Below are 72,089 nucleotides of genomic sequence, written 5' to 3' on the forward strand. Positions count from 1 at the left end.
AATGTCTGATCCTCCTGCTTCTCCCTTATGCATGCTGGGACTACAGGTGGGCAACCACACCCAGTTTATGTGGTACTGGGGATCAAATGCTAGGCAAACACTGTCAAATAATCCAAACCCTGAGCCTGGAAACTTCTGCACCATCTGAGCTCTGTGGGAATCACCCAAACTTAGTTAATCCACTTCCCTAATGTTGCAAGAATTTTCTCCTTCCTTCTAAGGCCCTGATGGCAATCTATGTTCAGTTCTACCGAAGTTCCCCCTGGGAAGCCAATGAGTTTATCAGGCTCAATTTACAGAACATGAGTGGAGCATGGGGGACCCCAAAGAAGCCACATTAGAAAGTCTTCACCCATAGCTGCATAGATAGACCTCCTTCCCCTAGTCCTACCTGGATTACTCTAGCCCCTATCAGAGACCCCAAGGCGACAGGAAACTAGGGCAGAATTTCATACAACTGGTAGAGAGGAGTGGCTAAGTGCTTAGAGAAGGGTCCCATGGTCTACCCTGCCTCTGTGAGGGGCACCAGCAATCAGGCACCCAGCTGTAAACACCAGAGGACAGCCCTGCACAGCAGACAGCTTTAAGCTGATGTATGCTGATGTGTGGAACTCTCTGACCAGCCTCTGTGTGCTAGGTGACACCAACCATGGTCCCCAGGGTAGGCTGCACCATGCAGCCTCTTCACATCAAGGGATCAGGCAGAGTGTTGCTGCACTGGGCACGGTCACCAAATGACTAACAAAACGCAGCAGGCCTGAAGCCCCGCCAGGGCGCTGTCCACCCTGAGCATTCCTGAGCCTCAGTTTGGTGGGGCTGGCCAGTGGCTGAAGCAGAATGGGGAGTGGGTGCTTGGTCTGGCACAGCACGTAGCTGGCATCTCTAAAGGACAGCTGTGACGGACGGGGTGGTGACAGTGCTGCGCTTATTACCCAAGCCAAGACCTGAAAAGCTTCGGTAGACGAGGACACAGTCTCACACTGCTCTGGGCTGTCCACCCTGCAGCCCACAGCGAGGAGGGACACTGTATGGGAGCAGATGTATGAGGGCCATATGCCTCCCAGACTTTGCATAATGTAGGGTGAGGAGTGTCTAACGACCCTAAAGACAACCGTCTGAGAAAATGAGCATAAGGCCCTTCAGAGGGGGCAATGTGGTGTTTGTGAGACCAGAGTAGGGCAGGGTTGTTCCCAGGCCTTGGGGAGAGTGACAGAAGAGTGAAGCTAAGCAGTGGGCTGAGCCAGAACAGGGACACGGTGGGTGTGGTTGGAAAAAAAAATCATTTGAGAGGGTGAGGCCTGAAAGCAAGAAAGATCTGCCTCCATGGAAAGCTACTGGTTGGGTCTTGTGCTTCTCATATAGAGTCACACCCTCCTTGTCTGCTCATTCTCCAGCTCTATACAGTGGTGTGATGAGGTAAACTAGTTACCTGGTCCCAAAAGGAACCATCAGCTCTTGCAGTAAAGCCTGGTGCTGGGTGCACTCTGTATCCATGCTGTCAGTAAATCAATGTAACTGTCCTAGTCTGTCCTGGCGGGGCATCCTGCCCATCCACAGGGGACTCTAGACTGTAGGTGGCTTCTTTAACACTTTAGCCACACCCATATCTCAGCTCCTGTGCCTTGCCTTTGGTCCCCAGGGAGAAGGTTCTGAGCATATCTGACCTCGACTTGCCTGAGGACACTTGTGTAGACCGCGGGTACCCACTGAAGCTCTGCCTGGGGCTCCTGCAAGCAGGGCTGGCTTCGAGCCAGTGTGGGGAAGAGACTGTAGGAGAGGCTGGCGATGGAGAAGAGCAGCTGAGAGCCTGTAAAAACAGGCAGGGTGCAGGGAGTGTCTGCACAGGGTCTAAAGCCACTGTTCATCTGGTCATCTCAGACCCATGGCTGAGGTCAGAGTTCTGACAGCCCCAAGGGCACCTGGGCCTCTGCTCACACCATAGAGCAGTGAGTAATCCAGTCCCCTTGTTGGCTAAAGTGACTGAGCTGTCTCCCTGCCCACTGTTCTGAAGAGTTAAAGTCTCTAGCGGGGTGCGTGGTGATGGCACATCTTTAATTCTGGAATCTGGGTGTTAATCCCACTGACAGAGAATAAGACCACTGCCATAGTTTAAAGCCAAATTTGAAGCAAGCTTTAATTAAATGCTGGCCAGGTGGACAGGCTCTGACCAGGTCCATACCCAGGTTCCCCAGAAATAGTGGCTTAAGAAAGAAAACTCAGGGATGAAGAGATGGCTTAGCTGTTAAGAACACTGGCTGCTCTTCCAGAGGATCCAGGTTCAATTCCTAGCACCTACATGACAGCTCACAACTGTCTGTAACTCCAGTTCCAGGGGATCTGACACCCTCACACCAATGTACATAAAATAAAATTAAATAAATTATTTTTAAAAAAGGAAGGAAAACCCATAATTCATTGCATTTCTTATCATGTCCAATCAGGGGTAAGCATACATTCTGTGATGTTTCCTGCCTGTGAACCTCCCGCCCACATATGATCAAGCACATCTGCTGCAGATGGGTCAAACAAACTCATTTAGGGGAGTGAAAACATGTGGCTTGTTCTCTCCCATAAACAGTAGCCTCCAGTATTTCAGGAACTATCTATCCTTGGATAAGGGGCTTGCAGATCAGAGACGTTGTTTGGTGGATCTCTCGGGCATAGTAATTAAAACTTAAAATGTATCTTTGGCTCTCACAGGGAGGCAGAAACAGGTAGATCTCTGTGAGTTCCAGGCCAGCCAGGGCTACGTAGTGAGAACCCTGTCTGAAAACCAAATGTTATGAAAAAAGAGAATCAGGGAGACAGAGTGATACTGATACTGTGGCCCACAACCCCACAGAAGTGCCTGCTCCTACAATGGCAGTAGAGGTCAGGCAGATGAGGTGGGGACAGTCCTGCCCTAGAGCTGTGACCCAACATCCATGGCTGCAAAATCCTCAGGCAAGGTGTTTGACTTGGACAGGTTGTCCAGAGTGACCTCCAACCTTGGATACTGAGAACCTACCCAGTGGACTTATATCACACCTATCAAGTGCCATCACGGCAACATGGAGTCTAGGGGCTGACTGAAGAATTAGGGGCTGTAGCCGCCCAGGTTGGCACAGGGGACTGACCATCGCCCCTCTCCTCCTCCTTGGACATATAGAGTCAGCCTTGTCCTTTTTCCCTTGCAGGCTTTGGAGAGGCCTCCCAGCTCCCAGCCCCCTGCTTTCCAGTAAGAAACTCTTGCCAGGACCCTCAGCTCTTGGCTCAGTTCCTCCTCCAGCTGTGTATCTCTGGCCTGGGACACTCTGTGAACTGGCCTGGACAGCTCCATGCAAACCCAGCTTAGGGTGAGGTGGCCAGCCTGTCTTGCAGACTCTGGGAGCACAGAGCTTCCCAGGCAGTTGCAGAGCCCAGAACCTGGATTCCAGGTTGGCAGGGGATGTTAGCCAAGATCTTCTCTCCCCGTATCCCTGGCTGGACTTCTCGGCTGGATTCCCTGGTTAGCTCAGGCCACAGCAGGAAAGTAGCTTTTGGTTATTTGGCTTGATTGCACAACCCTGTGCGGGAGGCCAGAGCAGACATCTGTTGTTGAGGCCAGCCCAGCACCCATACCCCTCCTTCTTAGCAAAAGCCCCTCTGATTACCCCATGGGGAACTCCCCAATGTGTACAGCCTGGGAGGGGTTCTGCCTATCCAGATGCTCTGGCTTTTCTTGCTAAGGGACTAGCCTGCTGCTATGATTTCAGGACCATCCTCATCTTGATGAATGGTGCCTGGGTCCTGTCTCTTTTCTTCTTCCCTTGAGTGCCCCCTTCACTTGTAATGAAATTCTTTCCTGCAAAGGTACACACACACACACACACACACACACACACACACACACAGAGCAGAAACATAGCTGGTTAGATTCTGGGTGCTAAGCCTGGCTCTGCCTCAACCCTCTAGAGGTGTAGCCCTGGGTAGGATGCCTCTCTGGTCCTGAGGTCTCCATTTACCCACCCGAGCTTGTCCCCCATGCTGCCTCATTGGCATGCCTATAGCCCGTGCCTGCTTTGACCATTGAGGCCATTTGTATAGGAACGTTCACTGCCCAGGGCTTTCTGCCTTGACCCCAGAGGTTTGTGAGATGTGGTCAGAGGAAGAGAATAGCTAAGGGTACCTTAGTGAGTTTCCGTCCCGTGCTGGTGTCATGGGGATCAGAGCACTGTCCCTCAGCCTGCCTAAGGCCAGCACAGCTGTGGCTTCATAGAAAAGCTGTCTCCTCTAGAAGCCAATGGACCTCATATTTGTTGACTTTTTATTTCTCTTTTTTCAGTACTAGGGATGGAAGCCAGGGCCTTAAGCAGACTGGATGAGCACTCCACAGCTAAGTTACACCCATGCCTTCCCCCCCTTTCTTTGATTTTTTGTTACATATTTTTATCATTTATTCAGTGTGTGTGTGTGTGTGTGTGTGTGTGTGTGTGTGTGTGTGCGCCTGCCTGAGCACTTGCGCATGTGTGTATGTGTGTACTTGTACCATGGTACTCAGGTACAGAGGTTAGAGGACAACCCGAGCCCGAGGTAGTTGCTCTCTCCTTCCACCAACTGGGTCCTGGAAACTGAACTCAAGCTCGGGCCACTTGGTTGGATCTAAGCCTTTTAGGCAGACTCTAAGTTGTCCATGCTGGCCTTCACCTCTCAATATGATCCATACAGGCCTTGAAACTGGGAAGCTGGGGTTATAGGCTTGTGCCATCAGGCCTGGCTATTTTTTACAATTTTATTAAAAGTTTTCGATGGATATTTATTCAGACCTAAATATATCCCTCTCCTCCTCACCTCTCTTTCACGTCCCAATGCACACATACCAGCAGCAAGGCAGAGGGCTAAAATCATCTTTTGTACGATTATGCCCACACCAAAGCCACCAGGTGTCTGGAATGGTCACTGGTCCCCACACTCAGTTTTCATGGTCTGGTATGGTTCATTAGCATTAATCCTTTTCAGCTCATCCATCCCAAGAAGACAGTATCTATAACAGAGATGGCAGTGTGTTCCCCAAGCTCTCAGTCATGGCTTTATTGGGGAAATATAACTGGACTACATTTCCCAGCATCCTCTTCGTTTAGGTGTGACCACATGTCTGAGCTCTGGCCAATAGACTTGGTCAGGGAGGGAACTATCCCATCCCTCCCCTTTTATCCTGGAAATAAACATCCTTCCACGCTGTCCTCTTTCCCTCCCATCCAGCTGTTGCAGAGAAGTCCCTAAGAATGGCACAGCCACAAGGAGCTAGTCTTTGCCCTCCCTCTGTCTGTGACAAGAGCAGTAGGTGTGTTTTGTTTGGGGTCTTCCTTTCCTGTTGCTGACAGGGGGAATGTACTCCTGGTACTGTAATCCTGGCCAAGAACCTGTAACTGGGAGTTTATAGGCCTCGATGAGACACCTACACTGTTCGCCAAAATGGACATGGTATCAAACAGCCTTCAACATCGAAGCTTCTTGAAGTAGATGACAGATATTGTGACTCATGCACCTGGCCCTAAATACAACATCTATCACACACACACACACACACACACACACACACACACACACACACATGCACACACACACATGCACACACATAAACACAAGCACACAAAGGCATGCACACACGCATACACATGACATGAATGTTGGAAGAGCACTTGTTGGGAAGAAAGGGTTCAGTAGGAAAATATGGAAAGAGGGTAGTGGGGTTAAAAGGATTAAAATTAATGGCATACATATACAAAACTGACTAATAATAATAATAATAATGATAATAAACCTAAAAATTCTCCCTGATAAAAGCAACTTAGTGGAAGCTGGGCATGGTGGCACATGCCTTTAACCCCAGCACTCAGGAGGTAGAGGCAGGAGGATCTCTGTGAGTTCAAGGCCAATTTGGTCTACAGAGTAAGTTCCAGGACAGCCAGGACTGTTTTACAGAGAAACTCTGTCTCAAAAAAACCAAAAAGAAGAAAGCAACTTAATGGAGAAAAGGTTTATTTTGACTCACAGTTCAAGGTCCAATCCATCACGGTGGGGGAGTCAAGGCAGGCGGCACTTGAAGCAGTTGGTCCTGTCTCATCCACAATCAGGAGACTGGTGGGGATGGGGTGGGGGGTGATACAGCTAGTGTGCAAATTCACTGGCTGGTTTTATACAGCCCGGGATCCCAGGGAGAGGGTGCTCCATCCACAATGAAGGGGGTCTTCCCTTAATACGGGCAGGATACTCCCACAGGCATGCCCAGAGATTGGCAATAAACACTAACCATTATGGGGTTGTTTGTTATAGCCATCACCACTAGAAAAGCATCTTCACTGTCTCTATCCAAGGAAGTTTCTCCTTTTGTAGAAGGATCCCACTTTAGGCTCCTGGAAGCTAGCAGGTTGCTCTGCCTTCATCCTGGAGATGTGAAGCCCGAGGCTCCATCTCTAGTCCTGGCCTTCACTAACCACCAGCCTCTTCTCCCTGGCTCTCAGTGTCATAGCTGGGCTTCACCCTTGCCCTCAACCCACACTCCAGCCTCTCATACTGCTATGTGCCGGTAGTTCCTAGCTGTCTTTTGGCCATTCTGTCATCTCTCATTTATTTGGCTGTTCTCTGAGACTGGCATTGTTTCCTTCCTGGCAAGTGTCTGCCAGCTTGGGGCTGGCTCTCTCCTGAGTACTCCCGCCTTGCAGTTGGAGGTGTCTAGGGACTGCCTCTGAATGGCCAGCCTTTGAAATCCTATAGTGTGGAAGCTCTAACAGGGCTGTTCCCATGACCCAGTTTCCCTGGGACACCTGGATTCCAGTGGGAAAGGCTGGCCTCTGCCTTTCCCTTCCAGGAGCTGCAGGAGGCTCCAGGAACATGGAGGCCATGCATGGAGGAGGTCCACCTAGCTCTGCACACCGCTTGACAACTGGGAACAGAACCTGGGCCTTGCTCTGGGGCACCCTGGCCAAATACTTGAACTGGGAATTTCTGTTGTTTTGCAAGGTGAGCACCTGACCTCAGTGAGTAGAGGTGGCATGGAGATTTTCTTGTTGGGGACCCTGGGGCCCTGAAAGACTTGAGGTGTTACTTCAGGGTTCTAGAGATGGTAAGTAGCAGCTGTGGGCAGGCATGCATTTACTGAGGTCAGAGGCATGCCTCTGCCCATTACATCCACAAATGGGAACTCTTGCTAGCACCTCCTCCCAGAGAAGACCACTCTTGCTTTGAAGCGTGTTCTTATGTAGCAAATCTTCTAAGTAACCAAGGATGACCGAGGCCTTGAACTACTGATCCTCCTGTCTCCACCTCCCAGGTGCTTGGGTTCCAGGTGTGTGTTACCATGCCTGATTTATTTGGTGCCATGGACCAACCCCAGGCCTGGGGCATGTTAGACAAGCTCTCTTCTGGCTGAGCTGCACCTCCCAGAGCCTCCCCCCTTTAAATGACTAATTGGCCTCCCATCTGCCTGTTCCCAACCCCTTAGCCCATGGTTATCTTCCTAGTAATAAACATAACAGCAGGAATTCTACTCACTGTGTGTGTGCAGAGCCCCACTCAAAACTAGTCACACCCTAGTCTTCATTGACCTCTCCCGCTGGCCCCAGGAAGAGATGCTCTCGCAGCCCCATTCTATGGATGGGTATGTTGAGGTCCAATGGCATCCTCTAAGCCTACCCCAGGAACAGCAGTAAAGGCCTGGCTTCCCTACTCAGCCTTGTGGAGGATAGAGTTGTTAGGGAGGAGCATGGAGGCTGGGCTCTCCTAAGAGCTCATGGGTTGTTTCCTCTCCTCCCCCTGTGGGTCCTTGACCTCCACAACACCCCAACCTGCTGCTTGCTGGTCCACCTCTGGTTCTTGGCACAGAAGGTAGTGACAGCTTGGACCGCTGCAGCCTCGGCTCTGCTGAGTTTCTCCAGTCCCTATCGGGATCCTTGCTTCTCCAGGCTGTGTGCTCACTTTGCAAAACAGCAGAATTTATAGCCCAAGTAATTGATCAGGGTGCTCCTGCCTCCCTCCATCTCGCTGGGTCTCCTAATTCCCTTCTCGCTTTTCCTCCGCTTTCTTCTCAGCACACCATCTGTGGTGTCAGAGAATAGGGAGCCAAAAAGGGAGGGGAGGTTCTAGCCCCAGTTCTGCCAATTAGGAGTCAAAAGAACCTCAGTTTCCCCATCCCACCCACCAAGCGGAAGACCACCATACTACTCAAGGAGTGTCAGGCTGAGGGTGCTGGAGCCAAGGGCCACTCCAAGGTGAAGGTGGACATTGTGACTCTGAGAGCTTGGGGTGGTTTAGGGCTACAGAGCTGGTAAACAGTGACCTGGGGCTTAAGTCCAGGCCTCTGTGCCTGGGATCCTAAACCCAGAAGCTATCCTGCCCTTCTGCCCCTAAAGAGAAACAGAATGAATTAATGGGATCCCCCTGTCCTGCCTGACCCTACTTCTCTCTGCACTGTGCCCAAGCGTGGACATGGGGCAGAGTGTGCAGGCACCAGAGGGAGTTTTTATAACCTGTAGAGCGCTATGGCATGGAAAGACATGTCCCAATAATTTCTATCCTTCAGCGCTGGCCCCTCCAGAATCTGCTGTATGAACAGGAGCTTTCAGGGAGTGACTCCAGGGGGCACACCACTGCCCCTTCCCAAGGCAGGTGAGGCACCAACCTGAGAGGTCCAGTGCTCCTGGCCTGGCCTGGTCCTGCAGACATGGGCTGGGAGCCCCTCCTCAGCTCTCGGGCTGGCGGTAACCCTCTGAGCACCTTTCTGCTCAGTTTGTGAGGGTGATTGCTTTCTAGGGGTCACTGCCTTGTGCAACACTCTCCACTGTTAATCTAGCTCTGCCCTTCTGTCCGTTTGTCTTTTCCTCTCCCCCAGTCCCTAGGCGCCGCCGATAGGATTTGTTTCCCTGCCATGCCACAGCCTCCCCAGGTCAAGGCCAGTTTTTCTCCTTCGGCTGTGCATCCGTGGGCTCCTCGGCCCTGTGCAGCAGCTGGACCTCCTCCTGGCCGGACTCTACGGTCCTCAGCTGGGGATAGAGGCAATTTTAGTCCCTGCTTTGGGGCAGGGATGGCTTCATCCTCGGTGGCCGCCTGCTCGCGCTTTGCTGAAGGAGAGATGAGAGCAGGCTGCAGGACTGCAGGCAGCGACTTGCAGAACAAACAGAATTTTTTTTTTGCAACTAGAGGGGGAAGCACAGAGCTAAAAATAAAACGAAAAGATCAGTATCTGTCAGTCTGACAGCTGATTGGCTGCTCGGAGATGCATATAATTACCAGCAACTGGCGCTGGGTAGGCAAAGCCCGGAGAAACTGCTGAGATGAGGTTAGGATTTAACCTTTAAATTCTGGAGCCACCGGAAAGCTAGGGGAGACGACGGGCGTCGGTGCTAATGAGGCTGGGGGGCGGGGACTGGGGGCACCGAGTCGGGTTCAGGTCCCCGGGCTCGCCCGGAGGCCCGGGGAGCCCTCAGCCCGCGCCTCCGCCATCAGACTGGGAGTGCCTGTGATTGGGTGGCTCGGGGGGCGGTGGGCCTTCTCCCCGCCCAGCTGGGGGTGATGTCTTCCGGGAAGTTGTGTGTGTGGGGTCGCACCTGGGAGGGAGGGGGAACTACTTGGGACTCTGGGGGTTCCAGGACCCGGTCCCCATCCACATTCCTCTATCTCTCTGCGTGGTACTAGTAGGGTTTTGTTTTGTTTTCGCTACCCCTTCTTCAGCTCCTCCTCATCCTCACCCCAGTCTTCTTCCTGACCTGGCTAGGGCACACTCAGGCTGGCCCCAGGTTTCCCTACAGATAGGCCAGAGAGGTGTTTTGCTCCTCCCTAAGCCTCAGTTTCTTCATTTGTAAAATGGGGGTGGCAATAGCAAAATCCGCCCGATGTCTCACAGATGCCAGGGAATTTTGCACCCAATCAATGGCTCCCTTTGACTATCCAATCCAATCCAGGGACCTTGGAGACCCAGTGAGCCCCTGTACTTCTCGGGTGTGGTGGGAGGAGCTCCCAGCAGCTCCTGGTACCTTCTGTCTTCCCGGCCTCTCCTCTAAGCATCTTCACTGGAGGTCCCTGAAGCCCCAGCCAGGGGCTTCTGGGTTGCAGCCTCTGGGTTTCTGACTCACAGTTAGATCGTGGGCCTGAGGAGGGCAGGAACCACAAAGCCAGCTATTTGGCCCCTCAAAAGGAAACTTCAGATTCCTTGCTCTGTGGTCTAAGAGGTCAGGCAGAGGAAGGGGTCTCAGGCAGCCTCAGACCTGAGGCAAACAGGCCTTAGTGGATAGGCTGCCATCTACCCTAGGCGGTCCTAGGATCAATGCTTCTCACACACTTAGGAGATGCCACCCTTGGACTGGGATGAGGGAGGAAGGAGTAGCTCACATGTGGCCTAGCTGTGAGCCCCCCCCCCCACACACACACAAGGATGCCTACAGCGCCTACAGCAGCCCCTAGAAACTCCCTACTGTTGGCATTCTACAGGTGAAGGAAGGGAGGCATGGAGCTGAGCAAGGACAGTGAGTTCTGAGACTGGAGGCAGCCCAGGCCTTGTTCTCTTGGTGATCTCTGCAGCCCTGGCTGTGTGATGAAGTTGAAAGGAAGGCAGGATAGAGATGGTTCTGGAACAGCTGCCCTGAGACCTGCCAGGCCTAGTTTCTCGGGGATTTCCCATGCCATAAATTGTGACACTGTCCTGTAACTGCCCCCAGCCCCACAGCCCTTTTTATTGTAAGAAACAGCAGTGACAGTGACAGCTCCTGACTTGGCATCTGTGCACTCAGTGCTGGCCTCAGCTTTGGCTTGAAAAGTCATCCTGAGCTGTTGTTGCCAGCCGCAGAGACACCCTTACCTCACCCTGTGTTATTCACCACCGCTCCCCATCAGTCCCAGCCCTGCTGACCAATGAAGTTTCCTTCAGATGAAAAGGCTAAATAAGGGACCAGGAGGTAACCAGCTTGCCAGGGGCAGCCCTAGACTTGTCCATCTGGAGATCCCAGCTTCTGACAACCGTGTGAAACAGCTGCTTGTCCCTTTGACTGGTGCCCACCGTACTTCTCCTCCTGAGCCTTCTTACCCCGAGCCCACCCGAATGGTGTCCTTGCTTACCTGGATATTGGATGGAAGTTGACCAGTGCATGTGTACGTGGTACCTGTGTGCGTGGTTGTGTGGGTGTGTGCACATGTGTTTGAGGTGCATGTGCGTGTACATAGAGACTAGAGGTGTCTGCCTCACTTGCTCTCTGCCTTGTCTTTGCAGACAAGGACTCTCAGGGATCAGCTTGGGGATCTGCTTGACTGTCGCCTCCTTGGCACTACAGCTACTGAGAAGCGCTGCTACTCCTGGCTTCTGCGTGGGTGTTGGGGATCCAAACTCAGGCCTTCATGCTTGAACAGCCAACACTTTGCCCACTGAGCCATCTCCCCAGCTCTGCCTTTTTTGGTGTGTGACCCGATTTAATTTGTATCTTTGTCACCGTGATTCCCATTTACAGAAATGTTGGCAGTGTGCATGGCCTTGCTATGATTACCATCCAGGGTCGCTCACACATACAAGCTGTTGCTGTGGCTTGTCTCTGAAGGGTCTCCGTTTCTGGGGTGGGTGATAGCTGGAGACTGAGTGCTGGAGGCCATGGAGTGATCTTGGAGCCTCATCTCACCTCTTGGAGTCCTGGCTTCCTGCTTTTCAGCATGGAGACAGGCTGACAAGAGTTCAGTTGAATTAGCTCTTGAAAAGTGTCTCCCTGGCTGCCTGGTTTGTAAAAACAACGCTGGTATCACAGTACCTGGGGACTGGGGAAGGTTCTGACTAAGGTGTTAGGTTTGTCATGGAAGAAACTCACAGGGCACATGCGCAAACTAGGACAGCAGTGTCATCACTGGCTGAACAGAGGTCTGATAGAAGGCCTGTTACATGTCATCAATTGCTGACCAACACTCTTAACAGGGCATGTAGCTGACCAACCATGGCCTTGCCCCCAGGGACCAGCCCACTATAGCTTTTGCAGGTTGTCCTTCATACCAGGCAAGTGTGTGACCAGTGATCAGGGCTGCTGGAGGTGGCCTGTTTGGGTCTGGCTTCCAGGATTCTGGGCAGGGGCAGGCCAGGGCCTTGTCTGTGGTTCCCCTTTCTCTCTGGCCCAGTGCTATGCTGGCCACTGTAGCCTTGCTTGGGAGAAAGATGGATGTCATTCTCTAAAGTAGTCGAGTTTACCTCTTGATGTGGTCCTTCCTCATCCTTGTGCTTTTCAAGAAGATGTGTTCATGCTGGTGTGGTGGTGGTGTGATGGTGGCAGGGTGGTTGGTGGTTTGGCACTGCTGTGGTGGTGGTGTGGTTAATGGTGTATGGCAGTGTTGTGATGATGGTGGTCTGATGGTGGTGATGTGTATGTTTTGAGATGATTTCACTATGTAGTCTAGCCTGGTCTTGAACCCATCACCTCCTCTTGTCATCCTCAGTGTTAGATAATAGGTATGTGCCACTAAGCCTGACTCAAAAGTTTTTCTCAAAAACCTTTACTGAAGCACGTCCAGTGTCTGAATACCTGCTTAATGCCCAGAGGTGTCCCTGGCCCTGAAAAGGCCAGACAAGGTGGCCCACATTGTGGGCATGTGTGGGTGCTGGCTCAGTTATTTTTCTGTTGCCGTGATAAAGCACCTTGACAAAAGCCACTTAAGGGAAGGAGTGTTTACTTTGCCTGTCATCCCAGCATGCTGGGGATATTATGACAGCAGCAGCCAGCCACATCAAATCCACAGTCAGGAAGCAGAGAGCCATGGGTGCAGTGTGTCTTAGCACCCTTGCTCACTCCATACAGTCCAGGATCTCAACCAAGGAATGCGGTTACCCACAGTGTGTGGGTCCTCCTACTCCAGCCCCCACAAGTCTCCTAGGTGACAGTAGATTCTGTCAAGTTGACAATTCACACTAACCACCAGAGGCCATACTGCCTGCCTGCCTAGTTGGGCCTCATAGTGTCCCTGAGGAGTGTGAAGATGGGGACTCCTCTGTGTCCCAGGCTGGGAGGACTAGCATTACAGATCCCTGGTGTGAGGTGCTGGGGCTGCTGGGCCTCAAGCTTGGCGGGGAGGCAGCACTGGGGTTGAGCCCCAGCAGCTGGCTCTAGGCAAGGTTTTGGGTACAAACTAGGCATGCTGCTGCCCTAGAAGAGGTATTTCCTGGGAGTAGACTCATCAAGGAGGGGACTTGTGAAGGTGGTGGGGTGGAGGGTGGGGCAGAATGTGGCACATGGTGGTAAGTCACAAAGCAGCTGCTCTGAGACCCTGTTTGTAAACAGTTCCCTAGCTGGAGAGATGGCTCAGCAGCTGAGACGTCACTGCTCTCCAGGATTCTGATTCAGTCTGCAGCACCCACAGCAGACAGCTCAACCACCTGTAAATGACAGAGAATCGGACCCCCTCTGGCTTCCCAGGCACCTCATGCATGCAGGCCACATACACTCATGCGACCTCTCACATATACACAAAAAGTAAAAGTAAATCTGGCCTGGGTGTGGTGGCACATGCCTATAACCCCAGCACTCAGGAAGCAGAGGCAGGCAGAGCTTGGACTACAGAGTGAGTTTTGGACACCCAGGGTTACTTAGTGAGACCTTGTCTTTAGCAAAAAGTCCCACCTGGCACATCAGTGTTTCTTAGGTCCTTCGTTATGGCAGACGCATGACCTGTAATTTATCCCCAAAGTGGATTCAAAGGATCCAGTTAGCTCACCCTTCTTGTGGTCCCTGGACCAGAGTCTGCTCCTACTGGCCCACAGAATCTGTGTGTGTGTGTGTGATGTTAGGGCATGTGCACACTGTGTGTGTGTGTGTGTGTGTGTGTGTGTGTGTGTGTATGTGTTTAGCCCTGGCTGGCCTGGAACTCACAGAGATCCACCAGATTCTGCCTCCAGAGAGCTGGGATTAAAGGGGTGAGCCACCACTACCCCATCTCTAACCTACTTTTTGAGACAGGGTCTCTCACTGAACTTGGAGCTACCAACTAGCCAGACTGGCAGGACAGCCAACTGGGTACCCTCCTGCTTCAGCCTTCCCAGAACTGAGATCATAGATGTGTACACTGCCATGCTTGATTTTTTTATTTTAATGTAGATCAGTTCTTCAGGCTTGTGTGGCAGGTACTTCACTGAATCTCTCACATTTACTTATTTATTTGCATGTTATTATGTGTGTGGGCAGGCCCATGTCACAGCAAGCACATGGAGATCCGAGGACAACTTGCTGGAGTCATTGGCCTTTACCCTCTGAGCCACATTTGCCTGACCCTGAGAATTCCCTCCTCCCCCAGACAGTCCTGGGGGTCCTGGAGCTCACTCTGTAGACCTGGCTGGCCTCAAACTCAGAGACCCACCTGCCTTTGCCTCCCAAGTGCTGGGATTAAGAAGCTACTGTTCCCTTTTCCCTAGTGGCTTCTGGGGTGCTCAGAGGTGACTTCCTGTTTGGAATGGAGAAGACATATCCTTAGAGTCATGGGTGGGGGAGATACATTGAAAATGGGGGAGAGGATCATTGTCAGTGACAAATACCTCACGTCCAACATACTTCTGAGCACATCTAGGACCTCTGAACTATTCTGGCAGGTGTATCCAAGGCTTAGAACCCCTGTGTTGTGAGGTGAGGTAGGGAAGGGAGGGGTTGGTCTTCTCTGTAACCAGTGTGATGCTCCCTGGCTGTCTGGCCCCCATCTTGTGCCATGTGTGCCTAAGCTCAGCCTGCTAACCTCCCTTGCCAAACTGCAGATGGGTCCCCCATACTCTCCCCAAGGATTGCCACGGTAGAGAAGACGGGCAAGGGTCCATCCAGACCCAAAGCCTTCATGCAGATTTATCCCTTCCTATACCTTTCAGTGAGCTGTGGCCATCATCCCTGCCATCTCCAACTTCTTGGCTACCCCCATGGTTGGTGCGGTGAGGTAGGGGTGAGGACTCCCACCCCAGCTTGCACTCCACATCTAGGCAAGTGCTCTCCAGGTCATCTGAAAAGCTGGAGAGATTCCACAGGCAGTGGCCTCCAGCATACTTGAGTCCCGCTAGCTTTCCTGGTTTCAGGTACCCTATAAAAAGTCTGATGTCGATATCTTCTCTTGCTCCTCTTCCTCCTCTCTCCTCTCCGCGCCCCTTCCTTCTTTGGACGGGGTCTCTGTAGCCCAGCCCCAGGCTCACAGTGTAGCTGAGGCTGACCTTGAGCTCCTGACTCTCTTGCCTCCACCTTCGAAGTGCTGAGAGTTCCCACGCCCAGGTAGGGCAGCAGGTCTTTACCACTGTCAGGACCGTTACAGTGCCTCTAATTTGGGTCTCTCTCCTTCCCACCCTGTCTTACCACGATCCTTCTATGGCTTTCCATGATGAGTGAAGGAGGCAGAGGAAAAGCAGAGGCATGGGATGGGCTCTCAGAAAATGCAGCCCCTGTGAGGGGCTACAGCAGAACAGAGAACCTTGGAGGGGAGGGGACTTTGATGCATCAGTGTGAGGGGCACCTCCAGCAAGCCTTTCCAGGGCTCAGCCCAGCTCGCCCAACTTTTTATGTGCCTCAGATCAGCTGGGGAACTTACCCAGATTCTCAGCAGCTGGCCTGCATAGGGTTATAGGGTTGGATGGAAGACTCGGGTTCAATATTTGCAGTCTCCTCGCCTCACCCCTGCGGCTGCCCCAAGCCCACAGGGGACTGTGGCCAACTTTTGGGGTCTGCAAGTAAAGTCTCTGGGGCTGAAGAACCCTGCAATGTTATGTGAAGAAGAACAGAGCAACTCCGGGGAAGAATTATGCCTGTAACAGAAAAGAAAGATCCCTGCCTTCTAGTGTGCACACAGAGCTCCGTTCCCACCCCCACAAGGCCCCAGGGACTCGAAAGAATGTGGTTTGCTGAGTGCTGCCTTGCCTCCCTGAAGGGGGTGGATTCAGCCTGAAAAAGTTGCGTGTGAAATGAATTTTTCTATATCCAATGCCATTTTCCAGTGGGTCGTGTTTTAAAACCATGGTTGTATTTCCTCAGAGAAATGTCCCTTTGTGTTTTGGAAGCAGCTAGCTCCCATAGGGATGGGAACCCCCATCAAAGGAGCATGGTGGGGTACCCGGAAACACCCTTCTCCCAAGGGTGCACAAAGTCAAGGCAAGACCTCAGGAGATCATGTGACACTTTGGTTCTATGTCCCAAAGGATTCTGATGCCAGAATCCCAGAGCTTCTGAGAAATGCAAGGTTAGGAGAACAGCTCCCATGGCTAGAAGGGTCTGCTCAAACAAGCTAAAGCCCTGGGAATCTTAACCAGGAAGCAGGCCATGGTCTGCCTTCGTTTACTAAGAGTAGTTTCCAAAGCATGTCCTTGGATCAGTATGCCTGGGAATGAATTTTGGGATGCCTGTGGATGATAGTGCTCTCTGTTTTTGTATTAGTCACTGACCATTGCATAACAAATGGTCCCCACACTTAAAACAACAAGCACTTTTTATCTGAGTAGATCAGGAATTCTGCTGTAGCCCCCCCCCCAGCTGTCCCCAGCCTGAGGTCATTGTGGCTGCAGCTGTCTGAAGGCTTCACTGAGCATGGGGTAGGAGTTTCCTACAGACTTGTCTCGTGAACCACAAGACTGCTTGAGTTTCCTTCCAAGATGGCAGCTGGCTTCCATCAGATTGAGCAGTGTTTAAAAAAAAACCTCTATGGCCATGTCGTGGACAACACATCAGTCATTTCCTCACCCTGTATTGGTCGCCCCAACCAGCCCTACTCATTGTGGAAGGGGACAATACAGCCTATAAACGCCTGAAGGCAGGAATCGTTTGGAGACCATCTTGGAGGTTGGTGACCATGGCAACCATCACTTCAGCACAAAGAGAGGCATCTTTCCTGGTGCACACTGTTGGTTTCTTACCATTTAGTGGACATGAGCAGCTTGAGTGCTAACCTGGGATGTGAAGGAGATGGAGAAATGGGAATTTATCAGTGACACTGAGCTCAGGGGGATGACAGTGGTGACAATTGCAGAGCTCCATCTTTCCAACCACGCCCTGCCAGGTCATGAGTGCTGTGAAAGCAGGCAACTGGCACTCCTAGGCAGCCTGTTCCACCCACATTCCCAGGTTAGACCATCTATTTGTAAGCAGTGTATGAGGTGTGTGTGTGTGTGTGTGTGTGTGTGTGTGTGTGTGTGTGTGTTCACAGTAGGATCTTGGGAGAAGGAGTTTAGGATAGACTCAAGTCAGAGTGAAAAATATAGATGAGATAAAGTAGTTTTTGATTGTGCTGGGCAGTGGTATCATCTATCTTTAATCTCAGTACTGGGGAGGCAGAGGCAAGTGGATGTTTGAGTTCAAAACCAGCCTGGTCTACAGAGTGAGCTTCAGGACAGCTAGGGCTACACAGAGAAACCCTGTCTTGAAACAAAACAAAAGATGTGGGGATGTTAAATGTATAAACAGGGTGAGGAGTTGGGGCACCTACTGTCAAACCAGAGTCTGCTTGCTGTGACAAAGGGCCACACAGGCAGGGACAGGGCAGGGCCCTGGCTGGGAGGCCTAGTGGTAAATGCATATGTCTCTGAGGGCCCACCACAGCAGTATCCTAGGGTAAGCCTCACTGATTATTAGCTGTGTATCCCAGGCTAGTGAGTTCATGGTCCTCAGTTTCCCATCTATGAAATGGGTGACACTGATGTCACCCCATTGTGATTCAAGTTCAGAGACAAGATCTGAACACAGCCCAAGGACTCAGGATTGCTTCACCAGGACAACCAGGACACTGATATGGTGACACTCCAAGTTTGAGGAATTCACATAGAAATTCTACTGACTGGAAGGGTTCCGTTCATGGGCATCTAAAGGAGCCCATGGGGGAAGAACTCAGCACACCTGGTGCTGGGGACTCGCACCAGCATGGGCTCACAGCTCCTCTGCCAGTCTGGGTGCAGTGTGTCTCTGCTGGGGAAACATCCTGGGCATCCCTACCCCCCCACCCTCCCCTCCACCCCCTGCCAGAAGGCTACACACACACACACACACACACACAGAGAGAGAGAGAGAGAGAGAGAGAGAGAGAGAGAGAGAGAGAGAGAGAGAGAGAGACCACACTGGGCCAGGTTTGCTGTCCCAACACACAGACTAGGGAGGAGAGAGCACTGACCATAGACACTGGGCCCTGTAGCCTGGACTGGGCCAGTCGGATGTTTGGAAACAGCAGAAGGGTCTGGAAGGAAGGACCAAAGGTACTTGCTTTGTGTCAGGCCTATTTGGAAGCTGTGCGGCTCTGGGAAAGTGTCTCAGTCTCTCTGGGCTTCAGTTTTCACATACACAGAACAGCAGGCTAAATTTGCCTTTTGCTTCTCCATCTGTCCTGGGAAGTTTGGGCTAGCCAGGGGAACCCAGAGACCTCATGGGTGCGCATGAAGTGGGACCAAAGTGGGGCATGACGTCCTCCCATCCCATCAGAAACATTTTCTGGGTACATCGACAAGCTGAGTGCTACCATTCCATCAGTAGAAGGAATGTAAAGGCTGGGAGTGGCTCGGCTGATACAATGCTAAACTAAGACATCTAAAGCCCTGAGTTTGATTCTCCAGTGTTGCATAAACCAGATGTGGTATCACACATCTATCATGCCAGTTCTGGGGGACAGGGGGAGGCAGGAGGCAGTGAGTTTGAGGCCATTCTTTCTCAAAGGAATGGGTAGTGTGTGTGGGGGGGGAGCAATCTACAGCTTTCCTCCCTAGCTCATTTCTTTATATTTTAGAAAGCTGCAAGGGTTAGCTGCCCTTTCCAAGTGGCTCCTGGTTTTCTGGACCTTGAATCTGTTTTTCCAGGGGACCTGAGGCCCAGGACAGGTAGAGAAGTCAGGGCCTGGATGGAGGTGGGATGGGGGGGGGGCAGGCAGTGGATCCATGTTCCTGTGGCTACTAACACTAAGGCTGGCTGGCATTCTAGTTCTTCCCTGAGAGGCCTGCCCCTTGGTGGGGGCCTGGGCCAGCTGCTTGATCTCAGCTTCAAAACTCCAGGAGGCTATGAGGTCTCCCTCTGCACTCCCTAACACAAACATTCTATCTCTTTGGGGCATTCTGGGGGCTCAAAGTGTATGCAGCTGTGCTGACCTCTCTCAGAGGACTAGCCAGTCTGGAGCTGGGGTGTGGGGGTGCAGGGGGACTGCACTGGTTACAGGATAGTCTATGCCAGGATGCATGTGGAGTGTATCCTGTTGGTGGCACTTTGGTGTGTTCAGGTGTGCTGGGCTTCGAGTGTACTGATTTGTTCATGAATCCCTTCCACTAGGTGGTTGTTTTGTGTGTATTTATGCACACATGTGGACATGTGGGAGCCAAAGGCCAGCCTGGTCCTCAGGCCCTTTCTATCTCCTTTGAGAAGGAAGCTCTTCCTGGGACCTGGAGACCACTAATTTGGCTAGATAGGCTGGCCAGGGGACCCCCAAGGATTCCCCCAGGGATCTTCTTGCTTCTCTCCCACACCAGGCCTGGGTTTCTGATGAAGGTGTTAGGGATCTGATCCAACTCAGGTCCTCACAGTGTGGCAAAGGCTCTAATGGCTGAGCCTCTCCTAAGGTGAGTTCTTTTCTGGAGAAACTTGACCATGCTGTATCCTGGTCAATCCTCTGCCTTCACTTCATAGGATGCAGGGTGGGGGTGGGGTGTGCTTTCCACCTGTGGGATCCCCACAGAAAGCGTTAATCTTATTCTGCCCTAAACTCCCTAATCAGATCACTTCCAGAAACCAGGAAGCTCTCAGTACTTAATGGGAGCTCTTTCCCCTGGATTCAGGCTGAACACTAATAGGGAAAGTGTGGCGGGTCCCTGTAGCACCTCCACCCCACACCCCAGGGTCTTGGCCTGGTCCAGGGTGAGGTCTGAAAACTTCTGCGTGAGTTTCTGATAGATAGATTGACGCATTGTTGATCCAGACCAATCACCTGACCGGGTCACTAGAGCCTGGGAAGTACTCTGGCAGCCAAGACTTCCCTCCCTGGGGTCGTGGGCTCCAGCGGCTGGAAGCGAAGGGGTTAAGCGTTTCTGGCGGCCGCCTGCTGTCTGCGGTAGTTCCCCCTTCCCAGGCTGCTGCTGCTGGGGTTGGTTGGGGAGGAATGTTTGTTATGCGGGGCCGGAGGGAGGGAGGGAGGTCTAAAGGAGAGGGTGGCTGTAGAATGGGGGCCTGCAGGCCCTACGGCCAGGCTCCCCCAGGTTGAGCAATCGCCTCCCGGGTCCAGTAACTTCAACCCCCCTTGCCCATCCCCCACCAGCCCTCCTCATCGCCGCCACCTCTGGCTTTTGAGGGAGGTAGAGAGACTGAGGCTCTAAAGCTTGGGCTAGAGAATCAGGCCAACCACCCAAGCCGGCTAGGCAGAGCCCAACCTATATCTTGGGGCCCGCGCCGTGGGCGGCGTCTTGCTGGTTCCTTTGACTCCAGGTTGCAACCCACACAGGACCGCAGAAGTCACTGGTACCTGCCAGGATGCTCAGAGCCCTGACATGATAATCCCACCCTAACCCCAGGGTCTCTGGAGCAGGGGGGCTCCCACTGGGACAAGCACCCCAGCGTGTCTCTGCAGGTACTGGGAAATGCCAGCCACCCTGCACGGGGCGGAGGGGGGGGGGAGGGGAGAGGAGCAGTTGGGCTAACTTGGGAAATTTCCTTTTCTCCTTCCCTCCTTCCACTTTGCTAAGTACCAAATAGTCACCCACAGGCCAGTGAGTTCCAGGCCCATTTCTTTCTCCTAGATTCATGGCATTTCTGGTGAGTTGCCTCCTACACACCTGGGGAGAAGCTGCTGACTCCATCTCCACCATCTTGAAGCTCAGTAGCTTTGGCACCTCCAGCCAGCTCCAAGTTTCCTCATCTGCACCGTGGACTTCAGAGGGCTTGGGGCTGGCAAGGCTGCTTGCCTCTTTTAGGGAGTGGGGATCTGTCTGCTCAAGTGCCCTATCCTGCTGAAATGTAGCAGGGATGCATTTCAGGGTCACACACCCTCGTCCTGTCCTGTGAGAGTCATAGTACACTACTGTATAGGTAAGGAGGTGTGGAAGAGCGGCTTACTATGAAGACAAACACACACACACACACACACACACAGAGAGAGAGAGAGAGAGAGAGAGAGAGAGAGAGAGAGAGAGAGAGAGAGACCGCACGGAGGTCCCTCTTTATATTTCCTCTGCTTGTTTCTTGAGGCAGGGTCTCACTACATAGTCCAGGCTGGCCTCGAACTCACAGAGATCCTCCTGCCTCTGCATCATTAGTGCTGGGATTAAAGGTGTACACCACCAGACTTCAGCTGAGTGCTAGTATTTTACAAGCCTGAGCTTCTTTAACCAAACATCCCACTGTAGAGGAGGCATCATACTGCTTGCTTAGAAAACAAAAATGTTAGCTGGAATAGTGTTGCAGGCTTTTTTGTTTTGTTTTGTTGGTTTGTTTTGTTTTGTTTTGTTTTTTTGAGACAGGGTTTCTCTGTGCAACAGCCCTGGCTGTCTTGGAGCTTACTCTGTAGACCAGGCTGGTCTTGAACTCACCGAGAGGTGCAGGCAGGCAGATCTCTGAAATGAGGCCAGCCTGGTCTACAGAGCAAATCCCAGGGCAGCCAGGGCTACACAGAGAAACCCTGTCTCAGAAAACAAACAAAAAACCAAAACAAAAACAAAAAAGAAAAAGAAGAAAACAGAAAGGTTGGTGACTCCCCTAAGGTCACACAGCTTGAGAAGAGGAGAGCCTTCAGAGACCCCAGTGCCTGCCTAGCCTTGGGCTTGTGGCTCAGTATACCACCACCACCCCAGACACAAAGACAGGAGCACTCCCAGCCCTCACTGATGGGTTTCAGAGGCAGAGCCTCCCATGAGAGGGCTTCTAGCAGGGCACACAGCAGGAAAAACAGTGTTCCCCTCACTGCCCCTGATTCCCTGTGGCTGGGAAGGCCCTTCTGGACACAAGGACAGACTACTGACTGACTGGTGTTTCCTCTCTGCTCCCCTTCCAGGACCGTGGGCTTCATGGCATCCCCACCTTCTCTGGAGCAGGTTTCCTTTAAGAAACCCAAAGATTGATTTCCTGGCAGGCTGTGTGCGAGGAGCCGTCCAAATGGTTTGCATGTCTGCATTTTTTACTGCTCCGTTTAATATGTATGCAAATGCCGGCCCTGCACCGCCCGGCTGCAGTCACACGCGGAGCCCATTAAAGCGGCCTTCCCGGGTACGCGCCTCATTCGAGGCGACGGGCTCGGCGACCCTGATAGATGGGGTGCTCGACGGAGACAAATGATGCCTTTGTCATTTCTTTCTCTCCTTTGTGGGGGGGTGGAGCCTGGGAGCTCACAGAGGAGATTTAAATATATGCAAAATTGTTTGCTGGATTTGGGGCCCAGTGGAGACCAGAACCACACTGGGGAAGTAGAAGTCCAGTTTTCCAGGGGAGGATGGAGGCTGCAGGATGGAGGCTGCAAGATGATGTGAGCTGGGTGAGCCAGGAAGGAAGATGCACTGCCCAGCACCTGGCTTCCAGGGCTCTGACTGTATAGGGATAGGATCAGCTAGTCCTTGCTAACCGGTGAGGTGGCCTGGAAAACAGCCATTGTGCAGATGAGGAAACTGAGGCCCAGAGGGAGCCCTTCACCTGCAAAGGGGTAGTGAAGCAAGTGGGTGGGAAGTTGTGGCTCTTTGTGTCATGTCTTTGACCCCCTCCAGGTATGCATGTGTGAGTGAGCATGCACAGAGTGTGCATGTGTGTAGTATGCATGTGATGGCATTGTGCTGTGAGTGTGCTGTCCTGTGCCTGTGTGCTGGTGGATAGAGGGGATTGTGATCGTGACCATGTGCACCCTTGTGTCAGGGTGGCATGTGCCTATTCAGGGTGTGTGTATGTGTGTGGTGGTTCTTCATTTTATTCTCTGTCTCTTGACAGTGGCCATCCTGACAGGTTGTGAGTATTCTGTGTGCTTCTGTGCATGAAGGGAGCTTGGTTTGGATCATGGCCTTGCCACCCTTGTGTCAGAATGCCATGTGCCTGTGTGTTAGTACACACACACACACACACACACACACACACACACACACACACGGGTCAAATTGTGTGCATGTGAAAGCCGCAGCTGCTGAGAATGCATCTCCCTGTCCCAGGTGGCCCTGCCTCCTCTGGTTCAGATTTGCTGAAGGAACGCCTGAGCTACAGAGCTAGGAGGTGACAACTGGGCTGCAGCCGTAGCACACAGGAGGCTTCACAGAGGAGGCTGGGTATGGCCAGCTACCTGTCTGAGGAATTATGTGCTGGAAGCATCTCCCAGCCACTGGTGCACTTTTTACAGCCACGGCTAGTAAGTGTATCCCTTGGGTAACTCCCAGGACTCTGCCCAGGCTTGGGGAGGACTCAGCATGCCTGTGGGCTCTGCAGGTGTCACCCTTCATCTCAGACTCACAAAATCACAAATCTCATCCAGTGTAAGGGCCCATGGGGCATGCATGGAGGGCTAGTCCATTTTTCTTGCAGGCCTGTGGCTCACCACAATTTCACCGAGAGCCATGAGTGGGTATAGAGATGGTCTCATTCTTAAGTTCAAGGCCAGTCTTAGCTATACAGAAAGAGTTCAAGACTAGCCTGAACCACAGGAGACCTTCTCAAAAGGAACAAAAACAAGCCAAGAGGTTAGTTAGTAAGATGGCTCAGCAGATAAGAGCATTTGCCTAGCTAACCTGACAACTGAGTTTGATCCCTGGAACCCATTAAAGGGGGAAGGACAGAAATAAATTCACAAAATTGTCCTCTGACCTTCACATGCGCACAGTGGCAGATGCACATATACTCACTACACACACACACACACACACACACACACACACACACACACACACTAAATTTTAAAAACTTAAACCAGCCAGAAGGGTTATCACTTCCCGCATGTCAGGATGGCCACAGTCAAGAGAAAGAGAATAACAAGTGTTGGCGAGGATGTGAAGAGGGTACTTTGAATCAGGAATCAATGATTCAGTCACTATGGAAACAAGATGAAGCATTGACCTGATGGTGCAGTTGCTATGGAAACAGGATGCTGGTTCCCCCAAAAGAAATAAAAGAAAAGAACTACTGTATGCTTGATCCACTTCTGGATGTCTGCCTCTGAAAACTGAAACAGGGTCTCAAAGGACACTTGCACACTCATTATCACAGTCTCATCGTTCACAGTAACCAAAGATAGAAGTGAACTGGTGCCCTCCATTGCATGAACAAATGAGCATACACTCGTGCTGGGATAGTATTCATCTATGATGTGTGGTGTAATCCCAGTTCTGCTCAGTGAAAGCACCTGGCATCAGAAGGCAAATTCTGCAGCTGGTGTGGCAGTGCATGCCTGCAATCCCAGCACTCTAGGACTGGAGCAGATCACTGTTACAAGTTTGAGGCTAGCTGTCTACACAGTGAGCTCCAGTCCAGTAAGTGCTGCATAGGGAGGTCATCTCAAAACACTAGATGGAGGCCATCAGGGCTGAGGACAGCTTCCATGTTGCAAGAGACCTGTGGATGAACTGTTGTGAGGTTTCTTGTGAAACAGGTTCACTTCAGCTGTGGGTGGAACTCTCAGGTAAGGGACCTTCCCTCCTGAGCCTTAGTTTCCATATGGGGTGGTGGAGACAACGCTAGGTCTGTCCTCCTAGGGCCATTGTGAAAGTCCGTGACACCCTGTGATGTTAAATAGTGCTGTGTGCTGGTAGGGATCCCAGGTCTTGGACACTGGCATGGTGCTGCCTCCCAGGCAGGAGAACAGAGATCTCTAAGTTTAAGTGAGACCAGAATTCAGAGTGCAGATGAGCTCTCCATCCAGGGACCTTTCAAACGGGACACTGAAGAGGAACGGGCTGGGCAGCCCCCCTCTAGGACTGGAAGGCAAGGATCTGGTAATTCTGGGCTTCAGGCACAAGCAATTGCCAAGCTGAGGTTGAGGGGACCAGATGCTTCCCAAATGTTTGTGACCTTTGAGATCCAGCTTCCTCAGGCCTGAGCCCTCTTGAGTCAGCTCAAGGCACTCTTTCTAGAGCTTTCTTTCTGCAGTTGTCTGAAATCCACAGTATCTACCCACAGTACTCTACAGCTGTTCAGGTTGAATCAACACCCTTGAATTTGCTCCCCACATGATGTGTTCTTTGAAGAACACCTTTCCATAGTCTTAACTTATTGATCAAAACCATCAATAATCTCTCTTTCTATGGAGAGGGAGTCAATGTACTAATTGATTCTGAGGAAACCACACACCTGACCACTGACACTGAAAACAACAGGCAAGAAAGTACACACACACAGACATAGACAGACACACAAACACACAATCACCCAGACAGAGAGACACAATCAAAGACAGACATACACATAAACACACATACATATGCATTCATCCATTCAAACACAGACATAGGCAGACACACAAACACACAGACAAGCACACAGAGACACAGACATACACAGATACAAATATACACAGAGATACAAAGACACAGACTTACACATACACAGACATAAACAGACACCCAGACAAGCATCCAGACGTCAACATATTAAACACAGGGACAGACTTACAGAGAATCAGACAGACATACACACACACATATACATATGCATAACCCCCACACATAGACATATACATATACAAATGTGCATTATGTATACACTCATACATACACATACACACAAACATGCACACACACAGAGACACATGCATACAGGTGCACACACACTCTCACACACACATGCACAAGCATACATGTGCATACACATATGCACACAAACATTCTGTCCTCCCAGAAAAGCCTCTGGCAAAGACTTCCAGAATCCTCCTGGAGATTCAGACTCCCAAGCCCCCAAAATAAAGGCGGATGGGGTGAGCCCACTTCCTGCTGGGGGGGGGCTGCAAACAAGTATCCCTCACAAGGACTTCCCTCTCTCCTGCAGTAAAACAGCTCTCACCCTTTACCCTGATGGAGGGCTGGGGGAGGTCACTGCTGTAGCTCCCCCACCCCATCCCACCCCTCTCCAGGGCCCCGGGTCCTGCCAAGCTCCAGACAGAGATGCAGCCCTGGCTGAAAAGAATTTAGAATTTTCTATCTCTGCCACCAGATTTCACTCCTCCTGTCAGACACGGGAGCTTGTGGCAGAGGGCACAGGGGCCTGCTCACCTTCCCTTGGCCACACTGACTTCCTCAGGGGTTCTAGTGCAGACCCAGGCCCACCTGCCAGTCTGGGTCTCTACCCATCTGACCTCAGGGGCTTCCTGGAGGTACATCCAAACCCAGTCTGACAGAGGTGTGAGGAAGATCTGTGGAGTGCTGGCTCAAGGGGACTCTTGCAGCTTTGCTTGGCTGCCTTAGAGACAAACCATCAAGGAGCAACAGACTGGGTCACTGGCATTTCCAAAGCCTCAGGGGTTGGGGAATGTGACCCAAGTGGTAGAGTGCTTGTCTAGCGTGCACACAGCCCAGGGATTGATTCTCAGTACCAGGTAACCCAGACTTGGTGGTGTGTGCCTATAACCCCAGCACTTGGAGGTGAAGGCAGGAGGGTTGGAAGTTCAAGGTCGTCCTTAGCTACATAGTGAGTTCGAGGCCACTCTTGACTATTAGACCCTATCTAAAAAAACAGGACTAGCCTGGGGTGGCATTGGTGGTGGGGAGCAGGAAGAGGTGGGGAGCTGGGGGAGCCCAGAGCCATGGCTCAGTCTGTAAAGTGCTGGCCCTGAGAAAGCGGGGATCCAGTCTGATCCCAGAGCTTGGGAAAGCAGGATAGCTTTGTGGCACACAGCTCTGAGCAGCTGGAGACAGGACACTGGGGCTTGCTGGACAGCCAGCCTAGGCTACCATTGAGCTCCCCAGTCTATGAGAGATGCCACCTCAAAAAAATAAGATGGAAACTGATTAAGAAAGGATGCCTAGGGCTGGCTTCCTGCCTTCACATGCAGACAAACATGCACATGAACTCCCATGTGACCGCAGGTCTTGGCTGTCCACTTGACTGAATCTGGAATCAACCAAAACCCAAATGGCTGGGTACATGTGTGAGAGATTTTTTTTCTTAATTAATCCATTTGAACTGGGAAAATCTACTTTTAATTTGGATCTTTTAGAGTAGGAAGACCCACTTTTAATCTGGGCCACACCTTCTGCTGGCAGCCTATATAAAGACATGGAAGAAGGAAGCCCGCTCGCTCTGCCTGCTTGCCCTCGCTTTCCCTGGCAAGTCCACTCCTTCACTGCATTAGAGTCCACTTCTTTGGGATGCTGGTGTATACTGAAGACCAGCTGAGACATCTAGACTGTGGACTGAACAACTACTGGACCCTTGGACCCTCTGTTCGTACACAGCCATTGTTGCACTAGCTGAATCACAGCCTGTAAGCCATCCTAATACATTTCTTTATCTATTTATCTATTTATCTATCTATCCATCCATCCATCTATCTATCCATCTATCTATCTACATAGATACACATGCATACACATGTGTGATGTATGGCATGACACAATGAACACAAAAACATATTTATACATTAGGCCATCTCTGTAGATACTTATCCAGTGGACACAAACACACAAATGTGTGTGTGTGTGTGTGTGTGTGTGTGTGTGTGTGTATGTGTGTATGTGTAAGTTCTGCTCCTCTAAAGCAGTGGTTTTCAACCTATGGGTCATGACCCTTTTGGCAAAACTCTATCTCCAAAAATATTTACATTACTATTCATAACGGTAGCCAAATTACAGTTATGAAGTAGTAACAAAAATAAATGTTATGGTTGGGGCCACTTCAGCATGAGGAACTGTATTAAAGGATCACAGCATTAGGAAGATTGAAAACCATGGCCCTAGAGAATCTTGACCAATACACCCCACATGCACACACACTGGAACACATGTCAAAAAGTACACACAAAAACAAAAACAAGAGTGAACAAGGCAAGAGCCCATGATACAATGACCTCACAGCTTCTGCAAGAGTGGACCTGGGCAGGCACTATCATTCCTGAGCCCTGGTTTCCAAATCCCCAATATACAGCCGTCTCCAGGTCAGAGCAAGTGTGGGGGAAGGACACGGGTGAGACACTGGAGCCTGCTGCTGCAGCTGTGTGGTCTCCTGGGGTGGTGGATGCAAAGGAAACCCCACGACTGGCACAGCTGGAGAGGAAAGTGATGAGGGGAACGGAGGTCAAAAAGCAAAGTCCAAACCCAGACCCAGAATCTGATGCCTAGCGGTGAGACAGACTAGAGAGCCCCCTGCACTGCTGTGGCAGGGACCCAAGGCCATGGGCTGCCAGGGCCAGGCTGGTCCCAGTGATGGGGAGCACTGTGGTGCACCCATGTGACTCCTCCAGCTTGGCATGAATGGCCCTGGAGGGGTGACAGCCTCCAGGGACTGAGTAGGAAGGAACTAATGGGTTTGGGGTCTTGTGTGGGTGAAGGACAGAGCGGGGACCGAGTACCCCATGTAGAGCACACAGCACCGTGGAGGGGCAAAGTCAGGAAGGCCTGGCTGCCAGGTCCAGCTGGCCAGGAAACCGAGGCACCTGGGCTTGAGGCCTCAGATTGTGGCGGCAGGATGTGGGGTCTTTGTCCCTGGGAGGAGCATTCAGCAAACTCCCTAAATCGCTGAGGACAACCTTGAACTTCTAATCCTCCTGCTTCCAGTTCCCCAGCACTGGGATTGCAGGTGTGTGCCACCCACCACCACCTGGTTTTTATGCTAAGTGGGGATCAAATCCCGGGCTTCCGGCAGGCCTGGCAAGCCCTCCACCAGCTGAGCCACATCCCTAGTCCAGGATACTTGCTTTCTCCCTCCCTCCCTCCCTCTCTTCCTCTCTCCCTCCCTCCCTCCACCCATCCATCCCACTCTCCATCCCTCCCTCCCTCCCCCTATTGCTCCCTACCCCCTTTCTTTTTCTTGAGGCAGGGCCTCAATCTATCTTCTATAGCCCACTAGACTCGAACTCTCAATCCTCCTGCCTCAGACTCCTGAGTGTTGGCATTTCCAGAGCCAGCCTGAGGCACATTTTGTGAAGACATTGTGTCATCTGGGGCATGATGACAACACACTTATGATCCCAGGAAGCTGAGGCAGGAGTATCATGAGGTCCTGGTCAGCCTGTCTGCCACACAATAAAACCTTGTCCAACAAAACAAAACAAAAGCCAAGGATTTAGGGTGTTGTTCAGTAGTAGAACCCTTTCCTAGTCCATGCAAGGTGTTGGCTTTAAACCCCTCAGCACCAAAAACCAAAACAAACAAAACTAAACTAAAATTAAATTAAAATTAAAACAAAAAGGCCCAAACTGTTTCTTTTTGGTACCCAATAAAATACTTGTCAGAGTGGCCAGGAAACTGCCTCGACTTCTCCTGCTGACACATACAGCAGGGAGTTAGCTCCTAGCCCCCAGGGGGAAACTGAGTCTCTGTGACCCGAGAGGCTGGTCTGGGTCCTGAGGACTTGGCTGTGTGCCTCAGACCCCAGCTCCCTCCCATGGACCACTCAGCCTCTGCCTGGCCGCCCCAGCATCCTGGCCTCCAGAGGAAGATTCCCGCGGTCCCGGTTGGGGGTGCCAGACTGCCGCGACGACGGCGTGTTTTTTTAAACCCTCTTCTCGCTGACTTATGATTATTCTTCTTTAAGGCAGGGAAGAAATCCAGAGTGTGGCAGCTGGTCACCTCGGGGTGGCGGCCCCTCCTCGTCTGCCGACCTGCAGAGGAGACCGGAAGCTGGAGGCTTGAAAGAGGAGGAGCTGGAGGGGAGGATGACAGAGGAAGGGGATAAGAGGCGTGAGGAGGAGAATGGGGAGGAAGAGGGAGGGGAGCACACAGAAAAGACCCCCCCCTCAAGCTCCTCTAGCAGATAGGGGAGCGGGAGACACACAGATGAATAATTTACCAGGAAAATGCAAAAAAGAATTTAGAAAATGCATTTATAAATATTTATTTTCGCAAGTTCCCCCCCCCACATCCTCCTGCTAGCCTTTGTCTTTGGGGAGGGGACAGTCCCCTCTTCTAACCCTCAATTTCTCTGGCTTTCCTCCAGGACTGGGGCTCCCCCACCCCCAATCTCTGCCTGTCTTTCTCCTTTCTCACACTCTGTCCTGTTTCCACCTGTGTCTCCAACCAGATATAGAGCCTACACTCACCCCATTTGGGGGGTGTTCCATGAACCCCTTCTCTAAGCCTCCATTTCTCGCTACTTCCCATGAGCCGTTTGTCCCTCCTTCTCCGTTTCCTCCCTATACCTGACCCTTTCAGTTCCCAGCCTCTGTCATCCTAGAGACCTCATCTTTTGTCTTGGGTCAGGACTGGGCAGCCAGGAGAGCTGGGGTGGGTGGGTCATTTCCTCACACTGGCACTTGAGTGAGATTTCTGAGACTGGGACAGGAAGGGCCTTGTGAGGAGGTAGTCTGGTACCCTTTGTCAGTGAGTCAGCCACCATCAGCAGGAGTGGAAACTCAGGATAGGGCTGGAGGCCAACTGGAGGACTAGGGAACCTCATGCAGGGAGCTTGGAGAGCAGCCATTCGACGGGCTCAGCAGTGCCCACCTTCCATGGCTTTCTCTGAGGAGGGGACTCTGGGCTTGGGTACCACTACACACTTAGCCCTGAGGCGGAGGCTGGCAACTGCCTCCTTATCTCTCCTTCTTGCTCCAGGGCTGGGGAGCCAAGTCCTACTTGGACACCCGGGTCCAATGCCTAGACCTGAAGTGGGGTGGCAGCACCTTGCCTTCAGCTCCTTGGGGCCTGACACTTGTGCCGGAGAGATCTGGGGGTCAGGGAGGCCTGAGAGGGACACATATCTGTCTTTCCAGCACAGCACAATCAGGACCCACCTGAGCTCATCTTTCAAAACAAAAGGTCCAAAAGACAAACAACAGGACCCGTTTCCTTTGTGGTTGAGATAGGGAATCTCACAATACAGCCTAAGTGAGCCCAGAACTCTCTTGCATAGCTCAGGCTGACCTTGAACTCGTGACCCTCCTACCTAAGCACCTTTAAATTTTTAAAGAGAGGACAGTGACTGTTATAAGCATGTTTGTCAGTAGCACATGTATTACACGCAGGAGGCGGAAGGAGCTTGTTCAAGGCTTGCCTGAACTACATAAGGAGTCCACGTGGAAAGAAGAGAAGACAGGGGAAAGAAGGGAAGGGGGAGGGGAGGAGGGGCCAAGGGGAAACCTTCTAAAAACCAAGTTCAGGAGGCTCTGCCTGGAGTAAGGCAGCGAGGACCTAGGAGGTTCACCTCAAACAGTTGCCACCTACTGCTGTGGCAAGCCTCCCAAACATGGGGGCTCTCAATGCCCCTGAGTGAGGCCACTTCAGGACCGCGTTCGCTCATTGGCTGCTTTGGCCTTCCCTGAGCCCCTAGCATCTCCTCTGCTGATACTGAGGACACTCTGTCTTGCCACGTGGCTGCATGGCCACACCCAGTCTCCATCCAAGGGCTTGTGTCCAGCTCACTCATAGGATAATGAAGCCGCCCTCTCCAGAAAGATGTTGTCATTCACAAAGTCACTTTTTGTTTTGTTATTGTTTTGTTTTTCCAGACACGGTTTCTTATGTATTCCTGGCTGTCCTAGAACTTTCTCTGTAGACCAGGCTGGCCTCAAACTTAGTGATCTGCCTTGATGGGATTAAAGGCATATGCCACCACCACCTGGCCACTAAGCCACTTCTTGTGGCAGGCGCATCTGAAAGTGGCTACTACTTTCTCTGGGCCTTGTTGGTTTGTCTGTAAAATGGGCATACTGTAAGTTTCTGCTGCACGAGGTTCTGGCAGATTCCACAGGGGGTGGAGTCCACAGTCCTGGCTGCATGTGCAAATGGACAGTGACACTACTGCCTACTTGGAACATTGCAGGGTGGGCTGAGCAGCCCTTCTCCAGAGGGCAGGAACATTCGGTGTGCCTGTCCCTGCCTCTCTGCAGTCCACCCCCCCCCCTTCCTCCCACCAGCTTGTGCTGGATCCACTGCCTTGGAGCAGGGCAGGGCAGATCCCTGGAATGGGAGTCAGGAATCAGTGGCCCCCACCTGGACCGGGAAATGGGGCCTTTGGGAGGTAAGGGGCCCTTCATTCCAATTGGAGCTGCAGGTAGGGGGCTTGGCACCACCACAGCGGGCCTATTGAGAACCTAGGCAGCAGGTGAGGTGAACAAGGCCTGGGTGGAGCTGTGAGCCTGGAGAGAAATGGGCACTAGGCAGCTAGGCAGCCCTGCACAAGCATACAGGCCTTCCTGCTGTGAGTGGCGGGCCTCAGACCCCAGGGCCCCTCCCATCTGCTTCTCTCCAGTGTCTCCCAGTCTGCAGCCAAGGAATTCTACAACTGCCACAGCTCTCCAGGAGTGGCCCGCCCACCCCTTCCTTCTCCTGGAGAGAGCCCCAACAAGGAGGCTGCCCCCATCACCCTGCCTGCCCTCACAGCCTTCTTTCTCCACTTTGAACCCCACTCAGGTGTTTACCAGGCAGCTGTGTGCTGTTTGGTGGCCCAGCGTGCTCTCCACCCATCTCATCATCTGCCCCTCAGTTTTCAGCCCCCTCCCCTGGGGACCACTTAGGCCCCTCCTGAGCACATCCTCAGGTTTACTTAGCTAGCTGGAATGAACAGTTTGAACCAAGGTCTGGGGACAGGGGACAAAGATGGGGACACCCCAGTGCATGGTTGACATGATTCCCAGATTGGCCTTTGCTCCTCTGGAACCACTCACCACTCCATTTTCCACCCTGTGCAGTGAGGCGCTACTCTCTGCACACCTACCCTGACGTCACGCACACCTGTGTCCTCATCCCAGCTGTGACCCTTGCCTCAGAACCTCAGTCCTCCTGTCTGCTAACTGGGAGAGCAGCAGCACACACATGGCTGTTGTAAGGACTAAGTGAAGGGTGCCTGGTCTGGGCATCGTAGGAGCAGTGTTCATGGTTCTGTTTCCTATTACCCAGCCTGGCCCACGGCCATCTCCAGCCTGTGTCTAAGAACCTGCTCCAAGCAGCCCCCAGCTTGAGCACTCTGTGGCTCCCCATCGCCCACCCCCAGGAGCTAAAATCTCTAGCTCACATTCAAAGCTCTTTATCCCCCATGGGACCTGCCTGTTCTAAGCAAGCCACTCTCAGGTACTGCAGAGGCGCTAGCAAGTTCTCCACCAAGAGGGTTCCCCAACAAGGTCCTGTGGTCCTTGTAACTGCTCGGTGCAGAAGACTTAGCCTGAAGGCTGGCTCAGAGCTCTCTGTGGAGACCAGATTAGCCTACAACTCTTGACAGTCAACCTGCCTCAGCCTCCCAAATGTGGTGATTAACTAGAGCTGGGGGTAGCAGCCCATTGGTAAAGCACTTACCTAGCAAGCAAGAGACTCTGGGTTCAAAACCCAGTAATGAATAAACTAGACATGGTGGTGCATGCCTTTAATCAAAGACTAGCCTGAGAGCCTGCTACCCCTGCGCCTTGCTACTCTGGTGCTCCCGCCAGCACCCCTGAACTACACAATCTCTCACCTCCAGCTTCTTAAACATGGGGCAGCTTAAGGAGGCCCAGAGTGCCAGCTGTATGGACCCTGTCACACTTCAGGCAGGCCCTGATTACTGAAGTGTCAACAACAGCATCTCAGGGTTTCAACAGTTAGTGGCTGAGCTCGCAGAGCTCCTGGTCCCCTGAAGCCAACAGCAAGCAAGGGCTTCCTCAGCGGTGTGTTCTCATGACCATTCTCAGAACTTCTTTGCTGCTGGGGACATTGGGAAGCTGAAGTGAGGGGTCATTCTTCCGAGACCCCTCCAACTCTAGCCTAGTTAGCCCTTTGCCTCTACTAGATCCTGGCTGGCCCACAATTTATGATGCTGTTTTTGTCAGAATGTCAGAAAATGTGTGTTTGTGTGTGGGGGGAGGAGGCTGTAACCATCCCAGGCTTGTGGCTCAGCAGTTCCTGCCTGCCCTCTCTGGGCAGCAGGACCAGCGTGCCCCAGTGATGGAGGATGGTGCACATTGCTGGGCTAGGTGTGCAAGCTTCATCTCACCATGGGGTGTGGACCTTAAGGAGACCCAGAGAGGGACTTCAGGGAGAACTAAGAGATGGGAGAGGTGGCAGAAGGAGGAGCTAGGGCAGGGGATCTTCCTGTCTCAGGTGCCTGTGGCAGGAACCACAGCCGAGTGAGTCAAGACCCTTTGGGGGAAACCCTTGGTGAGGAACAGAATGCAGAATGCAGTGGATTCTATTAAAGGCAAGCCTCGTTATTGTACATTAATTATTAACAGGACTGGGCAAATAAAAGATGGGGGACCCAGCTGGGCCTGGCTCAGACCCTGCTGCCTGAGCAAATGGTATTTGGTTCCCATCCAGGAGACCCAGCCATGAGCAGGAAAAGTAACAATCAACCCAGGCTACCACCGTGGGAAGGGACACTTAGGAGGGGAGGGAAGCCAGCGGAAGTCACAGGACCATTAGAACAAGTCCCTGGCTTTCTCGGACATGTACTGTGGGCTTCGTTCTCAGGGACCAAGCAGCTTTGCTGTCCTGACTCTTAGGAGCCCAGAGAGGAATTCTTGAAGTGTAATTCAGACACTACAGCAAGAACACAGCTGATTGGGTGGTGAGCTGTGGGCAGAGGAGAGGAGAAAAAATGCACCACTAATTTCTAAACACACCTGTTCTAGTGTCATTTCTGTTGCTGGGACTAAATACCCTCACAAAAAGCAACTCTTAAAAAGGGAACATTTAATAGGAGAAGACAATAGACTTTGGAGGAGACATGGCCTAGGCAGAGCAGGGCCAGGACGGCCAGGGGATGTGTATCTCTGCTATCTCCCCTCCCCCGCCTCCTGGTTGCCATGGTGAGTAGTTCTGCTCCATCACATCCTCCTTTCCAAGCATCAGAGAGATGGAACTGAGTGACCATAAACTAACCACCAACACCAATAAACCTTTCTTCTTTACATTGTTTGCCTCTAGTGTTTTATCACAATAACAGAAATCTGGCTGCCTGAAAAAGAATGTGCACCAGGCTATTTAGATTCTGTCACACTGACCACTCTGTGGCAGGGAGCCCTGCTTTCGAGGCTTGGGGAAACACAGGCCCTTACCAAGGAATGGACTCGCCCATCAGCTGTGGACTCAAAACACACCAGCACTGCAGCCAGTTTGAAAACACAAAGTGTAAATGACTGCAAACATTTCCAGAGGGAATAAAATGTCAAAAATACTCTCAAGTGGTATTTAACATAATGCAAAAATAAGAGTTGAGCCAGGCAAGGTGGCATAACCTGGAATCCCAGTCTCTGGGGAGGCTGAGACAGGAAAATCTGTTGAGCCCAAGAACTGGAGGAAAGTTGGGTGACACAGGTGGGGGGTTCTGTCACAAAACAAACACAGCACAAGAAAGCAAAACAATATGAAAGAGAGCTTTTCCGTCTAGGTGTAAAGACTTACTTATTTTTACGTGCATTGGTGGTTTGCCTGCACCCATGCCTGTGTGAGGGTGTTGGATCCCATGCAACTGGAGTCACATACAATGGTGAGCTGCCACGTGGATGCTGGGAATTGAACCTGGGTCCTCTGGAAGAGCAGCCAGTGCTCTTAACTGCTGAGCCATTGCTCCAGCCCTAATTTAAAGGTTTACATCATATTGAAATAGATCAGAACTGGAGGCCCTGATCTTGCTTGAACTGAGTTCTCTTCAGACCAGACAGCTGCCAATGTGAGACTCCTGCACGAGCATCTAGTGACCAAAAGCTGACGGAATATCTAAAACAAAAGGCTGCAAGATGGAAGAAGGGAATGGAGGAGAGTGCCATCTCCCTCCTGGAAGAAATAGCTAACACCTGCTCTGATGCTAAGATTGTAAGAGCCATAAGCAAGGTGAGGACCACCAAAGCCATCCTCCAGACATGACACCGCTCTCAGAACCCCCAGAAACTATACTTCCTACACTGTGTCTGCGCAAGACTGGTCCCAGCAACATCAGTCATGGGTGGAGGGGCTCAAAGGGTCCTACCTCTAACTGCTGAATGATCAGGTATTGGTAGATCCTGGAGAAGGGAAGTCATTGCTTTTGGTTGTGAACCACCCTGCTGCTGAACCAACCCACCAGGCTCCAAATGGTCATGCATCCGATCCTGGTTAAACTCAGTGGGTCACCAAACAATAGACATGAATGTGTTGGAGAGTTTGGTGGGGTGATGGGTGAGGGAGAGCATGAAGAGTAGTCAGTATGCATTGTATACATAGGTGACATTGACAAAGAAAAATTTAATTGGTTAAAAAGTACTACATGGGAGGAAATACTCCATAAATATGTTACATTTTGGTGGTAAAAAAAAAAAAAAAAGGTAAAGGCTCTTAGGTTGTGTAAAACAGAAACTAGAATGAAAATCCAGTTATAAATGGGATGTTGCTACACACACCTTTAATCACAGTACTCCAGAAGCAGAGGCAGGAGGATCTCTATGAGTTCCAGGATAACATGTTCTATATATTGAGTTCCAGTACAACCAGGGCTACGTAGTGAGACCTTCTGTGAAGGAGCAAAACAAAACAGCCAGGTACTGTGTGGTGCATACCCTTAATTCCAGCTCAGGAGATAGAGGTGGAGGATCACTGTGAGCTGGAGGCCAGCCTGGTCTACAGAGCTAGATCCAGAACTGTTGACACAGAGAAAGCCTGTTCTTCTAGAAAAAACTAAAGCCAAAAACAAACAAACAAACAAACAAACAAAAACAAAACAAAAACCAACCAACAGACAAAAAGCAAGAAATTCTTTTATTTTATTATATTTGTTTATTTATTGTGCATGTGTGCGTGCATCTGTGCAGGTTAGGGAATCAATTCTCTCCTTCCATTTAATAGACCCTGGGGATCAAACTCCAGTCTTCAGGCTTGGCCACAGGCGCTTTTATCCACTGAGCCATCTTGACAGCCCTTATCTTGGACATATTTAAATAATAGCCACCCACCCTCAGTTTGTATAGAATTGGAATATAATTAATAAGGTTGATTTAATAATTGAACTCTGTACCCTACGAATAAAAGACTCATTTCTTTGCCAGAGCCCATCAAACATTTATGAAAATTGATCATATATTAAGCCATAAAGAAAAAAAATCCAATAGAATTCCAAAAGCCAACCAAGGAAAAACCTCATCTTTGACCAAAGTGCAATTAGGGTTAGAGAGTATTAAGAAAGGTTTAAATTAAAAAGCCAACCGTTCGAAAATTAACAACCACTTTCGTAAATAACAAAGTACAACTTGTGTGACAAACAGCTTAGAAAAGTAACTCTTCAAAATGCCGTGTGTGGATGGGACGGGAAGGCGACTGGCAAGCTAGGAGCAGGGCTCACAGGTGCAGGCCAGAAATTTGTGTCTGAGAAAAAGGACAAGAATCAGTAAAATGAAGATGCAGCTGAAGACAAGGGGCGAGGGCAGCAGAAGAGAGCCGGGAAGGGAGAGGCGGGGATCAATAAAGATAAAGTGCAGAATCTAATAAATAAGGAAAGAGGCAAAAATAATGGTTTTCTGAAAGTCTAATAAATTAGGCAGACTTCCAGCAGAAAGGGAGTTCCAGGACAGCCAGGGCCAGCAGAGAAGCCCTGTTTGTGGGGGTGAGGGGCTAGGGGTTGGGGGCAGGGGGTAGGGGCTGAGGGTTGGAGGTAGGGGGTGGGGGTTGGGGAACTGGGGGTAGGGGGTGGGGATTGGGAGTTAGGGGTAGGGGGTGGAGGCTGGGGTTTGGGGGTAGGGGGTGGGGGCTGAGGGTTGGGGGCTGGGGGTTGGGGTAGGGAGTGGGGGCTGGGGGTTGAGGGTAGGGGGTGGGGGTGTTAAAGTCGAGGTTGGTGGCTGCCCTAGCTTTGTTTGCTTCTTTTGACTGTCAAATTGGACACAGCCTAGGGTCAACCTGAGAAGGAGAGCCTTGATCAAAGAATTGCCTAGATCAGACTGTCCTGGGAACGTGTGTTGGGGGACCTGTCTTGATTATAAACTGATCTGATTCAGGAGGGTCCAGCCCATTGTGTGGCATCCCTATCCCTGGGCAGGAGTTCCTAGGATATACCAGAAAGTTAGCTCGAGCCTGAGGGAGCCAGCAAGCAACGGCCCTCCATGGTTTCTGCTTTGAGCGTTCTTAGAATTGGGGAAAGTTGACACACAGCCAGGCTCCAGTGGTAGCAGAAGCCACCGGCTAGCCATGACTCACCTTCTCTGGAGGCTAGTGTCCTCTGACACTCAGGACACCTTGAGGCCCAGGACCTTGCAGTTTGACTTTGAGTGTCTTTTGACATCTCCAGTCTATAATTAGCCAATGAGGTGATGCCATCTGAAGTGTGGCAGTGGTGACAGCGATGACACTTGAGACCTGGCCAACCCTCCTTTGCAGCTGGGTGAGGTGGGGATGTCTCACTATCTGTCTCCAACAAAGCCAGACTCAAAGAAATAGGTGCAGTTTCTAGGCAGAAGCATTTTATAGCTGGTCTGAGGCTGTGATGGTTGGCACTGACTGTCTGTCTAATAGAATCTAGACTGTTCTGGAGATGGGTCCCCAAGTACGCCTGTAGAGGATTATCTTGAGGATGTTAACTGCTGTGGGAAGACCCATCTTAACTGTGGGTAGGAGCATTCACTGGCCAGGGGACTCTGGGTTACAGAAACAGAGAAAGCGAGCCAGGCATGAACTCTTTTCTCAACTGCCCCTGCCATTGTGACTCCCCACAGTGATGGGCTGCAACCTGGGCTGAGCCCAAAGAGCCCCTTCTCCCCTTAAGTAGCTTCTGTCAGATATTTATCACAACAACATGAAAAGAAACTAAGGCACCTTCCAGTTACGATGTGTAAGGCCGAGCAAATCACAGTTATCTTTCCAGCAAAACATTCAATGTACTTGGCTCAAGGTGAGAAATGTTGACGATACTCAGTGTTCTAAGTTGGTTTCTGTTGCTGTGATAAATATCATGACCAAAGCAAGCTGGGGAGGAAAGGGTTTGTTTGGTTTACAGATTACAGCACTACACTGAGGGAAGTCAGGGCAGGAACTCAAACAGGAACTGGAGGCTGGAAATGACTTATCTTCCACTCACACAGAACAACCCATTAAGCTCCAAGCACTCACTGGTTTTTCTAGCCCTAAACTTCCATAACTGCCCCCAAACACCATAGTCTGGTGCAGCACAGCAACGGCCCACTTTCTGGTACCCGTGTCTGTGTTCGTTGCTTTTCTGTTCTATGATTTATTTTGGCTTACAATTCAGAGGGACAAAAGCCTATCGTGGTGGGAGGCAAAGCTACAAACGGCAGGCATGTGTTCACAGCTTCTGAAAACACAAAGTGGAGAGCAAACGGGAAGTGGGCTGAGACTCTAGAACTCTCACCCCATCTCCAGTGATGAACTTTCTCCAACAAGGCAGAACCTCCCCAAGCGGTGCCACTAGGAGACCAAATGTTCAATGCCTGAGTATAGACTCAGGGATCATTCATCACTCAAACCCCCACACCTATCGTCTCAGTTACTTTTCTATTGCTGAGATAAAACACCATGGCCAAGGCGACTTGTTTAAGAAATAGTGTTTAATTTGGCTTATGGTGTCAGAGCGTTGAAGTCCACGATGGCAGAGCTGAAAAACTGCTGAGAACTCACATCTTGATCCATAACCACGATGCAGAAAATGCTAGAAATTGTGTGGTTTTTTTTTTTGTTTTTGTTTTTGTTTAACTCTGAGCCCGCCCCCAGTGGCGCACCTCCAATAAAGCCATACTTTCTAATCTTTCCTAAACAGTCTGCCAACTATGACTGTAAATATATGAGCCTAAATATCCTGATTAATTTGTTGACAAAGAAGACCTATGTCAAGCCAAGAGCCAGAGTGATGCCTAACATTCACATTCGGAACCACCCTTCATGATGTCCAGACTATGGCAAGGATGCTTAATAAAGCCTTTGTGGTTTTACATTTCTGAGTTCTGGACCATGCAATAAGTCATGAGATGTAAATGAAAGGACAGCCGCTAAAGAGCAACAAATTACCCTTCCTTGTGAATACTGTGATTGTCTACTGGGGAACAAAAAATAAACAAATGAAAACATAGAATTCTGGAAACAGTCATACCACCAACATGTTCCCTTCTTACTTTCCATTTGTGTTTTCCTTACCCATCCTGTCTTACTCACTTGTTTTGAAATATATATATTTGCAGGTTTAGTAATTACTACCCATGTTGGGTAGCTCACAACCACTGGTAGCTCCACCTCCAGAGGATTTAATGCCCTCTGCTGGACTTCTAGGGCATCTGCATTCACGTGCACATACACAGACACATAATTAAAAGTAAAATAAATCTTTAAAAATATCATCATAATCTTTTGAAACAAGATGTAGTTCAAGATGGCCTCAATTCCTTCCACCCCATATAACCAACGATTATCTGGAACTTCTGATCTGCCAAGTAAAATTGCCTTGCTGGGTTTATGTGGTGCTGAGACTGGAAGCCAAGGTTCCATGAATACCTGGCAAGCAGTCTATCAACTGAGCTACCTCTGTGGCCCTAGATACTACTTCCTAGCCCTTTCTGTGCAAGACTGGCTTTCTTTCCAGATTGTATATAGTACTGGAGAGAGTGTGCCCAGACCCATCTTCCATCATTGTTTCACTGTCTAGTGTTTTATTTCTCCCCTGCTCTAAGCCAGCATCTGTCACTCCTCATATTCAGATGTGAGTCATGCTTTGCTGCCTTTGCTCATGGCCTCTTACCTGTCACACAATGCTAGGCTGGAGTGAGTTCCTTTGTCGTCTTTCACTCATTCTGTCTGCCAAGATGTATGAGCAGTGCAGTTCTTCAGTCTGTTTGAATGTTGATTTGCCTTCACTCTCTGGAGTGTGTCTGTGTGTGTCTGAGCACTCTTGAGTGTGGCAGCCGTCTTCTGCCACTCTGTCTTACTGCCTTGAGACAGTGTCTCTCACTGAACTGGAAGCTTACGTGTTTGCCTATCCTGGCTACACACTGAACTCCTAGAGTCCACCAGTAAACCCACCAATGCTGGGTTTACAGGGATGCACACACGCCTGCCTTTTAATATGAGTGCTGGGGGTTTGAACTCAGGTCCTTATGTCTGTACAGGGAAGCGCTCTTACCCCCGAGACACTTCTCTAGAACCTTCACCTTGATATTTTTGAGACAGGGACTCTCGCTGAACCTGGAGCTCACTGACTGACTCCGCTGGTTCCCAGCAAGCCTCAGGGATCCTGCCAGCAGGTTTATAAGGCCCGCTGGTATTTTATGGGGGTGCTGGGGCTCTGAACTCAGTTCCTCGTGCTTGAGCAGCAGACACTTTGCAGACTGAGCCATCTCTTCCCAGCCTCACTCTCACTCTTGGAAAAGCAATTTAGCTGAAAGAGGGTTCAGACTGATTAATGTTTGCTTTAATTGCCTTGATGCTGCCATTATAACATTGTTCTCCAGTCTTTCCTGCGGCTGATGGGTCTGTGGTCTCTCTGGCTGCAAGTGGCTGGCTAACGGAAGCTTCTGCCCTCCAAGATGCTGGGCTCACACCTTGGCCCTGCTCCTGGTCATGTGCAACCTTATGCTAGGTTGTCCACTGTCCTCAGTTTGCTAGCTGCACTTCAAGGGCATTCTGTGGCTGCTGCTGGTGCCTGGGCTGGTTGCCATGGTTACCCTCACCTGGGGTTGGCTAGAAATGCAATAACAAAGAACCACAGGCTGGCTGGCTTACAAAACAGAAATTTGTTTTCTCAGTCCCAGAGGACACAAATCTAAGAGGAGGCGTTGGCAGAGCAGGCTTCTGAGCCCTCTCTCCTTGGTGTATCAATGTCGCCTTCTCCCAGCATTCCCCCATGGTGCCCAGCTCTGTTCTTCCCCTTTTTATTTTTTAGTGTGTGTAGTGTGTGTGTGGGGGGGTGTGGGTTAGAGGATAAGTTGTGGGAGTTGGCTTTCTCCTTCCACCACGTGGGACTGAACTCAGGTCATCAGGTTTGGTGGCAAGGGCCTTTACAGGCTGAGTCATTTTATTGGCCTCCATCTCTGTCCTAATCTCTCCTTATGAAGACACTAGCTCTGCCATATTAAGGTTAATTTATTTTATCTTAATTGGTTCTTTCAAGGCCCTGAATCTGGATAAAGTCACACTGTGAGAGTTCTGCAGTCATTTGGGAACAGGGGAATGTGTGTGTGTGTGTGAGAGTGAGTGTGTGAGAGAGAGTGTGAGTGTGTGTGTGAGAGTGTGTGTACATGAGTGTGTGTGCATGAGTGTGTGTGCATGAGTGTGTGTGTACATGAGTGTGTGTGTGCATGAGTGTGTGTGAGAGTGTGTGTGCATGAGTGTGTGTGTGAGAGTGTGTGCATGAGTGTGTGTGAGAGTGTGTGTGTGAGAGTGTGTGTGCATGAGTGTGTGAGTGAGAGTGTGTGTGTGTGAGTGTGTGTGTGCATGAGTGTGCGTGTGAGAGTGTGTGTGTGTGTGAGAGAGAGAGAGAGAGAGAGTTGCTGGGGATGGAACTTAGGATTTTGTGCATGCTAGGTAGGCCCTCTACCAGCGAGCCATACTAACGGCTCTGGCAAGCCTTATGATGACTGCTACATCCGCCATGTTGCCCTGGTGGGCACCCCCCCCATCCTGACCCTCAGTCTGCACCCAGCTCCTGGACACAACACTAAACATCTTAACAACAACAAGCAGATGCTACCTGACCTCTGAAGGCTGGGCCTGGAAGTTCCCAACATCTCTGCTACATGGGACTGGACAAGCAAGCATCAAGACCAGTGCAGGTTCCAGAACGTGAAGACAAAACTTCTCTTCTCATGCTGTTGTAAGAGCAACCTCCCAAAGGCAGAGAGTGAATCTGAGCACCGAAGGGTGTGTCCAGGGCAGCAGGGGACTGACTGTCCAGGGGCCATATCTAAGCAACACCAAGTGGAAAAGGTGTTTTTAAACTCAGGGCTGGGGAGATGCTAGCAAGCCTGGGGACCTGAGTTCAAGTCCAGCACGACTATAAAAAGCCTGGCATGATGATTTCTGTAATCTCCATGCTGGGGAGGCATTGCCAGGCAGATCCTGCCAGGCCAGCCTGGCTTAATCAGCAAGTCTGAGGGCCCGGGGAGATCAAGGATCACAACTAATAGCTGGATCCTGAGGAATTCCTTCTGGGGCCAACTTCTGGCCTCCACAGGCATCTGCACAGCCACAGACTCACAGCTGGGGACTCCTGAACACACACACTCACATACTCATAAAACTGCTTCCCATGATCAGATAGGTGAAGGGTTAGAAGGCTTGCTCGTGAATGGGACTGGAGTTTGGTTCCTATCACCCAGGATGGGCAGCACCCCATAACTCCAGTGCCAGGAGACCTGTCAAATGCTTCTGGTCTCTGTGGGCAAGCTTTTCTAAATGTGGAGAACAGAATGCTGCCGCCATCATGGCAGGGTGCTAGGCGCATTCACTTTCCTCTGGGTTGCATATTTAGTAGAGGCATCCAGGTCTAGACTCACTATTATTCATCCTTTGAAAGGAGCTATAGTTTCCTATTTTGACTCTAAGGACTGAACCCAAGGCCTCAAGCATGCCAGGCAAGTGTTCTACCAAGGATTTCAGGTCCAGTGCACTTCATAAACCTAAGAAGCCAGCCAGGCATAAATTAAAGATACACCTTTAATCCCAGCACTGGGGAGGCAAAGGCAGGTGGTCTCTGTGAGTTTAAGGCCAGCCCGGTCTACAGAGTGAGTTCCCATGGTGAGACCCTCTCCTTCCGGACCTTCCCCCAGACAGACGTTGGGGATGCTTCTCACACTTCTGGTGTCACCAACTCTGTGGGTTGTGGCCTGGCTCACTCCTTGGCTCTACCTTCCAGGTCATCGGCAATTTCTTCAGCTGTGTCTTATCTGCCACTTCACCCACTGATTGAAAATTTAATTCCTGCGACTACATTTTCCTTTTTACAAGGAGTTTGTTTTTCTTCACACCTGCCTCTTCGTAGTTCTTGGTGCATTTTGTGTGCTCTTGTGGTAGTAGAAGCAGGAGGATCCAAGTTCAAGGTTAGCCTGGGCTACATAGCAAAGTCCAGCCTTGAAAAGTATTTATTTTGTATCTGATATGTGTGTGATGTGGGGGAGAGTCGGGTGTGTGTGTTCATATGTGGAGGTCAGAGGTCAACGCTGGGTATCCCTGTCATTCCACCTCCTTGCATATGTGTAGAGGTGCTTTTGTTGCTTGTTGCTGCCTACAGCAGGCTGGCTGTCCTGCAAGCTTCTGGGGACCTTCCCATCCCCAGTTCTTAGGGGTGCTGGGATTAAAGATATACACTGCCTCACTTGCCTCTACATAGGTCCTAGGGATTTGAACTCAGGTCCTCACATTTGTGCAGCAAGTGCTCTATTCACTAAGCCATCTCCTCAGCCCTGGCTGACAACTGTAAAAAGCATTAGTTCAGCACTCCCCTGCTTTGTGCTGTGGCCTTGGCTCTTGTGGGTATGGTTCTCATCTAGTTTGTTCACCTCGGCATTGTAGTTGCTGGGTCACCTGTCCCTGAGCTACAGAAGGGCCTTGTAGTCTGAGTCAATTTCTGGGCATCTCCTGTCTTTTCTCTCTTGTCTCTAAAATGGATAGTCAGAGTTATTGCTGTTAGATTTTGCCCACATTCCTCCTCAGGAATGGTTGGGCTTCTTGAGCCCAGCATCAGTTCAGATGCGCTACAAAGGCATCGTCTAAATCAAAGGAAAGAAGTCTTTTTATCAAATGGTATTCAGACAATGGTTCAATAACGGGATGTGGGAGAACAGGTTGTTAGCTTGAGCATACCTGCAACGAGAATACTGCAGACGAAAACATAAATATAATAGAATTATAAGAGCACCAGGTACGGATGAGACAGGAACAGCTTCTTTACTTATTCAGGAAACTGCAACCAACCTGAAGTCCTCACTTCAAAATGCCAAAAGTTACACACTGGAGAACTTAGGGACCTGTGAGACAAGAGAGTAGTTGAGATAATATTTGCAAGAGCTGATACAGGCTCAGTATCCTCAGTGTGCATGATGCTGACAATACAGGCTCACAAATGTCCTGAAGGGAATTAACACTTTTTAGAAAAATGGGAGAAAAAAAGTGAATCCATAATTCCCTAGATAAGAAACAGGAATGACCAATAAGCCTATGTAGGTCACTTACCTTTCACTAACTACAATTAAAGATCCTGGCCTAAAACAAGACTTTGGGCCAGCAAGACTCAGCCAGTAAGGTAACTGTCACTAAGTCTGATGACCTCTGTTTAATCCCCAGAACTCACATAGTGGAAGGAGAGAACTGACTCCTGTAAACTATTCTGTGACCTTCATATATGGACCAAAATGCGCTCGTGCGTGTGCGTGCGCACGCACGCACGCACACACACACACACACACACACACACACACACACACAGGAGAGGGGGGAATGAGAGAGATACATTTTTTTTCAAAACAGGGTTTCTCTGTAGCTTTGCAGGCTGTCCTGGAACTCACTCTGTAGAACAGACTGGCCTTGAACTCACAGAGATCTGCCTGCCTCTGCCTCCTTAGTGCTGGGATTAAAGGTGTATGCCACCACCACTTGGCATTTTTTAAAGACTAGCATGTGCACAAATGTAAAAACCAGGAGTCACCTCCACGATCAGGGAATGGAAACCCTGCAGGGTCCTCTGGCCTTGGTCCTAGTGTGTAGTGAGAGATGCTGTGAGTTCGAATGTACAGTTCCTGAGTGTGACCTTACTTGAGGAAGAATGTACCAGTGTGATGAAAAGAAGATGAAGGGTATAAACCCTAGGGCCTACTCTAGGTGTGTGTGTGTGTGTGTGTGTGTGTGTGTGTGTGTGTGTTTAAACAGGGTCTTAGTAGTCCAGGCAAGCCCAAAACAACCTCAATCCTCCTGTCTCCATCTTTCAAGTGCTGGGATTATTGGACACATTTGGATCTTCCAGTCTGTGTTTTTCTAATTTTTATTTTTGAAAGAGTCTCACTGCTTTAATCAGGATGATCCTCCTATATCAGCCTCCCAAGTGTCACCATTCATCACCATGCTCTGTTAACATCTTAAGATGGAGGCATCTGTGATTTACAGCTGGATCCTAAATTTGATGCCAACTGTTCTTTTATTGTTTATTCACTTTGGTTTGCGTTGTTTTAAGACAGGGCCTCTCTATGTAGTCCTGAAACTTGCTATGTAGACCAGGCTGGCCTCAAACTCACAGAGCTCTCTCTGCCTGCCTCCACCTCTCAAGTGCTAGTACTAAAGGTATGTGCCACCATACCAGCACCAACTGTCCTTATAAAACGCACAGGCAGAAGACATACAGAGAGGAGACCATGTGGACCCTAAGGCTGAGATAAAAATGGTCACATGTCAGGAGCCACCAACTGCTGAGAGATTCTGAAAAATTAGAAAGGACTGTCTACCCCCACCCCCGGATCTAGAGAGACCTAGAGCCTTGGTGGCAGTTTGGCCTTGGGGCTCTGCCCTCAACGCTGTGAAAACTAATGCTATTGTCCTAAGGAACCCCACTGTGGACACTCTTGGGAGACACGGGAAGCCAGGACAAGCATCATGGGAACATTTTTACAGGGGAATCTGGCAGTCCAGGCCTTCACATGTGTATTCTTCTAGAACTTTCTCGAGACGAGTAACTGAAAGATTTTTTTGGCATGAATGCTTGCTGCAGCCTTCTTTAAGGAAAGCTGAGCAGGCAGTTCACCAGAAAAGACTATTATGAAGCTACTACTATAACAACAGAAACAACAAATAGTGATGCTAGGGTTGATGGAGGTTCTGTGATGGGTCCCTTGCCCCCATGGATGGACCCTTCTCTTATAATCCTGGCCACAAACAGGGAGAGGCGGCATTAGAATGCAGTGCACAGAGAGAAGTCTGAGAGATCTCAGTACAGGCCACCTGCATGAGGACCCATGGCTGAGCGGCAGAGGGTCTGACCCCAGGTTGTATGCTGTGCCTTCTCCTTTTAACAAGACGGGTCACTGTGTAGAGGGTGTGGCCACACAGCCCTAGGAGAAAAACAGAAATTGAGCATGACCTATTTTTGTAAAAATAAAGTGTGTGGATATGCAGAGAAAAAGGCTGCAAGGATTTACCGTATGTGTTAACAGGGAGGTCACTGTGGGGTGGGGTCAGGAGTTTTGCACACCCCCCCACCCCCGTTCTGCACTTGTAATCTGGACAAAAATAGGAAAAGACAAAAACAGCCTGTGCCTAACCAGGCCCTGCCCACCACTGGACTGGTCCTAGGTGGTGCAAAGGAGACCTGGTGTCTGCAAGCCACCCACCCCACCCCTGAGCAGGTCTATTCTCTACACCTTCTCTTATGTATCCATCGATTTTCCCAGCTCTTCAGAGCAATGCCTGGGGGAAAGGGAAAAACATCCCTGCTCAGTGCATAGAGCGCCTCACTGGGGTGGTGCATGTTGCCAGCTTGCCCCTGCCCTGTCTGGAAGCAGCCGCAGAGGCTGGCTGGCTGGGCTTGCAAGAGGTGGACAGGTGGAAGTTTGAGTGACAGTGGTATGGGGGTGTCGAGGGCAGCATGTAGGTGCCATGTGCCCTTCATGGTGGTCTTGGTGGAAGGGTGTCTGTGGGGGCTGCATTTTTGTGTGGCAGGAGGCACTGCTGAGGTCCAGGTAGATTGTGTGTAGGAGCATGGCTGTTAGATGCTGGGTAGAGCTCTAAACGGGGTGGGGGGGGGCTGGTCTTTGAAGTACAAGGCTGGCCCAGGCCTCCACATAGCAACATAGTTTATATCACAGAGCCCAAATGGGGAAACTAAGGGTGTGTGTGTGTTATGTGTAGTATGTGCAGTGTGTGTGGTCTGTGTGTGGAGGAGGTGTGTTTGTGTGTGTATATGTGTGTGTGTGTGTGGTATGGTGTGGTGTGTGTGTATGGTGTGTGTGTGAGGTATGGTATGTGTATGTAGAGTGTGGTGTGGTGTGTGTATGTGCGTGGTGTGGTTTATATGTATGTATGTGTGTGGTGTGTGTGCATGTGGTATGGTATGTGTGTGTACATTTTGTTTGTGTGTGGTCTAGTGTGTGAGTGTGTGTGTGAGGTATGTGTGAGTGTGTGTGTGGTGTATGAATGTGCTTGTGCGAGTGTGTGGGTGTGTGAGTGTGTGTGGTGTATGTATGTGTGGTGTATGAGTGTGTGTGGTGTATGTGTGTGAGTGTGTATGTATGTGTGTGTGGTGTGTGTGTGGTGTATGTGTGTGAGTGTGTGGGTGAGTGTATGTGTGAGTGTGTGTATGGTGTGTGTAAATGTGTGAGTGTGAGTGTGTGTGTGGTGTATGTGTGTGAGTGTATGTGTGGTGTATGAATGTGCATGTGTGTGTGCGAGTGTGAGGGGTGTGAGTGTGTGTGGTGTATGAATGTGCGTGTGCAAGTGTGGGGGTGTGTGAATGTGTGTGTGAATGTATGTGTGAGTTTGTGTGTGTGGTGTGTGTGTGAGGTGTGGTGTGGTGTGTGTGTGTGTGTGGTGTATGTAAGTATGTGAGTGTGTGTGGTGTGTGTGTGGTGTGTGTAAGTATGTGAGTGTGTGTGGTGTGTGTGTGGTGTGTGTAAGTATGTGAGTGTGTGTGTGTGGTGTGTATATGGTGTATGTGTGTGAGTGTATGTGTGAGTTTGTGTGTGTGGTGTGTGTGTGAGTGTGTGTGGTGTGGTGTGTTGGTGTGTGTGTGGTGTGTGTAAGTGTGTGAGTGTGTGTGTGGTGTGTGTGTGGTGTATATGTGTGAGTGTGTATGTGTGTGTGGTATGTATATGGTGTATGTGTGTGAGAGTGTGGGTGTGTGTGTGTGTGTGTGTGTGTGTGTTGGAATCCTGCACTGGGTCCTCTAGGCTTTGCCAGTGCTGGGAAACAAAGAGAGTAGGCAGCTTTGTGACCTGCAGTCAGGAGAGGACAGTGAGCTCTGCCTTTTCCTCTGGAGATTAGCCTCCCCTGCAGGCAGCACAGTACCACCCCCCCCCCACCTGACCCCCATGCTTCCCACAGTCCTTCAGGACAACAAACCAGTCACCACAGATCGAGTGCATTCTGCACCCCAGATCAGGTGCTCTGGGGAGTCAAGAGACTGAGGGCTCCCTGCTGGGTCTGTGGTGCCTTCCTGACCTGTCACCCGAGAGGCCCCCATGGGTTTGTGAAGGGATTGAATGGCCCCTTTCACTGCTGAGGAAAGACGCCCAGATAGCCTATTGTGAAGGCTGAGTGATCACACTGGTGCTGGGGTGCACAGGAATGTGGGAATGTATGTACGCCCAGGGGTGTGGCAAGTCCATGCACAGTCCACATGTGTCCACATGTACTCATGCTTATCTGTGTACACACTGTGAGTTTGCCCACATGTACTTACTTGAGCACACACCTGGCTGTCTACAGGCCCGCCCTCAGTAGCCGCCTCACAATTCACTCTGATGCTTTCCCAACAATCTGGCCTGGAAAATGGGGACAACAGCTCAGAGTTTTCAGTGTTGCTGTGCCAGGGATGGTCCTGGCACACAGCGAGCGAATCTGTGGTGTTCTTCCGTAACACCAAGTAGGGAGGTGGGCATCAGGCCTCAGCCATCCGTGGAACCCGGTTACTGTTGCTGGGATGGAGCCTTGGGAGAAAGAGAAAATCTCGTGGGGATGTGTGTGGTGAGTAAACATGTGTATGGATATGTTTGTGCCTGTGGTGGTCAGAGGCCAGCATCCAGTGTGTTTTCAATCTCACATCTGCCTTCATTGCTTAGTGACATGTTTATTTATTTTGCATGGGTAGGTACACCTGTGCTACATGCACATGTGGAGGTCAGAGGTCAGTTTGCAGAAATAGGTCTACTATTTGGGTCCTGAGGATGGACTTGAGCTCAGCAGGGTTGGTGGTGGAGCTTTTCTCCCTTGAGCCATCTTGCCTGCCCTCCACCTTATTTTTTGAGTCAGGATCTCTCACTGGGCCTGGAGCTCACGAATTGGCTTGACTGGCTGGTCACTGAGCCTCTGGGGATCTGCCTGTATGCCTCCCTGAACTGGGACTGCAAAAATAGTTCCCATCTGGTTCTTTTCGTGGGTGTTGGGGAGACACACTCAGACACACACAGCAGACGCTTTACCTATACTGACCCATCTCTTCAGGACCAGAAGGTGGGGAATTGAATTCCTGCTGCTGGCCTCTGGCTCTGGGAACATGATGGGGAAGTACAGGGAACAAGGAGAACCTGCTGGGCTCACAGCCTCCTTCAAGCTCACTGTGGTCCTTTCACAGCATGGAGACTGATGAATACAATTGAACTCAAGATCACAGTCCTCTCCACACTACCCCAGACTTTCCACCTTTCCTGCCCTGTCTTCACACATGTGGTCTAGTCTTGCCCCGTGGCCTCTGCATCTGAGCATTCTGTCCCTAAGTCATCTTATGACTGACCCTGCTTGACCTTCAGTTTAACTATGTCTCAACTATGCCCAGCCACTCACTGTCACCTTCAGTATGAATGGTGCTGTTCATGGCACTACTCCACAGCTGAACATGTGTTAGCCTGCTTTCATCACAATGGTCCAGGGGAGCCCAGTCCAGCACAAGAGCCTGGGGAAGGGCAGGATGGGGGTGTGTGGAAATGAAGGGAAGGCCAGGGCAGAGAGCCTCCATCTAGCTCTGTGTGGTCAAAGCTCTTGATATGCTCATCTTCACTCAAGCTCCAGCCATCTGGGTGTCCCTGGGGTATGGTTCTGCTACACTCCCAGTAGGATAGACTTTGGAGTGAAAGGAGATCTGGGCATAGGCACCAATCCCTTTAGCTTTGATTAGGGTTTTGGGCTCTCTACAATGCTGGAAGGCAGAACCTCTGGAGCCTGTGCCTGCTGCCCCCATGCTGATTTTCTGGATGTGGAATGGTAGATGCTATGTGGGTGGCCCAAGGCCACTACTCTTGGCTCCCCAGTCCCGAAGCAGAAAACCTGGGCTGCAGCCTTGCTAAGTGCATCCTGAGAAGGAATTAAAAAGAACGGGTAGCATGAGGGGAACTTCTCCAGCTCCAGGGTACCGCTCTTTGGAAGTTCTTGCTCTTAAGAGGCTGGCTTTTGCCAAGGCCACTTGTGTCATAGAGCCTGCAGGGTCTTGACACAGGCTAGGTAGGAGGACAAAGCTCTCTGCGTTGTGTGTAGGATGCTGGGCCTGGCCAGGCTTTGCAGCTGAAGCATGGCCTGGACTGAGGCCCTTACAGTGGAAAGGCAGAGGTGGCCAGGACCTTATCTGAAGCCATCAGGGACACAGAGCTCAGAGGTTTGTGTGGGCCCTTCCTTCTCCTCTCCCTCTCCACCCTTCTTCCTCTCCCTTCTTGTCACAGTCCTCCTCTGCTCTCCTCCCTGTCTTTCATCCTCCTGCCCCTCCCCTCCTTGTCTGTGACTGTCAGTTTCCCCCACTAGGCTGCTCATTTTCACTTCCTGTTTCCTTTGGTGCTCTGAGGCTTCTCAAGACTGCACAGCCAGACACTTTGGCACCACACACGCACCCCTTACCACCCACAGAAGCAGGCAGTGAGGTCTCCCCAGCTTCCCAGTACTCGCCTACTTCTCTCCCTCTAGATCTTTAAAGCAATTTGATTTAGCCTTAGCTGTAACCCCTTGGATCTTTGTGCACCCTGCTCCCTCCATCCTCAAATGGAACCCAAGCCCAGGGCCCACAAAGCCTCGCTGGATGCCCCAACCTTTGCTTAAGGGATTAAATCTGATGGGCCAATCTTTCATGCCCAGATACTGTACTGTGCCCTGTTCCTGGGCCCTGCCTCAGGCAGGGCCTTTGCACAAGTTCTGGCTTTAGAGACCTCTATTTCTCACTGTGTGACTTTGGGTAAATTGCCTAACATCTCTGAGCATCTGTTTCCTTGACTGTAAAATGAGTTCATAATAGGATGCTTGAGGGTCCAAAGCAGTGAGAGTGCATATCACACCCTTGATACTTAGGGCAGAGCAGGGTCCCTATTCTTGTCCCACCTCTCCAGTCACAAGGCCATGTGACCTTCATTCAGGACAATTCTCTGCCCCAACCCCACCCCACCCCACCCCACCTCCCTGCTGCAAAGACCAGCAGATGCAAATAGAAAGGGACCAGGTCAAGATGGGTGGTGAGGAGCACACCTTTGATCCCAGCACTTGGAAGGCAGAGGCAGTCGAATCTCTGAGTTCGAGGCCAGCCTGGTCTATAGAGTGAATTCCAGGACAGTCAAGGCTACACAGAGGAACTCTGAATCAAAAACCAGAAACAAAACAAGAGTGAAGAGACAGGTCTGGAGACAGGTGAACTAGGCTCAGAGTCTGGGAATTCTTCCTAGCTGTGGGACTGTGTGGTGAGTTGCTTCATCTGTCTGTTCCTGAATGTTCTCTGTGATGGAGGAAGAACACTGCCTGGCCTGCACCTCAGGGCTGTGGAGGACAGCAGATAGCTGTGGTGGAGAGCAAGGGTTTCGGCCTGGCTGACGCTTGAGCCTAGGCTCCAACAACAGGCATCTGAAGACATGCTAGCCTTCTTCATAAATAAGCCCTGGCCACAGGGGTGGTGTGACTTCCTCAGCCCCTAAAGTCCTCACAGTCCTGCTTCACAGAGGTCTCCCATGCCCAGGACTCAGTTTCATGAGCTGTCACCATGGCCTGGGGGACGTTTTGGTTTTGTGTCACCCAGGCTCCTGTATATTTTACCTGCTCAAACATGAAACCAAAAAAATCATCCTAGTCTGGCTTATGTACAACACACAGTCTATACTTGTATTAATACAGATATTATGTCACTTTAAACAGTTTATGTATTTTCAAAACTAGGGGACCAGACACCAACAAAAAAGGCTCAGATAATCCAACGCCAAACATAGTTTCAAGGCTGCTGACTGAGATGATCCAGCTCACAGACTACTACAGCCAAGTCTTGACCACAATTCTAAATCTTCTCAGGGCCCCTCAGGGATTACCAGCACCCACCAATCAGTAGGAAGTAGTCTAGAGACCTATGCCCAAATTCCCAACATATTGCTTATAAATGTTTGTTTTCATTTAAGGGGGGTTGGTTACAAACCATTATTGGTCATGGTCAGTCTCCTTCTAAAAGAAGAAAGAGGGGGGGAAAGGTATATTATTAAATCACTTTAGTTCTAAAAAACAACTGTTAAAATACTCAAAATATTTTACATCACCATAGATTTTAGTTTATTGATATAAATTTAAGGGTAATTTTGTTACATGTATATATATTTCTACTCTTGTTTAAGGTATTGTGTTTTTACAGCTCAATTAAAATTTACAATTAAAAAATACAAAATTATAAAAATATACTTAGTCATCTATAATAGTCAAATTTATAGTCATGTTAATCAGATTTTCTAGATATACAAAGATATATTTCAGATAGATAGGTATTCTTTGAACATTTCAAAGCCCTATAAAATATGACATTTAAAATGTTTTAGTAACTTACATTTTTCTTTACATGAGATGTATCTGCTCCTGATAGCACAGTTCTACTTCCAAAGAGGATAATGGACACTGAAGACGCTCCATATTGATTTTATTTTCTTTATGGCAAAAGCTAGCCTTGTGGATAAAGAAACTGCCCTTACCTCAATTGCTAACAGTTACTGTCCAATGGACCAACAGGACACAGGAAAGGCAACTGCTGAGCTTTGCCAAGACAAGGTAGGACAGTCCTTCAAACTCCCCTGCTTCACAGGAAAGTCTGTCAGATGTGCTAGGCCTGTAAGCCAAATATGGAAGCCTCAATGTTACAGAGGAACCTTGGGTGACTGTCCAGGCAGCCAGCTGTTTCTGTCATTTCTCACATTTTGTTTTAGAAGTCATTTGTCTGTAGTTCCTGCTTACTCAGGTAATATCATTTCCTTCTCAGGTCTTCGATGAAGTTAAAGACTAAATAATTATAGTTATAATTTTTTAGTTACAATAAAAAATAAATTAAATATTAAACTTTAACTCCAAAATAGAATAGGTAATTAAATATTTTCTCTAATTTTTTCATATATTATTTTCTCTAATTTTATCAAATAAAAATAGTCTAGATACTGTAACTATAATTCTTACTTGATAACTGTTTTGTTGTGTGTAATTTTTCTGTACTAAAGTTAAAACCTTCCATTTGGCTCTACTTGGCTGGGAGGTTAAGCAGCATCAGAGAGAAGAGCAGGCACTGCACGGCAGAGGTCCTGGCCCCAGCCTGGAAGCCTCAGAGAGGGAATGCGGGGGGCACCCAGAAGCATCAGCAGTGGTGGCTTCCAGAAACTATCTTAAGGAGTCCCTCTGGGGAAGAGCACCTGTGTCCCAGCCAGCATCGCGTGCCAACCTTTGAACAACATACCCTGCTCCATCAGCAGCCACCAGAGCCTCAGACCCACCTGCACCTGGAGGAGCTATCACCAGGGCTGTGGCCACAATTGTCTGTACCTGGAGGAGGGATCAATAGAGACACAGCCACCAATTGCACAGATTGGAGGAAGAGGGACCCCCGAAAGCAGAGGCTCCACCTGTACTGACTGGAGGACCAGATGGGCAGACAACAGTTCAAGAACACACTCAACAACTTAAAGAGCAATACGGCATCTCCTGAAACTAGTGGTTCTACAACAGCAAGGCCCAAGCACCCCAACACAGAAGAAGCAGAAGAAAAATGACCTTAAAAGTAACTTTATGAGGATGATTGTGGCCCTTAAAGAAGAAATGAAAAATTATCTTAAAGAAATGGAGGAAAAGACAAATAAAAATTAAAAGAAATCAATTAATCCCTTAAATAAGACCAAGAAAACCAATCAAACAGGTGAAGGAAATGATCAAGACTTGAAAACTGAAATAGAAGCAATAAAGAAAACACAAACTGAAGGAATTCTGGAAGTGGAAAATCTGGGTAAACAGCCAGGAACTACAGATGTAAGCATATACAACAGAATAAAAGAGATGGAAGAGAGAATCTCAGGTGTTGAAGATAAGATAGAGGAAATAGATCCATCTGCAAAAGAAAATGTTAAATCCAACAAATTCTTAACACAAAATATCCAGACCATGAAGACTGAGCCTAAGAATAATAGGGATAGAAGAAGAAATCCAACTCAAAAGCACAGAAAATTATATTCAACAAAAATCATAGAAGAAAGCTTTCCCAACCTAAAGGACATGCTTATGAAACTACAAGAAGCTTACAGAACACCAAATAGATTAGATCAAAAAAAAAAAAAAAAAAAAAAGTCCCCTTGCCACATAATAATCAAAACACAAAACACAAAACACACAGAATAAAGAAAGAATATTAAGAGCTGCAAAAGAAAAAGGCCAAGTAACACATAAAAGCATACCTATTAGAATTCCACCTGACTTCTGAATGGAATCAATGAAAGCCAGAAGGTCCTGGACAGACATTATGAAGATACTAAGAGACCATGGGTCCCAGCCAGATTACTATACCCAGAAAAACTTTCATAGTTTTTCAATAACCATAGATAGAGATAACAAGATATTCCAAGAACAATACCTATTCACAAATCCAGCCCTACAGAAAGTACTAGAAGGAAAACTCCAACCCAAGGAAGTTAGCTAAACCCACAAAAACACAAGCAAAAGATAACCCCATACCAGCAAATACCAAAAGAAGAGAAACACATATACGGGTTATGGTTAGGGTTAGCAAAAATAACTAGCAATCACTGGTCATTAATACCCCTTAATATCAACAGAATCAATTCACCTAAAAATACACAGGCTAGCAGATTGGATATACGAAAATAGAATCCATCCTTCTGCTGTGTACAAGAAACACACCTCAACTTCAAAGACAGACATTAACTCAGAGTAAAGGGTTGGGAAAAGATTTTCCAATCAAATGGACTTAAGAAACAAGCTGGTGTTGTTATCCTAATATCTAAGAAAATAGACTTCAAAATAAAATTAGTCAAAAGAGATAAAGAAGGTTATTTCATATTCATCATAGTAAAAATCCATCAAGAGGAAATCTCAATTCTGAACATTTATGCCGTGAGTACAAGAGGACCCACACTTGTAAAAGAAACATTGCTAAAGCTTAAATCACACATCAAACCCAACACACTAATAGTAGGAGACTTCAACACCCTACTCTCACCACAGACAGGTCTCCCAGACAGAAGCGTAACAGAGAAATAAATTAACTAACAGATATTATGACTCAAATGAATATAACAGACATCTATAGAACATCCCAACCAAACACAAAAGAATATACCTTCTTCTCAGCACTTCATGGAACCTTCTCTAAAACTGACCACATACTTGGTAGCAAAGCAAACCTCAACAGATACAAGATAAAAAAAATTGTAATGACCCCCTGTATCTTACACAGATCACCATTAAAATTAGACTTCAGCAACAATGTAAATTCCAGAAAGTGTACAAACTCACAGAAACTGAATACTGCTCAACTGAATCACCCCTAGGTCAAGGAAAAAAATAATTTAATTCCTGGAATTCAATGAAAATGAAAGTAAAACATACCCAAAATTATGGGGCACAATAAAAGCAGTACTAAGAGGAAAGTTCATAGCACTAAATGTCTGCATAAAGAAACTGGAGAAATTGCACACTAGTGAATTAATAGAACAACTAAAAGCACTAGAACAGAAAGAAACAAACTCACCCAGGAAGAGTAGACAGCAAGAAATAACCAAATTGAGGGCTTAAACTCATACGACTGAAACAAAACAATACAAATAATCAATGAAACAAAGAGCTGGTTATTTGAGAAAATCAACAAGATAGACAAACACTTATCCAAACTAACCAAAAGACACAGAAAGAAAACATGCAAGTAAAAACATCAGAAATGAAAATGGGGACATAACAACAGACACTGAGGAAGTACAGAGAATCATCATCAGGCCATGCTTCAAAAACCTGCATTACACAAATTTGGAATAATTAAAAGAAATGGACATTTTAAAAGAAATGGGCCACATACCAAAATTAAATCAAGACCAGATAAGCAATTTAAATGGACTTATAACCCTTAAGGAAATAGAAGCAATCATTAAAAGTCTCCCAACCAAAAAAAGCCCAGGACCAGATGGCTTCAGTGCATAATTCTACCAGAACTTCAAAGAAAAGTTAATACCAATACTCCTCAAACTGTTCCACACAACAGAAGCAGAAGGAACATTGCCAAACTCCTTTTACAAGGATACAACTACCCTGATACCCAAGCCACAAGGTGTAACAAAGATAGAGAACTACAGACCAGTTTCCCTCATGAACATTGATACAAAAATGCTTAATAAAACAATGGCAAACTGATTCCAAGAACATATCAAAAAAAAAAAAAAAAAAAAAAAAAAAAAACCATCCACCATGATCAAGTAGGTTTCATCCCAGAGATGTAGGGTTGGTTCAACATATGGAAATCTTTCAATGCAAACTGAAAGGAAAAAACAAAACAAAACACATGATCATCTCACTAGAGCTGAAAAATCCTTCGACAAAATCGAACACCCCTTCATGATGAAGGTCTTCGAAAGATCGGGGATACATGGAACACATCTTAACATAATAAAAGCAATTTACAGCAGGCCAACATCAAATTAAATGCATTATTTAATTAAATTAAATAAATGGAAATTCAAAGTGATTCCACTAAATTAGGACCAAGACAAGGCTGTCCACTCCCTCCCTGTCTATTCAATATTGTACTGAAAATTCTAGCTGGAGCAATAAGGCAACAAAAGGAGATCAAGGGGATAAAAATCAGAAAGGAAGAAGTCAAACTATCACTTTCCCAGGTGACAGGATAGTATACATAAGTGACGCCAAAAACTACCTGGGAACTCCTACAGCTGATAAACAGCTTCAGTAATGTGATGGGAGGCAAGATTAACTTAAAAAAAAATCAGTAGCCTTTTTATGCACAACAGATAAATAGACTGAGAAAGAACTTGGAGAAACTTAACCCTTTACAGTAGCCACAAATATAAAATATCTTGGGTTAATCTCTAACCAAAGAAGTTAAAGACCTGAATGATAAGTACTTTAAGTTTCTAAAGAAAGAGATTGAAGAAGACATAAGAAAATGGAAAGATCTCCCATGCTCTTGGATAGGTAGGATCAACATAATAAAAATGGCAATCTTACCAACAGCAATCTACAGATTCAATGAAATCCCCAACATAATTCTTCACAGACCTTGAAAGAACAATACTCAACTTCATATGGAAAAACAAAAAATCCAGAGTAGCTGAAACAATCCTGTACTATAAAGAAACTTCTGGAGGCATCACCATACCTGACCTCAAACTCTAACTATAGAGTGATTGTAAGGAGTAGGGTTTTTCCTCCCGCCGCTGGTCTTGTCCCGCCGCTGCGCCAGCCCCAAATAACACACCGAGACTATGTATTTGATATAATGCTTTTGGCCAGGTACTAGTTTCTTATCGGCTAGCTCTGTCTTAAGTATTAACCCATTTGTGTTAATCTATGTATGTCCATGTGGTCTTCTTACCGGGAGCCGGCCGGCATACTGCTCTCTCCAGACTCTCCATCTTGACTCCTCCTTACTCCTTCCTATTTCTTCCTTGTCTCCTAGTCCCTCCTGTCTTCCTTTCCTATTGGCCAACAGTGCTTTATTCATTAACCAGTTCGAGAAACATATATACATAATGGCATCTCCCATCAAGCTATAATAAAAAACAGCTTGGTATCAGCATAAAAACAAACAGGTGGATCAATGGAATTCATGCACATAAGAATACCTGATTTTTGACAAAGAAGCTAAAAAGGTACAATGGAAAAAGGAAAACCTCTTTAACAAATGGTGATGGCATAACTGGGTGTCAACATGTAGAAGATTTCAAATAGATCCTTGCACAAAACTGAAGTCCAAGTGGATCAAGGACCTGAACATAAAGCCAGTTACATTGACCCTGATAGAAGAGAAAGTGGGAAGTAGCCTTGAACACATTGGCACAAGAGATCACTTCCTAAGTAGGACACCAGTAGCAAAGATTCTGAGAGCAACAATCAATAAACGGGGCCTCCTGAAACTGAGAAGCTTCTGTAAGGACACAGTCAACAAGACAAAATGCTGACTACAGAATGGGAAAAGATCTTCACCAACCCCACATATGACAAAGTGCTCATCTCCAAAATATATAAAGAACTCAAGAAACTAAACATCAAACTACCAAAAGATCCAATTAAAAAATGGGGGGTGGAGATGCAAACAGGATTCTCAACAGAAGAAACTCAAATGGCCAAAAGACATTTAAAGAAATTCTCAACATCCTCAATCATCAGAAATGCAAAGCTCTGAGATACCATCTTACACCTGTCAGAATAGCTAAGATAAAAAATACTGAGGACAGCTTATGTTGGAGAGGATGTGGAGTCAGGAGAACACTCCTCCACTTCTGGTAGGAGTGCAAACTTGTATAGCCATTCTGGAAATCAGTATGGTGGTTTCCCATTATGCAGAGACTGGAAGAAATCAATACAGCTCGACAATTAACCCAAATTTTTCTTTTCAGGATTCCCTAAAGATGCCTTCTCCTCCATACAGCAGAAAGTAACTTTAAGAAAGTGATGCCCACATTCCAAAGAGGGGGTGTGGGTAGTTTTTGTCTTTCATTATGTTATGAATATTTGTCATTGCTTAGAGGGACTGGTACAAGTTATTATTGGTACAAAAACAAAACAAAACAAACAAACAAACAAAAACCAAGGGGGGATATAGATAGGATAAAAGGGTAGATTATTGAATGACTAGTTTTAAATATTTTACATTGGATTAGACTTCTGTATACTGTATTTGAATATTGTATATCAATGCAAATTTGTGAATAATTTTGTTAAAACATACTGTACTTATATTTCTAATCTTGTTCAAGGTATTGTATAGTAATTAGTCATCTATTAGAATCAAACTTGTAGTTACATTAGGTATGTTTTCAAGGTCAAACAGAGATATATTTTAGAAAGACGGGCCATCTTCAAACACTTCAGATATCTACAGAATATGGCATTTAAGATATTTTAATAACACAGGTATTTTTTTTATGCCAATGAGACATGTTTGCTCTTGGCAGGACCAGTCTATGTCAGAGAAAATGATAGTCATTGAAGAAATTCCACATGGAGTTTACTTTCTTTGTGGCAAAAGTAACCAACCACTGGGCAAGAAAGTGCCCTTGCCTCAACTGCTGATGGTATGCTGTCCATATTGGACAAATGGGACACGAAAGAGAGTGACTGGCAAACCTTGCCAAGACAAAGTAGGACAGTCCTTCAGAAAATCCTGCTTCACAGAAAAGTCTGTCAGAGCTGCTAACCCTATAGGCTGAAAATGGATGCCCCAATGTTGCATAGGAAGCTTGGGTGACTGTCTAGACAGCCAGCTGTTGTTATCATTCGCAGTTTTTTTTTTTTTTTTTTTTTTTTTTTGGAAGTTGCTTGCTTGCACTTCCTGTTTACTCAGTTAATATTAATACCTTCTTGGGCCTCTGAGGGAGTTGAAGATTGGATAGTATTCTTATAGCTTTCCTTGTTTACTAGACTCAGAAAGGAAACTGACTAAAGATGTGTAAAATATAAAATGTTGAGAGACATTAAAAGATAATTTGATAATGCAAATTAGAATGGAAAGAAAATTAGGTACAAGACTTTGAACTCACCAAGGTAGGATAAAAAATGAAGTATTTCCTCTGAGTTTGTCAAATGCAAATGGACTATATAGACATTGTTGATGAACTTATTGCCTGTATATATTGTACTTACTACATACAGTTTTTCTTATGTTAGTTGTAGCCTTCTTTTTATATTAGACCAAAAAAGGGGGAATTGTGGTGATATTTTATGATTTATTAAAGTTTGCCTAAGGATTCAGAAAGCAGCACTAGCCATTAAGTCATAGAGCCAGGCATTGGCGATACACACCTTTAATCCTAGCAGCCATGCTAGCTAGCCACAGAGGTAGGCAGTGGTGGTATACACCTTTAACCCAGGACTCAGAAGACAGGCAGCTGAATCTCTATTCATTCGAGGCCACACCTGAAATTGATCCCGTCCTAAAGAGAAACAGCTCACACAAAGGAGATCTCAGCACTTGGGATCACACACCTTTAATCCCAGGATTTGAGAAGTATAAAAGGAAGAGGCAGCAGTCTGGGAGTGTGTGGTCTGAGGCTTGGTGGAGACAGGATTGCAGTCTGAGGTTTGGTGAGGAGATTTATTCTCCAGCCACCCTGAGGAGAGGACAGCCCTTTCAGCCTGAAGTGGAGGTAAGAACTAGTGGTCAGCTGCTTTGCTTTTCTGATCTTCAGCTTGAAGCTTGAACCCCAATATTTGTCTCTGGGTTCTTATTAAATCATGTTACAGATCCTCAATTATACCACAAGAACATCTGTTAACTCTGTTCATAGCAGCATTATTCATAATAGCCAGAACCTGGAAACACCCTAGATGCCCCAAACTGAAGAATGGATAAAGAAACTGGTACATTTACACAATGGAGTACTACTTGGTGGTAAAACACAATGACATCATGAAATTTGCAGGCAAATGGATGGAACTAGAAAAACCCTTCCTGGGTGAGGTAACCCAGACTCAGAAAGACAAACACAGTATGTATTCACTCATAAGTGGATGTTAGATATAAAGATAAGGGTATCCAGATTACAATCCACATCTCCAGAGAAGCTAGACCTTCTTCCAGTAATTGATGGAACCAGATGCAGAGATCCACAACCAAGCACCAGGCTGAACTCTGGGAATCCTGTCAAAGAGAGGAGGGAACATATGAGCAAGGGAGGTCAAGATCATGATGGAGAAATCTACAGAGACAGCTGAACCAAGCTTATTTAAACTCATGAACTCTGGACCAACAGTTGTGGAGCCTCCATGGGACCAAAGTAGGCCCTCTGCATATGGGAGACAGTGGTGAAACTTGGACTATTTGAGGGGCCCCTGGCAGTAGGACCAGCATCTATCCCTGGTGCTTGAGCTAGCTTGTTGGAGCCCATTCCCTATGGTGTGATGTTATGCTCAGCATTAATGCAGAGGGGAGGGGCTTGGTCCTGCCCCAACTTAACATGATAAACTGTATTGACTCCCCATGGGAGCCCCTACCTGTTGGGAGGAGTGGACAGGAATGGGGGAGCTGGGGAAGGTAAGGGGGGGCAGGAGGAGGGATGGGAAAGAGAACTTTGGTTGGCATATAAAATGAAATTTTAAAATATTTTTAAAAAGAGAACTTCCTTTTTGAGGAGACAGAGAGAGGAAAATGCTGTGGATAACCCTTCTGTACATTGTGAATATGTATTACTCTCATAGGTTGATAATATAGCTCATTTGGACTATAGCAAGGCAAGGTAAGACTAGGCAGGAAAGCCAAATGGAAAATACAGAGAGGAAGAATGGTGGAGTCAGGGAGAGATGAGCCGGTTGCCAGGGAAGCAAGATGCTAGAGGATGGCTAAAGCTACAAGCCATGTGGTAAAATATAGATTAATAGAAATGGATTCATACAAGCTGTAAGAGCTAGTCAGTAATAAGCCTGAGCTATAGGCCTAGAATTCTGTATTAATATAAGCCTTTGTGTGATTATTTAAAACTGAGTGGTGGGACAAAAGAAAAACTCTGCCTCTTCTTATAGTTAGTGGCCCCAATAAACTCACTAAGCTATACTCAGGTGGAGTTCTTTCTTCTATCTCTTAGACATTTGTTCATGTTCCCCACCCCAAGAAAAGTGACACAACATACTTGGCACCCTGTCAGAGACCAACAGAGATGCGAAAGTAGAGAAACTGAGAAATGTAACCACCTATGCCACCATGGCAATAGGAGGGAACTCGAGTCCCCCCATCAAGGATACCTAGTTATCACTGGCTAAGGTCTCCATTAATACTAAGGACTAGAAGACACTACAGGAAGGACCAGGTAATTCAGGAAATCAGGTGTGGGAGAGGCAACATTTAATGTTTGCCAGAGAGTTAAAGGTGTGGACTCCTCCTGACTAGTTAGGTTGGGGTAGGATGCCATCTTTATGAGGCAGCTAAGAGCTTGAACAGAGGACCCTGAGAGAGTTGGGAGGGGCATTTTCTAAGAGTCATATTTTCATAGGTTGAAAACACCAGAGCAAGAGGTGAATCACCTTGCCACTAGAGGACCCCAAACTGTGCAGGCTGTTGTCACTGCTGTTGGTTGCATGTCAGAACTCAGTGCTGAGTCCCTATTGCAAGATATGGGGAAAGTGAGCGGGTACTGGCTGGCTTTTGTATGGCTATGAGGTGTAGTGCAGGCTGGTGGGGGAGAACCGTTGCCAGTGGTCCTGCTCTATTACAGGACTTGCATGATATACTATCAGCATGCCAAGCAAGATGAGCCTGCTGGTACACTAGTGGTGCCAGGTAAGGTGCAACCCATTACCTTCTGCTGAGGTCTAAGGCTGCTTCACGGAGGGAACTGATGCTTGACACTTGACACTGGGGCAAAGACCCATGGGCTCAGCAGGGAGGCCAATACAACTTCTTTGTTATAGCTCTGGTGGACCTGTAAACATTTGCCTTCTAAGCATTTGTGCTTATGCCCATGGAATACTCCCTGTTAGAGTTGGCCGTGAAGGGAAACTTCCTTTTTTACAGTAGGCAGTGGTCACTTCAGGGAATTATAACCAGTAAAGTGGGTGAGAATAAGTGACTGTTGCTAGTGATACCCAGACACAAATGAAAGAAAACCAGATGTTTCTTACACCACTTAGGGAACAACCTTCTTAGAAGAGGGGGCAGAAGGAATGTAACAGACAGAGGGAGGGGTAGTGTGCCCCTGGAGGGAACCGGGAAGAGGGATGGCCCATAAGTCTCAGGAAGCTAAGAAAATCTGAAAGGCCCAGGAAGTTCCAGCTGAAGAAATTGCTGCTCTTGCAGAGGACCTGAGTTCAGTTTCCAGCACCCACACTGGATCTTCTTCTGGGCTTTGAGGTACTATAGTCATGGTGTGCATGTGAGCATAAATTTAAAAAAATCATAAATAAAAATGTTGTGAATCAAAAAAGGGAAAAGTAAATAAAAAAATAAAGCACAGAAACTCAGAAAGTTACAAGTCTATGAGGTCTCTCTCAAAGGTCATTCAAGCAGCTGGAAGGGTTGCTGGGAAATGGGGCCCTTGTGAGTGGAGCTACCTGCAAGGTGTGCAGAGCTTTTGGGAGTAATCTGCTATGCTGGGTTGGGACTTTTCATGTTGCAGCATTCACCATAGAGTCACCCAAGGCTCTATAAATAGCCCCTCACCTAGTGTCCTAGCCTGGTTTGTTGCTGTGATAAAACCTTGTGAGCAGAAGCACTTGGGAAGGAAAGGGCTGGTTTCATCTTACAACTCACAGTCTGTCACTCAGGAACCCAAGGCAGGAGCTCAACACAGGACCTGAAGCAGAGAACATGGAGGGGCCAACTGGCTGACTCCTCATGGCTTTGCTTTCCTAAACAGCACAGGCCTGTCTGTCCCAGGTGGCAGGGTGGATGGGGGGTGGGGTGGAGGCAGGCAAGGGGGAAATGTGAGAAGGGGGTAGGAAGGGGTCACCACCGATTCCCAGCACCCACATGGTGGGTCACAGCATCTGTCCAGGGGGTCCAGCTCCCACTTCCGGCCTCCTTGAGCAACAGACATGCATGTGGCACATACACATGCAGAGAACAAAGCACTCATACACACAAAATAAAACAATTTTTAAAAAAGAAAACGTCCTACCGACTTGCCTAGAGGCCAGTCTGATTGAGGCATTTTCTCAGTTAAGATTCCTTTTTTTCCAGATGACCCCAGCTTCTGTCAAGTTGACAGAAAGCTAAACAGCACCGGGTGATGGTGGCATACACCTTTGATCCTAACACTCGGGAGGCAGAGGCAGGTGGATCTATGTGAGTTCGAGGCCAGCCTGGTCTACAGAGTGAGTGCCAGGACAGGTTCCAAAGCTACAGAGAGAAACCCTGTCTCAAATAAATAAAGAAAGAAAGAAAGAAAGAAAGAAAGAAAGAAAGAAAGAAAGCTAAACAGCACACCCATGCCCCTGTAGGTAACTCCAGTCAATAACCCATTAATTCAGTGAGCTAGACCTCAGTGGGGTGGTTCCTTTGGCTATCATCAGTACTCTCTTTCTGGGGTAACACATCTAGGTTTATGTCTTAAAAAGTTACATAACTCAGTGACTCTCTTCCTCCTTTTGAAACTGGTCTCTATTGAGTAGCCTTGGCTGTTCTGGAAATTACTGTGTAGACCAGGCTGGCCTTGAACTCAGAGATCCACCTGTCTCTGCCTCTTGAGTGCTAGAATCAAAGGCATGCACCTGTCATAAATCCCATTTTTTATACCCTAATTAAAATGGGGGTGGGTGGGTGGACATTCTGCTGTGCACATATGGATGTCAGAAGACCACCCTCTGGTGTCTGTCCTTCCACTCTGGGGTTCAAGGGTTTGAACTCCGCTTGCACAGAAACCTTGCTAGCAACCAAAACATTTTTTTTTGTTTTGATTTTTCAAGACAGAATTTCTCTGTATAGCCCTGGATGTCCTGGAATTTGCTTTGTAGATCAGGCTGGCCTTGAACTCATAAAGATTAGCCTGCCTCTGCCTCCCAGTACTGGGATTAAAGGCATGCACCACCACTGCCCGCCAAAACATTTTTTAAATGCAAAAGAGAAACCCCCTTTCATTCCAACCTTGTCTATTGCTGCCACATCGCTCACACAGTTCTTTAATCTCACCGCCAACTCATCTGCTCTAGATTTTGTAGCATACCCACTGTGAAACAAACTACACAAAACCTGTTCCTCAGACAACGGGAGTTCCCTCATTGTGTGTCACACAAAATAGCAACTCCCCACTGTCTGGTGACATCTGGTATCTGTTTGAACTCTCACTTACAAAAGACAGAAAATCAAACCCAGGCAGGAAATATTGGCGCCTGTCAGAGAACAATTAACTAGTAGGAGTGGGCTTCAGGCATGGTTTGATCTAGAAGCTAATGATATTGGAACACTTCCATTCCTTCCCCTTTACCCTCCTCACAGTGATGACTGGGTGAGCCCACCCAGGTTAGCAACAATGATTGCTGGGTCCCTACACCCCTCTTCTCTGACAGCACCACCCTGGAGGCAGGAAGGGTCTTGGAGCCCTGGGGAAGACCAGGGCAGCCTCTCAAAGGTGCTTGGACATCTTGTACAAGAGGCTCAGAGAAGTCTTCTAGCGGGAGGATATTGTGTATCCCTTTCCTCCAAGATGGAAACATTTCATCCTTCAGGGAAGCTGCTTAAGTGGGAAGTCCCTGAAACATGAAACCCACCAAGTTCTCTAAGTCCCTTCTTGCCAAGATGGAAGCATGTCAAGCTGCTGAGAGTCACTTTTAGACAAGCTGCAGAGTAGACTCAGACCAGACCAGCTTCCTGGAAGAGTAACCCAGAAAGGACACTCTGCAGGTAGTAGGCTCCAGGTTCCCAGCTTTGTGAGCTGTCACTCATGCTGGGGTGGACCTTGGTGATCCAGCTGTCTGTGAGTCATGTCTGCCGCTATAAGTAACCCCTCATCCATATCCCTGTAAGTAACACCAGTTAAGCTTATTGGTTCACCAAGTTTGGACTTTGGTGATATCCATACTTTGGTCTGTCATAGGCTTCCTCTCTGGAGTGAGTAAAAATGTATGTTGTGTCTCCCAAGGAAGTTTTGTCACACGACAGAGGCAAACCAACTAGAAGAATGATCTGGAGGGAGGATTAGGGCCTCATAATATCCCTGTGACACTCAGGCCGAAGGTGGATGAGAGAAATCAACCAAGTGCGCTGTGGGGTTTAGGAGGCACTGCATGCACTATTGCCTGGCCACTGCTTCCTAGTCTAGTGTAACCTGTGCCCAGTCACCATTCCAGCCCTGGGACCAGTGTCTCCATTCTGGCCCTGCTGGGAGGGGGTTGTCTGAGGGAGGGGGGTGTCCCGGACAAAGCAAGCCCTTGTCTGTCCATCTCATCTGGGCTGTGTGTCTGGCTACCCAGCCATCCTTCTTCCTCTTGGCAGGAAAGCCATTAAGCTGCAGACCCCCAAGCACTGGCTGCAGCCTCAGCACTAAGTGCATTTGCACCCATTAGTACGAAGCCGGGGAGTGGCTAGCAGGGGCTAATGCACAGCCCCTCCCCCGACTCCCTGGAGACTGCCAGCCAAGTCCCACCCATGTGCTCTAAGAATGGAACCTGGGGGCTCCGGGATGCACATGGACAGTCCAGAGCTGCAAGTCAGTCAGCCAGCCTCCACTCTTAAGGGCTGCATTCCATGTGGAAGATGGCATCTATTTGTCACAAGCATGAGGGCACCATGGGGGACACCTGTTAACTGCCTGGGTGGTTGGAAGAAACTCCAGAAGCCCAGAGCCTAGTGCTATCACAGAGGAAAGAATGTGACGCGCCCATGCCCATGTATGTGCAGTGGAGGCCGGAGAGTGAGCTCCTCACCACTCTCCAGACCTTATCTTTTGAGACAGGGCCTCTCAGTGCACTTGGAGCTTGCACTTGGCTAGACTGGCTGACCACTGAGACCCAGAGAGCTTCTGTGTACAGCTTTCTACATGGTAGCGGAACTTTCTCCCAAGCTCTGTTATCTCTTTGAAAAACTGCAATTTTTGAAAAGCCAGCCACCTCCACCTGAGCCTCAGGTTTTATGTAAGATGACTCTCTGTGAATCAGGTGTAGACTGCTTAGGCAGACGAACAGCAGACTGTCCTGGGTGAGTCAGTTTACCCTCACGGAGGAGCCCGGTGAGTCATACTTAAGAGAGTCCAGCAAGAATCTTCTGCGGCTGCCCCTCAGCTTCCCAGAGTCTGGGTGTATGAGAGCCACACCGGATTCCACCCACATGTCGTTAACCCGCAACTAGATCAATATGTTCTTGGACGGAGGAGTTTTCTTTTTGCCTCTGGGGAGGGCATTAGCTCAGAATGGTTAAAAAAAAAAAGTCAGGGCTTGAGGTGAACATAGTGGTGCACTTAGGAGGCAGAAGCAGGCCCACCTGGTCTACATAGTGAGTTCCAGGTCAGCCAGGGTCCACAGTGGGACCTTCTCTCAAAAGAAGGAGGAGGAGGAAAGAAAGAAAGAATATTTGGGCTGGCGAGATGGCTTAGACTGTAAAATGCTTGCTCCCTAAGCATAAGGCCCTGAGTTTAATCCCCAGCACCCATGGCAAAGGTCTTCAGGGCATAACTGAATGAGGCAGACATCCAGCACTACACTCTGGCCTCCATATAAGCACTCTACATGAGCACACCCACAGGAGCACACACAGAGGTGCACACACACATAAACCAGGCAACAATAAAACACTAAAATCTTAGAAATAAAAATTGCTGGGTGGTGTTGGTGCACACCTTTAACCCCAGCACTGGGGAGGCAGAGGCAGGTGGATCTCTATGAGTTCAAGGCCAGGCTGGTCCATAGAGAGAGTTTTCAGGACAGTTAGAGCTACACAGAGAAACCCTGTCTTGAAAAATGAAAAGAAGAAAAAAAAAAAAAAGGAAATGAAAAAACAAACAAAACAGAAATAAAAATTGCGTACTTAAGGACACAGGGTAAAGAAGGAACAGGATCCAAGCTCATGATGGTGGCCAGGACAGAGAATGGAGAGACAGTCAGGCTACATGAGCTGCTGGCCTTGCTGTTACTGGGTGTGTGTCCTTGGCTGAAGCGGGGGTGGAGAATGTATCCTTTTCTCTCAGGGTTCTGGGGAGTTGGAGGCCTCGGTGACACCTCCACTGTGCTGGCTCTTGGGCCTCGCGAGGCTCTCCCAGCAGTGAAGACTTCTCTAGGCCAGATGGCCTGCTCTGCAGCTTTCCTCGCATCCTGTGCCTTAGCGTGAGGACCAGCTTCCTGTGACTCCTGCAGCCCAGTTCCTCTGCCTCTCCACACGCTGCCCAGGCCACAACTCTCTCTTCAGATCCTCTTCCACCCTCACTTGGTCCAACATGGGTGGTGGTGGTTTGAATAGGTACATCCCCCATAGACTCATGTGTTTGAGTCTTGGCACAAAGGGAGTGGCATTATTTGGAGGTGTGGTCTTGTTGGAGAAGTGTGTCACTGTGGGGGTGGGCTTTGAGGGCTCATATGCTCAAGCCACACCCAGTGGGATAGCTCACTTCCTGTTTCCTGCAGATCAAGTCGTAGATCGCAAGCTCCTTCTCCAGCACCCTGCCTGCCTGCATGCCACCATGCTTCTCCCTATGACGATAATGGACTAAACCTCTGAACTGTAAGCCAGCCCCAATTAAATGTCTTCATTTATAAAGGTTGCTGTGGCCATGGTGTCTCTTCACAGCAAAAGAAGCCCTAAAGCAGGCCTGTTCAGTTTCTAGCTCTGGGCATGCCATCCCCCACAGCCTATATTCATTTGCCTTTTTAGCTTATGGAACAGAGTCCCAGATAGACGATCCTAAAAGTTGGGGTATGGGCCTTCTAGAACTTTCCAGATGCCCCCAGAAGTACATCTATATCTATCACACAAACAGCTCTGTTGGCTGAGAGCTACATTTTTTTGGAGTCAAAGTATGTAGCTCAACGTGGCCTAAAACTTGTGGCAATCCTCCTGCCTCATTCCAGTGCTGAGATCATGGGTATGCTCCACCAGGCTCCCATATTCCTACTTCCTGCCCCACCCCTATTGTTCACACCTACCCAATAGCCCCACCCATGAGCAGGCAGCAATGGGTCCCAGATTTTCATTTTATTTTCTTCTTGGTTTTGAGATGACTGTCATTGGACACAGTGGGACCTCCAAGCTGTCCTGCTAGGCAAAGGAGAGCAAGGCTTTTCCTATGGAGTCCACCCCCTAGCTTAGGCCTCCCTCCAAGTCCCCCAACCACCTGGGACTCACCTCCCACCCCATCAGCACAGGGATTTTGTCGACTTCTCCCTCCTCCCTTCCCCCAGCGCAGCCACCACTGACAGCTGGGGCAATCTCTGCTGTCCTGGCTGCCATGTGTCCCCTCTGCACTCCAGGCCTTCTCACTGCCCATCCTTGCTAGCAAACCCATGTGTCTGCCACCCTCCAACCTCAGCCCTGGACTCTGGCACCACCCACAGAGGAATCTGCAGCTTTCTCTGCATGGTTAAAACAGAACCCACCCAGGGAGGGTGGCCTCCTGAGTTCACGTGGGGCCCAGGAATCTGCATTCCACATTCCTCTTCTCAGAGCAAGGGACTAGGCCTCAGAACCCACAAGTTCTGGGTGGGGCTTGCTCAGACTTCAGCTCTATAACTACCTCTTCAGCTGCTGAACTGAGCTGACCAAGCTCCCATGTCCTTGCCACTGGGTGTAGGTTTAGACCCTCAGAGAAGGACCTCACCTCTGTGACTCTGTCTGTTCACTCTGCCTGGAACAGTCTTTTCTCAATTGATCTCTGAACCCTTGTTCATCCCTCAAAACACAATTTAGGGCGGAGCACACTTTTAATCCCAGCACTCTGGAAGCAGAAGGCAGGTGGATCTCTGTGAGCTCCAGGCCAGCCAAAGCTGCATGGTAAGACTTCGTCAAAGGGGGAAAAAAAATCCAAGCACACAGCCTCCATCCTCCATCCCCACCACACTAGCTCACTTACTTCTGCCCTGCTGGGATGGTTTATTTTGCTTTTCCAGAGGAAGCTCAGCATCAAGGGCAGGAGACTGGGCTCTGCCTTCAGCACCTCCTCTTAACAAAGGCTAGGACGTTTCTGCTGTGGGCACAAGGGGGACTGCAGTGCCTGGTCTTCTTTATGGGACAGCTCTTGTGATGGGCTCTCTGACTGCCCACTGGTCTGACTATTCCTCCAACCTCAGAGCCCTGGGATCCAGGGTGGGGCTTCTCTAAGGAGGACCAGCGTGGGGATGGCTCTGGGCTCTGCCGCTGTGCCTTGCCTCTGGAAACTGTCCTCACATGTCACCATCAGTGGCTGTGCTAGAGAAAAAGGACCACCTGGTGTAAGAGAGGACAGTAAGGTCCACAGTGGGACCATGATGGGGGGGACCTGATGCTGCCCCCTGCCTCAGGGCTGGCTCAGTTCCGAGGAGAGCAGGGTGCCTGTAAAGCAGGAGGCCTGGCCCCAGCTGCACAGTACAGAGAGGATCTCTTGATGTCTGAACTGCTCAGGAGAGGCGGAGACAGCAGGGCCTGGGAGATGGTCTCCATGGCAACCACTGCCACTCATTCCCCATCTCCTATGTAAATTAGTTACAATTTTATTAGTGTACAGAATTTCAGGAGGCCAAATTCTGCCTTGGAAGGAAAAGGGATTGGGGAACATAGACAAGTGTCAAGGGTCTCCTAGTCCCCCAGGACTGTAACTCTGTGGTGTGTGCATGGAGAGTGATGGCTGCATGCCTTTATCTGTCTCCTAGCCCAGCCACTGGGGTTAGGGTCAGCCCCTCTCTGGAGAGCAAGCAGACTCCATGTCCCCATCATTGGCCTCCTGCAGCAGCCTGGGAGCCCCCACCCCACACAGCTGAGCATGTTAGCTGGCCCACAAGGGCCCAGGTGAGTCTGGGCAAGATTCCTTGCTTTCTCCTCTCAGTATAGAACACAGGGTCAAAGTTCACAGGGCCCTGGCACTCATGAGCAGACAGGTGAGGGCTCCCAGGGCTTTGGGCCTCTGGATAGACCACAGGTCCCTGGGTACAAACCTCATGCATGGGGCCACTGCCTTATGACTACGCATCTGGCCTTATGGCTGCAAGCAGATGTATGTGGTGGTGACGAAAAAAGGCATGGCTTCCAGGCTCCTGAGGCTCTCGATCTACCTACCACACACGGCACACTTTTTCCCCAAAGAGAGAAAAAATGCACAGATTTGTCTTTTTCCTGAGGCTGTTATTAAAATTAGTTGTGCCTCCTGAGGCACATCCCATGTGTGTCCCCCTGAGGTGACTCCTTATCCCCCCTGCAGAGCTTGCTCTGGGGAACTCAGAGTCCCAGCAAGAGACCTGTCAACAGCCACACCAGTGCCTGGGAAGGGGCAGTAAAGCATCCGCCCCATGAATGGATCTAGGTCAGGATAAGTCTCGCAAGTGTGGTCCCCAGACCAAAACAGGAGAGGCCGCCTGGTTGAGGAAACTGCTCAATAAAGCTTGAATACGGCAGACTCTTGGAGGAGGGGGCAGGAGGATGGAGCAG

The sequence above is a fragment of the Phodopus roborovskii genome, unplaced genomic scaffold (assembly GCF_943737965.1).
Source record: "Phodopus roborovskii unplaced genomic scaffold, PHOROB, whole genome shotgun sequence".
Classification (NCBI taxonomy): domain Eukaryota; kingdom Metazoa; phylum Chordata; class Mammalia; order Rodentia; family Cricetidae; genus Phodopus; species Phodopus roborovskii.